The following is a 72089-nucleotide window of genomic DNA, read 5'->3' as shown; positions in this document are numbered from 1 at the left end:
CAAAAGTACTAACCCAACCCGAAGATCTCAAGGCCTTAACGGCATCCGTTGCACTCTTTTCCTTCGGCTCAGCTTCTGTCCCGAAGAGAGTTTCACCGGAAAGGTTTTAATGAGGCAACGTCCATGCGCTACTTAAGGAGGATCCAACAAGAGTACGAGGCTTCTTTCGCAATAAACCCTAAACATTGGAGGGCACCCCCTTGAGAGGTGATCCACTCGGAAGAACTAGGGAACGACAAACAAGGTTCCAACAGGAAATGATGTACCGGGCCAAACAGTCAAATGAACCATGTCCGCATAAACCGGGCTCACCGCAACAAAACAACATGTACTTATGCCAAACAATCAAAGACTATCTTTCGCCAAAGCATCTCATGCTCCAAAGAAAATTCAGCATTTTCACAGCAAGGATCCCTCCACCGAAAATGCCGCGAAATACTCGGAGACTAGCATCAATAAGTCGGCACCCGCATGGCCTCAGGTTGGAATTTCACACTCATAAGCCCTCAACGTGGTAGCACAGAAATCACGAAACATCTCCAAAAGGGAAAAATGTCCCGAACACTCGGAGACTGGCATCGCTAACTCAGAAAGCACATGACCCCAGGGTCGGAAGCTCTAAAATCGTAAGCCCTCAATTAGGCAATTCCGAGCTCACGAGTAACGGACTTGAGCCTAAGCAAACTCGATGACTCGGAGACTGTCACCAATTGTCACTCGTTTAAAAGCCCGAGGCCATAAGACCCCAAGCCGGCAGACTCGGTCTAGTAAGACCTCAAGCAAGGCATTAATCATACTTGTACCAAGTATCAACAAAACTGTAAGACCTCAAGCAAGGCATGAATCATACTTGTACCAAGTATCAACAAAACTGTAAGACTTCAAGCAAGGCATCAATCATACTTGTACCAAGTATCAACAAAACTGTAAGACCTCAAGCAAGGCATGAATCATACCTGTACCAAGTATCAACAAAACTGTAAGACCTCAAGCAAGGCATGAATCATACTTGTACCAAGTATCAACAAAACTGTAAGACCTCAAAAGGCATGAAAATTTTGTAAGACCTTACTACAGGAATAAACTCAATCCCGAAGTTTAGGCTATATGTCGCATTTGTAAGACTCGCAAAGGGGCATACACTCGATATAGACGCCTAAACTACTACACTCGTGATCAAAAATGGCTCTGGCCAAACACAAATGACCGCGGTTATACGGCTGTACCAGCCAAATTAACGCGACTCGGGGATGCCCGACCGTCGCTACAAAATCATAGGTCATTACTTCGAATCTACTTCGAAAATAACTGGTTAAACAGGCTACCCTTGACAGGAAAAAGAGCTTCGACCATGTCAGCTCTAAATTACAAGGCTTCGAGCTACTCAGCCTACGAGTTAAACCTTCTGAGGTGCTCGAATATCACCGCAAACGACTTAAAATCGAGGTTCTTCCCTAACCGATGACGGGTCAGGTAAAATCATTTCAAAAAGTCCTTAACGAGAGGAAAACAAAGCCTACATATGCCTAAGCACAAAGCGTAAGAGCCATTATTGCCAGCCTAACAAGCCTCAGGGCCACACACTAAAAGGTCGCAATGACCAAAAGCGTAAGAGCCACTGTTGCCAGCTTAAAATTTGAAAGCTTGAGGGTCAAAATGAGCTCGAGTTGTAACCTGATTCGGAGACCGAACCCAAAATAGCTAACTATACATGCCTAAGGGCAAGGCGTAAGAGCCGTTGTCGCCAACCCACGCAAATACAGAACTTGAGGGTCAATTGTGCTCGAGTCGAAACCCGACTCGGAGACTGAACCCAAAATAGTTAAAATACAAATGCCCAAGGGCAAGTCGTAAGAGTCGTTGTCGCCAGTCCACGCAAATACAGAACTTGAGGGTCAATTGTTCTCTAGTCGAAACCCGCCTATTAGACTGAACCCAAAATAGTTAAAATACAAATGCCCAAGGGCAAGGCGTAAGAGCCATTGTCGCCCGCCCATACAGACACAAAAGCTTGAGGGTCGAATGAGCTCGAGTCGAAGCCCGACTCGGAGACTAAACCCAAAACAGTTGAGCAAAAGCGTAAGAGCTCTAACGCTAGCTTACACTAAAGGTCGCATCGACAGAGCGCGTAAGAGCCTCCACGCCTGCCTAATGAGCCCCAGAGCCATATCACGAATCTAAGGATTCTCACCAACTATGAAACCAATCCACCTGGTCAGAAGCGAAGCGGAAAGGGGCATAGAAGAAATAAAGCCTCAAGTTTTCTTTTTTACATACGTGAAAAGGTGCATTCTCCATCTACAAACATGCTCTAAAGATATCACATACAAGATGGCAAAGCCTATGCCCCGCCCCTGAGGGCTACGACCTACCAGCCTCATCTTCACTCTCCTCAGCATCGAACAGAAGTGACCGAGCATCACGCTCATCCGCCCTCGCTCACGCCAACTCTTCCGGGAGAACAAAACCCCTAGCACCGACCTCCTCGAGAACCCTTCTCCAAGATCTACAACGAGCATATTCTTTGATCCTCTCTTCACGATCAAGGATCCTCTTCAACTCGTCTTGGGCATCTGTAGCATCCTTCAAATAAATCGCCATCTCCTGATCAGCTTTAGTCCGACTCAGTGTTGCTTCGGTTCGAGTATCAACAATCTCAACCCTGACCTTCAAAAGTTTGGATTTGAGCTTCGTGGTCACATTCGCTTGAACTAAAGCGTTATCATGAGCTAAGCGGAGTTAGACCTCAAAGGCAGGAACTTTAGCCGAGGCACCTTTCTCCTCTGAAGCTTGATCCTGCACCTGAGCTCTTAGCTCGCCACAGTCATTCCTGACTCAGTCGGCCTCACCCCTGAGGCGCTCTAGGGCCTCCATCTTTTTCTGCAGCTGGGATAGATGAAGAGTTAATCTGGGAAGTTAAAAAGTGAAATGCATACCCTCCCGGGGCGGGAAGTTACTTGTTCCATCAAATACCTCTCGTGATTTGAGCCCTGGTATGCCTCATATCGCCAGTGTGCCAACTCAACTTCCTTCTCCTTGCAAAGGATCCCAAGGGACCTACCCTCATCTAGGGCTTTTTGGAGCCTGGCTCCATGACAGAGCAGCTCAGACCTTAGCTTGCCAAAGGTTTGGAAAAGGAAAACTCAATAAGGAAAGGAAGACGCGAGATTCGGAAGGCCTGTGCCAAAGCTCACCGCAAAAGTAAATTCGGCGGACTTCCTCAAAGGCCGAGCACACCTCTGTTAATCTAGTCCCCTCGACCCTGGAAGAATCAGCCCCAGTCGAAGCATGATCGCTCGAAGGAACCACCTCTCCAAAACTGGAAACTTCGGGTGCAGTAGGCTCGGATGATGCTTTCTCCTCAAGACTCGACCCAATTTATTATAGTCGTCCTTTGGCTCAGAAGCTGGCAACCCCTCCCCTTCTCTGGAGGAGCACAGACTCGCCCTTGGAGACCCTCCGATACCTACGATGGCAAGATTGATACATGAAAAGGGGAAAATGTCTTCTCAAATATACGAGAGACAAGGTAAAAGTAGCATACACACATACCATGATATTTTGCTTCCCATCTGCCTCGGTACATGGCTTGCCACCTATGCTTGTCACAAGTCGAATCGGTCGCCAGCTTCCGGACCCAACCAGGTAGATCAGGAACTTCACCCGGCACCCATGAAATTGATGAAGAAAAAGAGGAAAGCACAATTCCTAAAATAGCATCCACCACGAGCAAATCTGAGAAAGCACGAGACGTTCTAACTCACGCGTATAATTCCATTCCTCGGGGAATGGCATAAGTTCCACAGGATAATGTCAGCCGTCCGGACCCAAACGAACCGACTAATACACTCTCGATCTCTATCTTCCTCATCATCAACAATAAAGGGCGTGGACGAACGGCACCGCAAGGTTCGCAGACCTTGATGATGAAAGGGCCGGTACAGCTTGACAAGATAACTGAGCGTAAATTCAAGCCCTGCCTTCTCCTAAAAAAACCTCATTATCAGCACTATTCGCCAAAACGACGGATGTACCTACGCCAAAGTAACCCGATACTTTAAACAAAAATCAAGCACGACCCTATCAAGGGGGCCTAGTGCGAAAGGATACAAGTACACATTTAGGAATCCATCGGCAAAGTCAGTGATACCATCATTTGGGGGAAGCACCTGTAACGTTACCCCCTGACCCCATCCGCAGTCTCTCCTCACTAGCTCAAGGTGCTCCTCTCTTATCGAAGACATAGTCTTTAAGGTAAACTCCCGTGGATCCTGAGCGCTGGGAGTGGAACTCTCCCCTCTCTGCTAGGCAGACCCTGAAGTAAGCAATCATAGCTATGGCGAAACTAGCAAACTGAAGCGGGAACCTACACAAATGCTTTGGTGCTAAGGTAATGAAGGACTCAATACCAAAACGAAAGGATAGCAATCTAAAATATTGGGATCTCCCAAGAAGCGGGAGCATCTCCATATATATGTGGGGAAACAGCAATGGTCCGCCTACCCAAGTTAGGCCCCGGGAGTCCAATGGCTTCGATATGAGTTCCGAGGTGGTGCCCGACCTCGAGGACCTCCATCGAAGATAAGTTGGGCTTCAAAAAGCCATCCATGTCATTTCCAGTCCTGAGGTGGTGCCCGACCTCGAGGACCTCCATCGAAGAGAAGTTAGGCTTCAAAATGCCAGCCACATCGTCTCCAATCTCGAGGTGGTACCCGACCTCGAGGGTTCCTCTCAAGAAGAAAAGTAAGCACTTCGAGCTCCGTCCATGAGGGCTCGTCCTCAGGACATCACCTCAATATGGGTAACCCCTCCTCAGGGACCTACCTACAATGCCTTAAAAGGTTATCTACATTCAGTTCAAGGTAAATCTCCAGGTGCCTGAAGTTGACCTTCACTCAGAGACCACTCTAAAAAATTTCAAGGTTCGATACGCTATCTTCATATGACTCGAGGGTCCCGATGACCCGAGTCTATCGGACCATTTCAAGCTTGGTCCGAGGAACAACGATGGGATTGGAAAGGAGCCATTTCTATCAACCAAAGACCGGAAGGAGTACTCGCAGCCAAGTTAGATATTAACAATCGTCAGCAGAAGTATACATTCAGAATTCCCACAAATATAAAAGAATATGGCAAGTATCAAAGGCAGAAGTCAAGAAAATATCTTTATATTCATAAACATTTGTTTACAACGGCCCTTTAGGGGTCCTTACACATGATTACAAAAGCCCGTGATGGGTCCTTACACAGAAACGAAGAAACAAAGGGGTGCACACACGTTGTAAAAGCCTAGAGCCTAGTCTACTATCGAAGGTCCACCTCCTGCAACAATGTCTTCAAACATCCTCTCTTCAGGCATGTGTCATCAAAAACAATATCTTCCGAAGTGTTGTCTCCTCAGAAGCCTTATCCCGGCCTTCAACACTGATATCCCCAAAGGATAAGTCGAGAAGTAGGGAGGGACAAAAAAATGCCATAGCCCGCCAAAGGTCGAGGACCCTCACTGGCCAAGAAAAACTCATAGAGACAACAAACCTAGCGAACGTTGGCCTCGCTTGCATGACTACTTTGAATCCACTTCTAGGGGTATTGAGTCGTGCAAACTACCAGCCCGAGGTGAAGTGCCATGCCGAACCAAGGTATGAAGGTGAGCAGCGGTGTAAAATCCGAGCCCCCCATGAGCAGCAGTGTACAGTCCGAATAATTTCCTAAAATGGGGAAAGTCGATCCCCCGTATAGCATCATCCCTAGCCAATAGCGATAGTAGTAGCAGGCATAACAACAACAACAGTGATGACAAGACGGCATGATCTCGCTCAACAAAGGGAAGCTCAGGCAAAAGGCCACCACACGGTCGATGGGAATGCTGCCAAAACACCCTTAAGGTCGTGAACTCCAAACATGGTGACCACTAATAGAGAAAGATGGTGAGAAGAAAGGGATGAATGAATACAGGAAGGCACTTGGATAGAAAACTAACGCCAGAATGCCCCCATTTATTGGAGATAATGACACAGTCATCAATGCCTTTGGAAGACTGACCGGCAGGTGCAATTACTGCGTTCTTGAAGAACTGAATCGACGGCGGTACTGTCACTTTGAAGAACAGGAATTGACAGCGCATTGAATGGCATCGAAAAGACAAGTCCATAGGATGTCCCGCTTATCGTGAAAATTCATGTCATAGATTGCATCATCGGCATGATGTTGTCATAGGAAGCCCGAGGAGTCGGGCATCAGAGTCGTTTCCCATCACATCATTCTAGAAAATGCGGAGACTATCTGTATGCGGCAAAATTAGGGGGGCCGATTTCTTGCTATTAGTTCATTTCAGAAGAATACCTCGAAGCCTCAAGGACGCGAAGCTATGGCGGAGTTCCCTCCCTCGAATCTCGTCGAGGCTCGACCCAAAGGGGATGCCGATAAAGGTTAGAGTAAAAATGGGGATTCCCAAGGCACGCGGCTAAGTCTAACAAAGCCGGCCTGTCCGAAGCCTGTATCAAGGTGTCGCATCTAGCTGTCCCATCTCTATACTTTTACAATTAATGCATTTTGTACTATGCCGGATTTCCCCTCCTATATAAAAGGGATCCTTACCACTTTGTAAAGGGCTGCTATTGCTCCAACTATTCTACACAAAATATACAAGAACTCTTTTTTTTCTCTCTAGCATATTCTCCCGACACTATTGTTATTGCTTACTACTTTCATATTTGTTCTTCATTTATTGCTTGTTATTAGCTATAAAGAGCCTCTCTTAATTATATTCAAACTGTTAGCCCTCTCCCGATTACCCCCGATAGCTCGAGCCCGAGTCCAGGCATCGACCTTGAGGCCCTTCATCGGTCAGTCCGAGGCCAGGATAGCTAACCCCTTGGTTCGATTATAGTTCCATTTTAGCTCGTATTTTATCTCTTATTTTCACATATCTAGCATCAACTGCTTTAACAACTAGCATAAAAATAGATCACATATTTTTAAAGTCGCATCAACAAATTTAATTGTTATTACTATTTTCATGGTAAACACAGTTATAACAGAAATAGGATGACATTGAAAATAAGGTTGTAACTTCCTACATACCATAATCAATGCTAAAGAAAGCCTTCCAAATGTGGACACCGTGTCTCTGCATCTAGTAAATATTTACTAACATAATATATTGGGGATTGTTTACCTTTATCTTCTCGTACCAACACCGCATTTACCGCCACTTCTGATACAGCGTGGTAAATGAGCAATCTTTCACCGTCTTTTGGTTTGGCTAAAAAAGGCAGATTCGATAGATATGACTTTAGGTCCTTGAGAGCTTGTTGGAACTCATCAGTCCATTCAAACTGATTTTGCTTTTTCAATATTAAAAAGAATATAAAACTGTTTTCCGACTACTTTGATATAAACCTTCCTATTGTTGTTATCCTGCCTGTTAATCTTTGCACTTCTTTCTTGCTCATGAGTATATCTGGTATTTCCTCTATAGCTTTGATCTGTGTAGGATTTACTTCAATACAGCTGTTAGAAACAAGAAAACTTAAAAACTTACCTGAAGCCACGCTAAAAGCATATTTTTCCGGATTTAGATTCATATTATACTTGCGGAGAATTTCAAAGGTGTCTAACAAGTGTTGAAAATGATCTCATGCCTGTGCTGAATTGACTAACATATCGTCTATGTAGACTTTTATGGTTTTTCCCAGATGTTCTTGAAACATTTTCGTCACCAATCTTTGATATGTGGCTCCAATATTTTTCAAGCCAAATAGCATGACTTTATAACAATAAGTCCCCCTATCTGTGATAAAGGAAGTTTTTCTTCATCTAGTGGGTCCATTTTTATTTGATTATATCCTGAGTACGGATCTAAAAAGATTAAAAGTCCATTACCTGCGGTAGAATAATTTAGTTGATCTATATGCGGGAAAGGAAACAAATCTTTAGGACAAGCCTTATTTAAATCAGTATAGTCTACACAAACTCGCCATTTTTCGTTCTTTTTTGGAACCACAATGGTATTAGCTAACCAGTCAGGGTATTTTACCTCTCGTATTGAACCAATTTTCAAAAGCTTGTGTACCTCATCTTAGATCACTTTATTTTTTAAGGATACTTGCTTCCTTTTCTTTTGCTTGATAGGCAGGTATAATGGATCCTCACTCAGTTTATGAGTCATCACCTCTGGAGGTATACCTGTCATCTGAGTGCGACCAAGCAAAGAAATTTGTGTTAGCAGGTAAAAATTCAATTAACTTACCTTTCATCTCGGGGCTCAAATTTTCTCCGATGTAAACTTTCATGTTTGGATAGTGATCAAATAATATATTGGCTTCGAGCTCCTCGATAGTTGTTTTAATGTTCACATTTTCCTCAGGCTCCTGAATCACATCGGGTCTCGAGTCGATATTGGTTTGCCCTAGCATGTCCTCACTTAAGGTTTTAACAGCAGCGTCCTCGACTGAATTCTATAATTGATATTCTGCATCTGAACCATTGGCTCATGTGCTTGCAAACACCACCGAGTTGATATTTTGTGAAGCTTGTTGGTCTCCGTGGATTTAACAGATTCCCCACTGTGAAGGAAATTTGATGACTTGATGCAAAGTGGATGGGACAGCATCCATATCATGAATCTGTGACTTCTCCAGAATCATATTATAGGCCATATCCGCGTCTATCACTTGGAACTTCGTATCCTTGATGACCTCTTATGCAAATGTGGTAAGTATAGCTTCCCCTTTCGTAACTACGCTTGAATTATCAAACCCAGACAAGGTTCGTGCTTTTGGTATGACCTTATCATTAGCTTGCATTTCAATCACTCCCTCAGTAAAATGATATTTACTGAGCTACCTAGTTCAATCAAACCTCGTTTTACATTAGTATCATATACAAGCAAAGATATTACCAGTGCATCATTGTAAGGAATCATCAAGCCATCTACATCTTCATCGTCGAATGTTATACTATCACTATCCAAGACTTAGAAAACTCGCTTCCCGTGAGTGACCTTTGACATCTTTTTTGCAGCTATATATGTCACTTCATTGACCTTATCTCCTCCAGTTATGACGTTGATTGTTTTTTTTTTTGGTAATGGAGGTTTCGGGGGTTCCTGTCTGTTCTTCATGTATGATTGTCTTCCTTTCGCACTAAATAGATCAGTAAGCTAACCTTGCTTTAATAAATATTCAACCTCTCCTTGAAAAAGCCTTCAATCCGTTGTTCTATGGACATGATTATTATGAAACTCGCACCAGAAATTTGGGTTTCTTTTGTTCGGATCTGACCTCATCTCTTTTGGCCATCACACCTTATCTCCCATACCTCTTAAAACAGCCACTAATTCAGAGGTACTAACATTAAAGATGTAATCCCTGTCACACCTCCTTTTTCCGCCCCCGCGAGGGGTGAAGGAGTTTTTTCCAATTAAAGGACAATCGAAACGGGATTTGTTTGTTTATTTCAGAGTCGCCACTTGGGAGATTTAGGGTGTCCCAAGTCACCAATTTAATCCCGAATCGAGGAAAAGAATGACTCCATATTACAGTCCGCGAACCAGAAATCCGGATAAGGAATTCTGTTAACCCGGGAGAAGGTGTTAGGCATTCCCGAGTTCCGTGGTTCTAGCACGGTCGCTCAACTGTTATATTCGGCTTGATTATCTGATATAATACATATTATAAACTTATGTGCAAATTTTATCCCTTAGCCGCTTTTATTATTATATTTCAAAAAATGTGAACATCGTTTAAAAACATATCTTTGGATTGCGTCACATGAAATGCACCCGCAATCCGGAATACATTTTTATTCAATGTTTTGGGATTTGGATTTGGGTCGCATGAAATGCACACCCGAGTTTAAGAAGGTAAGATTATTAAAATGTGCGCCTAAAGCAATTAGCGTATTTATTATTTTGGATAAGGCCGTGGAGTTTGCTAAGCGGCCGATCCCGAATTCTAAGTAATTAACGCATGCATTTGTGAGGGCCCCGCAATCTGTGTGTTTTATTTGGCGAGGCTCGTCTCATTTATTTTAAATGGACAAATCCTAAAGCGACTACATTTTTCCTATTAAAATTAGTCTCTAAAATAAAGAAAGAAAATCCTAATTAATTACGAGTTTTTATTTTATTTATTTAAGAAAGCATGACATACTAATTGCTAGATTAATACAAATATTGATGAAAAGGAATTTTACTCAAAAAATTCGAAATTATAAATAAAATAAAAATTCGACAACTAATATTCAAAAGAATCAAATACAGCTAGATTAAAACTCAGCATTGTTATAAAAAAACTATTGAGATTAATTATTCACAACCATTTGAAACTAGATTTAACCATAATTACTAAAGCTTATTAGAAAGTTTATTAGACTTAAACGTTCTTCTAATCTTGCCTGAACTCAAATCATGCCTTAATGCCTAATTTACGAAATTTAATTTAAATTCATGCCTTAGCTAAATTTAGCTACTTGTTCATGATTAACCTACTGTTGATAATCTTGAAACCTTCATAACTAGTGAATTAACCCGTTTTTCCAAACCGATTCATTAAAGACTAACTTATGTTATTTGTTTTATTCCAATTATTATTCAGTAATACATGAAATAGCTTAAATACAATCAATAAAAGGAACAAAAAAAAACGAAATTAAAACTTCAAAATTTCATTCTTCATATGTATTCATGCTTCCACATTATTAGCTTGCAATATCTAGTATTACAGTCATGTACCTGGTATTAGAAACAAAAGAAGATGAAGATGAGAATCAGCAGCAGTAATAACAATACAACACAGCAATAACAGCCCAGCAATAGTAACAACCCAGGAACAGAGTTTGCAAACCGGTGGAGTAGTAATCCCAAAAAAAAAAAAACTTCAAGCTTCGATGAAACAACAACAATTAATGTTGATTTCAAAAAATGAAGGAAAGTAGAAGATTTTTTTTCAGTTTTTGTTCTCTCCTTTAGTTTTGAAATTTCTCCAATTTTTATCTCTTCTCCTCTGTTCTGTATTCTCCTCTCTTTTTATTCTGTCCTCCTTTATTCTGTTAAAATCTTTTTCCTGTCTTCTCTATCTGTATTCTGTCTTTCTTCTCTTCTTTTATTTTCTAAAACTAAATTCTAAAAATCCTTAAATTATTATATAGAATTAAATTAAGTTATACAAGCGCAAATTAACTCCCAATAATAATTAACGCACAATTAAGTAATAATTAAGCATAAAATTGTATAATTGGACATTAAATGCTAAAAATGCAAAAAATGCTTGTTTTTGTAATTTTCAATTTTTGTAAAACAAACTTAATTACTAACAATTGTAGAATTAAATCCTAATGCAAAATGAGACATATTTTTGTATTTTTTATTAATTTAACAAATAAACATCCACAGACAAATATACAAATAATTACACAAAAATACCACAAAAATTCAAAAAATTGCACACCAAGGAAAAATCATTTTATTTTGAATTTTTTGGGAGTAATTATTTCATAGGGCAAAAATCACGTGCTTACAATCCCCTATTCTTGCTTGCGTATCGGAATCATTGTTTCGGGCATCCCGCTCTTTTTTTAATCTAGATGAAGAGCTCGCATCTTTTTGCCTTGATTTTGAATCAAATAATGGATTCTCCCCTTTAGATCGAGAATCTCATCCCGCAGGTCCCATGTATGGCTCGTACCTATTTTTATCGAACCTCCTTTTTGATGTTGAGCGTCTCAAACCTGATCTTGCTTTGGCCCTTGGAGGTGCGACCGTATCTTTTCTATCCGCAGCTTCGTACTGTATCTATTTACACATCATTCCAAGTTGTTGCAGGAAATTCTCGCAAACTTTCCTTCAATCTCCTCGTGGCTTCTGAACTTTTCTCGTTCAAGTTGCTCACTAATGCCATAGCCGCCCAATTATCAGGTACTCGAGGCAACATCATCCTCTCCCGCTAGAATCTAGCTATCTACGAATTCCCTTAGTAATTCTGCACTTCCTTGTTTAACCCTAAAGATGTCCTCCATCCTTTTTTCAACTTTTTGAGCTCTCAAATGTGTTTTTATAAATTATCTGCAAGCTAAGCAAAAGAATCAATAGAATTTTCAGGTAAAAGCGAATATCATGTTAACGCCCCTTTTATGAGTGTTTCACCAAACTTTTTAACCAATACTGATTCGATGTCCTGCTTGGTTAAATCACTGCCTTTCATGCCGGTAGTAAATGCAGTTACATGATCATGAGGGTCGGTTGTTCCATCATATTTGGAAATATCATGCATTTTAATTTTTTTGGGAATCGGTAAAGGTACTGCACTTGGCTTACAGGGTTATTGTGAATACTTGTCAATATCTACACCTTTGATCACAGGTGGTAGGCCAGGTATTTGCTCTATACGATCGATTTGCTCCTTCAACTGTTTCTGCAAAGTTAACACTAAACTTTGTAAATTAGGATTATTTGGTGTACCTGACCCTCCACCACGAGATTCATTAGGAATTTCTCCACTTACAGAGTTATCAAGACCTGAACGTGGGTTCCCCAAAGTTGTCATGTTAACTGGTGGAGGAGTTTGCGTCGCATTGGGTAATCCTCTAACAAAAGCCTACAGTGCACTGTTCACGTGTTCTGCAATCAATTGCTTTAGAGCATCCTGCTCCACGGTTTGGGCGTCTCCCTACTGATCATCAGCGCGCGAAGATGGCCTTTCAGGTGAATTCTCACGGGATTGCCGAGGGGATCCTGTAGGTGAGTGGTGTGGTAGAGTTCCACCTTGTTAGTTCAGCTGATCGTTCTCGTTAAGGGTTGACATACTTGGTTGTTAAAATGGAGTTTGTAAAGTGAACAGATTATCAGATTTCCCGTAAAGGAACCAATTTGTATGGGGGACCTTCCCCTTAGGATTGGTATATTTGGTAATTGAAATGCCTTGTACGTGAGGTGACGAGTGCGTACTTGTGCTGATTGTTGGAAATCCAATTTTATTTAAGTAATTAATAGTATGTTTCCTTTCTTGTTTCTATTATTTGCAATATTAAGCATGTTCTTAGCTTAGGAAATCATGTCTAAGTGACTTAATTGCTTTATTTGTTCAACCTGCCTTACCTAAATTCTGTGCAGCATACTAGGCTAGGATCACTTGTTGCCTTAATATGAAACCTTGCCATTTCTGTATATTTTCCTGTTATTGCTGTGTATTTATTTTGGTACTACGGATGTGGGATTCCGATAGCTCCCCCTTGTCTGTTTATTTTGGGACTACGGATATGGGATTCCGGAAGTTCCCCCTTGTTTGTTTATTTTGGGACTACGGATGTGGAATTCTGGTAAATCCTCCTGCACAGTTATATGGAACTACGGGAATGCACCCGGTAAATTCCCCCAGCACTAGGTATTTACATTTGGGACTACGGAACAGGATTCTAGTAGATCCCCGCGCACTATGAGTTGGACTACGGGATGGGATCCCGGGAGATCCACTGGTTATGTACATATGGGACTACAGGACGGTATCCTAGGAGACCCCGATTGTTATTATTGATGCTAAGATATATTTCCTTTCCGTGTTTACCTTGTTTCTGTATAATTGTTGTTGTCCTGTACATCCTGTGTTATTTTACTGTCGTACTTTTTATACTGTTTTGTTCTATACTATTGATCCTTATATTTTATTTAACCTCAGTAGGGCCCTGACCTTCCTCGTCATTACCCAACCAAGGTTAGGCTAGGCACTTACTGAGTACCGTTGTGGTGTACTTATGCCTCTTTTGCGTATGTTTTTCATGTGAAGATCCAGGTTCCGCTTCTCAGGCCTACCATCCTTGAGGGAGGTGACTGCTTTAGAGACTTCGAGGTACATCTTCCGCGTCCGTAGACCGAGGAGTCCCTTTCTATTCCTGCTTTTAGTATTTAGCCCTTCTGTATTTTTCTATTCTTATTAAACATTCTAGAGTTAGAGCTATGTAGTATTTTTCTTAGCTTGTGATTCGTGAGTCTCCGGGTCTTGGATTTACGTATTGGTATTGAGAGCTAAACATGGTGTATGCCGAGTGGCACATTTAAACACTATTATTACTTTATTCTTGTTTTAAATTGTTTTACTTCCGCAAATTTTGTTTTTTCTTCTGCAATTTAGGCTTACCTAGTCATAGAGACTAGGTGCCGTCACGATGGTTCACGGAGGGCGAACTGGGATCGTGACAAGTTGGTATCAGAGCTCTAGGTTCATAGGAGTCATGGATTATAAGCCGGTTTATTAGAGTCTCGTTGATCGGTACGGAGACATCTGTACTTATCTACGAGAGGCTATGTAACCGTTAGGAAAATTCCACTTCATTTGATTTCCCTATCGTGCGAGATTTTTGACATCACGAATTCTAAACTTCTATCTTCTATTCTCTCACCGATGGAGAGGACATGCACTACTTGAAATGATCAGGCACTCGCGACCCTACGAGAGTCGCCAGAAGTCAGGGCCGGAGTAGAGGCCAAGGACACGCACGTGGTACAGCTAGAGCACCGGCACGAGCTGCCGCCGAGGTACCACCAACAGTTCCAGCCGGATCCCAGGCACCTAACACGCCTATTTCTACCACTACTCCAGCCCTTCAAGAGACTTTGGCACAGTTCATGAGCATGTACACCACTCTGGCTCAGGCAGGGTTGCTTCCCCTTGCTGCAGCTACATCTCAGGCCGGGGGAAGAGCACAGACTCCTGCCTCCCGCACTCCTAAGCAGTGAGTGCATGTTGAGCAGGTCCCTGAGATTATTCCTGTACCGCCTGCAGTACCAACTCAACCCGAGGACAGGGCAACGGCTTCCGAGGAGGAGCAGCTGAGGCATGAGAGGTTCAGGAGGTACAAGCTATATTTAGCGGTCTAGCATCGGAGGATGCCCTGGGATTTCTGGATGAGAGTTACCGCATTCTCCGTACCATGGGTATATCAGGATCGAGCGGGGTTTCCTTCAGTACCTTCCAACTTTGAGGAGCCGCCTATGAGTGGTGGCACATCTATGAGTTAGACAGTTCGGATGAGGCTGCTTCACTGACTTGGACTCAATTTTCAGATCTGTTCCTGAGAGTGTATGTTCCTCAGAGCCTCAAGGACGCATGGTGATCACGCCCAACTATGCCTTATAAAAAGGACAAAGCGATCGTTGAAAATATAATCCGGTTTACAAGTCCGGAGTCGAATACCATAGAGAACTAAGGCTTAGCTACAACTGTTCAATATTGCTAAGAAGACAAGCTCGAACAATTCCTAAGTTATAAATATTAAGATTCTTATATCTAATTAACTAAATAATTAAATTAGTAGATTAACAACTAAAGATACTACGTGTTGGAGAAAAGATTAAGGAGGTCTAGAGTCATGATTTCCCCAATTGTCGGAATCCTTACCACTATGTCTTCTATAATTTCGCCTAAGTATTCTCTACCGATCATGAGCGCTCTACTTGTTGTAATTCTCTCCCGAGTAATTACGACAATTTACTAGACATACTCTCCCGAGTTACGCTAGCTGGCTTTAATTACAGCTCACTTAGATCGCACCCAAAGATTCGTTATCCCTAATCCCACATTTAAACCCTTGATTATTGATTTTTCACATACGTCGGGAGTAATGTTGTTCAACAACTACCTAAATATGCACTCTCTCCCGAGTAATACATACTAAATAGGCACAGCTAATTGAGGATCCTATCAATTAACTACAACAAGAACGTAGTTGAACAAATAGAGGTTATACTACGGCTCAATTATATAAAAACATAACAAGAATTTATCCTACAAAAGGTACTATCAAAACCCTAGATAACAAATTAGCTATTAATAATAGTATGTAAAACTACAATACTAAAAGTCATAACAAAAAATGAAAAATAGGAAGAGGAAGGAAAAACTCGTAGAAGAATTCCCCGCCTTGCTCCTATTGCATATCTGCCTCCTTAGGTCGAATCTGTGTCTCAAATATGTCCAACCTCCTCAAAATAGCGTTTTTACATGTATTTATACAAAGTAAGGTCGGGCCCAGACGAAAAAAACCCTTTCCTGCCCGAACTAGGACTTCGCTCTGTAAAAGTTGAACAGCCGCGCCGCAGGCTGCGCCGCACCATGCGGCGCGTTAGTGCATTTTATCAGCAGCCTCAACTTTTCGCATCAGGAAGCATTTTACACTGTTGTGTTGTGCCTTGCGGCGCTGCAGTGTAATTTTCTTAGAGTGAACTTATTTCGTCCTCTTTTAGCATCCAAACTTGGTACACGACCTCCAAACACAATCTTGGCTTAATGTATTGGGCTTTTACTCAGACTTCAAAGCTCCAAATTGATCAATTTAGCTCCAAATTAACTATTGAGCTCAAGATCACTTCCTGCAAGGCATAAAATACGTACTAAGTGCAATTCACTATCATTTGAACTCAAACGCACGTAAAAAATGCAGATATTGGCATGTAATACTATGGCTAAAATACGGGTTTCTAGCCTAACATCAACACCCCACACTTAAACCATTGCTCGTCCTCGAGCAATCAAACTACACTTTATATAGACACGACCTTTTTAAACAATTCTCCTAACTCATCACACCAAGAATATTTATAATAGACTAAGCACAAAAGTGTAACATCTTCACCTCAAGATTTGACTCACAAGTACCACGCATTATTCACAACTCACCTACTTACTCTAACATAGAGGTCAAGAATTACCTTTCCTTCATGAATCAAGTTCCCTCACATACAAAAGAGAGTAGTTCCACACAATAAAATTTAAGAACACCTAGAAACTCAAGATAGAAAGAATTCACTCACTCTCAGAAATAACATTCATATGCCACAAAAGATGCACCATAGGCTTGCCTGTAGTGTACTACTTTACTAATCGAGCTCATTCAGTCTAGGATCAAGTAGGACTTTATTTGGTTGTAATGTAGGCTGAGGGACGGGTAGGATACATTTAGATATAAGAGTGACTACACCTCCCTAAGCACTTTAATACATACACTTTAACATTCAAGCCCATGCTTATGTCAAACCAAAACTCCTCCTTCACATCAATGTGTATTAACTCCCATACTTCTTTAAGCACCGGCAGAATTACGTCAAGTGTCACCACTTATCAAGAAAAATATTTTTCCACAACAATACAACTTTTTTTTCCTTTTTTTTATTCATGTGGCTCTAACTTTTCAAAACAGTGCACCTTTCTCCTTATTTCATTAGTTCCACTCAAAAGCCAAATAAACCACCCCACACTTTAACTTTTACACAGTTCATAACCATTCAAGTGCTCATGAGAGGTTAAAAGGTTCAAATAGATGATTAATTCAAACAAATGGGTAAGGCTTGTAATGTGGTTGCCAAAGAAACAAGATTACATGCTCTAAGGGGTTAACTTAGATACATAACATTAGGTGGGTAAAATATACATATCTGGCTCAACAAAGAAACGCTTATATCACTTCCAAGACTGAACAAAACTATTATTTCGCTTTGCAAACACATAGGGCAAGTTCTAGGCATCAAATGCAATGCACAGAATAACACACAAACCTCACACACACATGGCACATAACTCACTCAGGATTGGTTCATCAAGACACTCTAGTCAAAGCAGTTAAGCAAAGTTAAAATCATACAATTTAAGGTACTTCTACAGGAGTCAAAAACTAAGCTTAAGCGTCACAGCCAAAGTACTCACTATTCTCAAGGCATAACAAAGTCAAGAGATATTGCTTCAATTCAAAACACAACACAATGGCTCATATTCCTAAAAAAAACTCACTACACCCGGTTCAAACAAAACCCTTGGAAAAGAACCGTGGTTTAAAGAAAAACCAAGGGGTAATTGCTACACTACCTAACAAAAGAAAATCATTTTGTTTTTTAGACTTAAATCCCTCAATAAAATTGTCTAGTATATCCATCGTCGGAAAAAGTCCAATCTTTACTATGTAAAAAAAATTCAATTAAACTAACATAACTAAAATAGCATAGAAAGTCATCCAGACAATCTCCTCACCCCACACTTAAAATTGTGCATTATCCCAAATGCACACCATACTAATAAGAGGGTAAAATAAACTTCCTGGTAGGCCAAAGGATGAAGCACTAGCAGCTTATGGGGTACTCAGACTTCTCCTGGGCTTGGTCCTTCGTGCGGGTACCTCACACATAGTTCCAACCATCTGGTTTGATGTTGCATCCTTCCAATAGCTTTGCTTTCCATGCTCCTAGAAAATTAAAAATCGACACTACAAACATAATATAATTAAAAATAAATAAATAAAAAATAAAGCAATAAAGCTGGGTTGCCTCCCAACAAGCGCTTGATTTAACGTCGCAGCACGACACGAATCACTTTTTGCCTCCACTTTGAACTTATGAATTGGACCCCTAGTTTTGATTCTATTCTATGATCATGCTCCTGGGGTGGTCGAACGAATCTGACTGGCCCAATAAAATAATGTAGTATTCTGCACTTCTTGGCCTTTGGATGAGGTGTGTAATCCCAACTTTTTGGCAAGAAGAATTCCAAAATGTAAGTACCTTGTTCCTCATTCCTTGACTCCTCAAGTGGCTCAGACAACACTATTTCCAAATCATCATCCAAACACAATGTGGAAAAATGCTTGAAGTGAAGACCAATGCGCTCAACTACATGAACATTGGGACTGTCTACATTCTCAATATTAATGACAATAGAGTCAACTAAATATATATCCTCAATATCCTTGGTTGACTCTAGTATCTCTTCTACGACATCGGCATCCTCAAAATCTAATTCTATTGATTGTTGGTGTTCTACTCTGGCCTTCTCCTCTAGCTCATCCTCGTATTTTTTTAAATCCTCCAGTATAATGGCAATTTCTGCAGCCAATTCATACTCATATTGGCTACTATCCACAATGTCATCTTGTTGCGCTTTACAAGGTTCAATTAATTTATTCGCTTGAGCCTCAAAGTTGTGAATAGTTGCCCCTTGCCTTTGTACTTGTAGTTGTATCTCATCATATTGTTCCGTAAGGCACTTTAGCATATCATCGATCTCTTTCAGGTCCTCATACCTAGGTTCTTTGTTTCTATTAACTTCACAAGAAAAAGAAGAACCATCAAAGTAAGGGGTTGGGGGAAGATAAGAAATATAAGCACAACCATGAAAGTGACCATCTTGACCACCATACATATCACACACACTCCACACATAAGATTGAGTTGGTGCACATAACTCGCTCTCGGGAATATTTTGATAATTTCGCCCTGCGTGGTTTTCTCTACAATATGCATAACGAGGATTAAAAGTAGAATTACCAACATCAAAACTCTCATAATTCCAAGATGCCATGTCTCTCAGATCAAAAATGAAAAAATTAAAAATAAATAAATAATCAAATACACGAAAACAAAAATAACAGTTCAAACTTGCAACCTAGAAATATGTACACCTACAGCTACACCATTAGTTCCCCGGCAACGGCGCCAAAATTTGATCACGCCCAATTATGCTTTATAAAAAGGACAAAGCGATCGTTGCAAATATAATTCGGTTTACAAGTCCGGAGTCGAATCCCACAGAGAACTAAGGCTTAGCTACAACTGTTCAATATTGCTAAGAAGACAAGCTCGAACAATTCCTAAGTTATAAATATTAAGATTCTTATATCTAATTAACTAAATAATTAAATTAGTAGATTAACAACTAAAGATACTACGGGTTGGAGAAAAGATTAAGGAGGTCTAGAGTTATGATTTCCCCAATTGTCTGGATCCTTCCCGCTATGTCTTCTATAATTTGCCTAAGTATTTTCTACCGATCATGAGCGCTCTGCTTGTTGTAATTCTCTCCTGAGTAATTACGACAATTTATGAGACATACTCTCCCGAGTTACGCTAGCTGGCTTTAATTACAGCTCACTTAGATCGCACCCAAGATTTTGTTATCCCTAATCCCACCTTTAAACCCTTGTTATTGATTCTTCACATACGTCGGGAGTGATGTTGTTCAACAACTACCTAAATATGCACTCTCTCCGAAGTAATACATACTAAATAGGCACAGCTAATTGAGGATCCTATCAATTAACTACAACAAGAACATAGTTGAACAAATAGAGGTTATACTATGGCTCAATTATATAAAAACATAACAAGAATTTATCCTACAAAAGGTTCTATCAAAACCCTAGATAACAAATTAGTTATTCATAATAGTATGTAAAACTACAATACTAAAAGTCATAACCAACAATGAAAAATAGGAAGAGGAAGGAAAAACTTGTAGAAGAATTCCCCGCCTTGCTCCTTTTGCGTATCTACCTTCTTAGGTCGAATTTGTGTCTCAAATTTGTCCAACCTTCTCAAAATAGCATTTTTACATGTATTTATACCAAGTAGGGTCGGGCCCAAACGAAAAAAACCTTTTCCTACCCGAACTAGGACTTCGCTCTGTAAAAGTTCAACAGTCGCGCCGCAGGCTGTGCCGCACCATGCGGCGCGTTAGTGCATCTTATCAGCAGCCTCAACTTTTCGCATCAGGCAACATTTTACACTGCTGCGTCATGCCTTGCGACGCCCCATGCGGCGTGGTAGTGTAATTTTCTCAGAGTGACCTTATTTCGTCCTGTTTAACATCCGGACTTGGTACACGACCTCTGAACACGATCTTGGCTTAATGTATTGGGCTTTTACTCAGACTTCAAAGCTCCAAATTAATCAATTTAGCTCCAAATTAACGTTTGAGCTCAGGATCACTTCCTGCAAGGCATAAAACACGTACTAAGTGCAATTCACTATCATTTAAACTCAAACACACGTAAAAAATGCAGTCATTGGCATGTAATACTACGGCTAAAATATGGGTTTCTAGCCTAACATCACATGGCGCGCAGAGTTTGAGCATTTGCGCCAGGGTACTGTAATGATCCGACTGGTCGTTTTGTCTTTTAGAACCCCGTTCCTTAAAATAAAACTTTTCGTGCTTGCTTTAACTAGTTTACGACTTGCGGGGATGGTGGGTTCGGGATTTGGAAGAGTTTGGAGTGAAATATGCCCATTTGATTCCTTAGGATTTTCTTAAAAGGAGGAGTTTGACTTTGGTCAACATTTCAAGCAAACGGACCCGGATTCATGATTTGACGGTCCCGGAGGATCCGTAGGAAAATACGGGACCTGGGCGTATGCCCAGAATCAAATTCCGAGGTCCCTAGCCCAAGTAATGAATTTTTATCATAAATTGTTGATCTGAAGTTTTAAAGATTTAAAGAAACTAATTAATGATTGATTCCATGGGTATCGGGCTCATATGTTGGTTCCGGAGCCCGCTGGAGCCCGGTACAGGTCCGATATATCATTTAAGTTTTGCCCGCAAAATTTGGTGTCAATCCGAGTAGTTTTATGGCGTTTCGGCTCGTTGGATGAGAATTAAGAACTTGAAGTTCATAAGTTTGATTCATTTGGTTTTAGAGGTGACTCTTAGATTTAGCATTGTTTCGGGCGTTCCGAAAGTTCGAGTAGGTCCGTCTCGTGATTTCAGACTTGTCGGTATGTTCGGGCGGGCCCGGGAGCCCTGAGCGTCGAACGGACGAGGCTCGAGTGAAGTTGAGAATTTGGAGAAGTACTGAAGCATCTACTTCTGTCATAAGTAGCCTCGCAGATGTGGCCTAGAGCTTGCCAGGCCAAACCGCAGAAGCGGCTTCGCAGATGCGGCTTCAAGACCGCAGAAGCGGTCCTAGCCCTTTTAGCCAATTCCGCAGATGCGGTATCCTCTTGCAGATGCAGGACCGCAGATGCGGAAACTGCTGAAACAGTGAGCTTCATTTAAGTCGAACTCCAGCCATTTTTGACCATTTGGCACTCGGGTATTGAGCAATTTTGGAGCTCTTGAGAAGGGATTTCCACATAGCATCGTGAGGTAAGTCCATCCCCCTTATTTCTAAGTTTAACACTCGAGTTTTGGGTAGATTAACACCTAAAGATTTGGAGAAATCAAGGGGTTAGACCTAGACCTAGGGTTTTAATAAAACTTAGATTCTACCACGAAATTGGTTATGAAATGGATTAGAAATCATATATTATTGATCCTTAGGTTATATAGAAAAACTTTCTTCGGAAAATTTCGGAATCCGGGCACGTGGGCCTGGGTCGGATTTTAGGAAACTTGTATTAATGGTTGGGAAATGGCTTAAATAGATAGGATTCGATCTTGTGAGCTTATATTGACTAGTTCCTACCTCATTTAACTAGTTTTGGATTGTTCGGCTCCGAATTGAGTGTTTGGGCTCATTCGTGGTATTGGAAGTGCACTTTGGAGCGAAGTGAGTCTCCTTTCTAACCTTGTAAGAGGGAATCGTCTCCATAGGTGTAATAATTGAGTAATTTACTGCTAAATGTGGGGGCTACGTACACACTAGGTGACGAGAGTCCGTGTGTAGCTACTATTATGTTAATTATCCAGGTAGTCTAGGACCTGTATCATGTTATATTTGTGAATGTCTCCATATTTTCTTGCTAATGTGATCACTTAGGGCATGTTAAAGACTTGGAAAGTAATATAAGCGAAGGTATACACTTGTTGGACACTTGTATGAATTTACTTGGAATTAAATGTGCATTCATGTGTTATCTTGATATTAATAGATATTTGTGGATCGGGCCGATCGCCTCGGTAGAAATAAATACATCTATGGTTCGTGCCATTTGACCCTCTGGCAGTGCACAGTTTATTTTCTGTTGGATCGGGCCATCGACCTCGGCATAGTGTGTGCATGATATCTATGTGAAATCTTATCCATGACTTGACCGGCTAAATATTTGAAATGTACATGGCTAATTGTAAAATTGTTAAGAACATGACATATTACCTCTTGCTACAAACTGTTGATTATTTGTGACTTTCATGCTTAGTGTAACACTTCATTGTATTATTTGACCTTAGTAAGTATCAAGTAGACCTCTTGTCTCTACTTCTTCGAGATTAGATGGGATACTTACAGGGTACATATTGTTTATGTACTCATACTACACTTTTGTACTTAATTGTACAAGATCTGAGGCAGGTATACCTGGCTATCAGACTGGTGCGCGCCCCTGATTCATAGACCAAGACTTCCACGGTGAGCTGCTCCCTTCCTGTGCCGTTCAGCAGCTTGATGGGGTCTTTCTTTACTTTTGTTGTCTATTCTATCCCGGACAGTAGGATAGTATTATTCTTTTGTACATTCTACTAGTAGCCCACTACTTGTGACACCATGTCTTGGCACACATATTAGTATACAGTTCTTTTGGGTTGTATAATTATTATAAAATATTGCTTATCATCACCTGTTTTAATTGCAAATTAAGAAATGTTGTAACCGATTTGGGTAAGTAAAATAAGAATTTACTAATACTTCTGCGTTGGCTTGTCTGACAACGGTGTTGGGTGCCATCACAACCATTAGTGGATTTTGGGTCGTGATAGGTACTATGACTGTCTCAGAGTATGCTGTCCGTTACACCAGTTTGGCTAGGCATACACCAGCCCTGGTTTCTACTGCTCGTGAGAGGGTTCGCCGGTTTATTGAGGGCCTTATTCCTAGTATCAAGTCTAGCATGGCTCGTGAGTTGGGTATGGATATTTCTTATCAGCAGGTGGTGAGCATTGCTAGGAGGATTGAGGGTATGCATGCTATAGAGAGAAAGGAGAGGGAGGCCAAGAGGTCCCCAGAGTCGGGCCATTATTTTGGTGCCCGTACCCCAGCTGCAGGTCGTCATGGTAGGGATTATATGAGTCATCCTATTCATTCAGCTCTTCCAGCAGCCAGTAGTTCTCCAGCTCCTCCTAGACCTCAGGCTTATTATGCACCACCGGTATCTAGCGCACCTCCTGCGTGGGGTGCTTTCAGGGGTCAGTCCAGCAGACTTGGCCCGAGCCAGTCACAGCCACCACGTCCTCCTAGAGATTGTTTTGAGTGTGGTGACATACCTCATATGGTGAGGGATTGCCCCAGATTTGGGAGGGGTACACCTCCACAGACTTCTTAGCCACAGCATGCCCAGCAGAGTTCTCAGGCTATGGTTACAGCTCCAGTTACTACCCCACCTGCTCAGCCAGCTAGAGGTGGAGGTTAGGGAGGTAGAGGTCGCCCTAGAGGGGGAGGCCAGGCCATATACTATGCCCTTCCTGCCCGTACCGAGGCTGTTGCCTTCGATTCTGTCATCACAGGTATCATACTGGTTTGTCATAGAGATGCATCAGTTCTATTCGATCCAGGCTCCACTTACTCTTATGTGTCTTCTTATTTTGCTCCACATTTGGGTGTATCTCGGGATTCTTTGAGTTCCCCTATTTATGTTTCTACTCCTATGGGAGATTCTCTTATTGTGGAACGCATTTATCGATCGTGTGTGGTTGCTCTTAGTGGTTTTGAGACCAGAGTCAATCTATTGTTGCTCAGTATGGTAGATTTTGACATTATCTTGGACATGGACTGGTTGTCACCCCATTATGCTATTTTTGATTGTCACGCCAAAACCGTAACGCTGGCTATGCCAGGTATACCGCGTGTTGAGTGGAGGGGTAATTTAGATCACACTACCAGTAGAGTTATTTCTTTTCTTAAAGCTCAGTATATGGATGAGAAGGGGTGTGACGCGTATTTAGCTTATGTGAGAGATGTCAGTATTGATACCCTTTCAGTCGATTCAGTTCTAGTAGTACAGGATTTTCCTGATGTGTTTCCAGCTGATCTTCCAGGCATGCTACCTGATAGAGATATTGATTTTGGCATTGATTTGTTGCCGAGCACTCAGTCTATTTCTATTCCTCTGTATCGCATGGCTTCTCCTGATTTGAAGGAGTTGAAGGATCAGTTACAGGAATTACTTGATAAAGGTTTTATTCGACCTAGTGTATCACCTTGGGGTGCTCCTATCTTGTTTGTGAAGAAAAAGGATGGTTTTATACGTGTGTATTGATTATCGCCAGTTGAACAAAGTTATAGTTAAGAATCGTTATCCTTTGCCTCGTATTGATGATTTGTTTGACCAGATTCAGGGTGAACGGGTGTTTTCTAAGATTGACTTGCACTCAGGTTACCATCAGTTGAGATTCAGGAGCCAGATATTCCGAAGACTACTTTCAGGACTCGGTATGGTCATTATGAGTTCCTTGTTATGTCATTCGGGCTGACCAATGCCCCAGTAACCTTTATGCATTTGATGCACAGTATGTTTCAATCATATCTTGACTCGTTCGTCATTGTCTTTATTGATGATATTCTAGTGTATTCCCGGAGTCGGGAAGATCATGAGCAGCACTTGAGGACTGTGTATCAGACTCTAAGAGAGAAGAAGTTATATGCTAAGTTCTCGAAATGTGAGTTTTGGTTGGATTCAGTGGCATTCTTAGGCCACATGGTGTCCAGTGAGGGTATTCATGTGGATCCGAGAAAGTAGAGGTCGTGCAGAGTTGGCCTAGACCATCCTCATCTACCGAGATCCGCAGTTTCCTTGGGTTGGCGGGCTACTACCGTCATTTTATGGAGGGGTTTTCATCGATTGCAGCCCCTTATGACCAGGTTGACCCAGAAGGGTGCTCCGTTCCAGTAGACGGAGGAGTGTGAGGCGAGCTTTCAGAAGCTCAAGACAGCTTTGACCACAACCCCAATTTTGATACTGCCTACAAGTTCGGGGTCTTATACGGTCTATTGTGATGCCTCGAGGGTTGGCCTCGTAGCGGTGATGATGTAGGATGGTAGGGTGATTGCCTACGCATCCAGACAGTTGAAAATACATGTGAAGAACCACCCTATTCACGACCTTGAGTTAGCTGCCATTGTCCATGCCCTGAAGATTTGGTGCCATTACTTATACGGTGTGCCTTGTGAGATTTATACTGACCATCGGAGCTTGCAACACATGTTCAAGCAAAAGGATCTAAATTTGAGCCAGAGGAGGTGGTTAGAGTTGCTGAAGGACTATGACATCACTATTTTGTATCACCCGGGCAAGGCCAATGTGGTGGTCGATGCTTTGAGTCGCCGGGCGGAGAGTTTGGGGAATTTGGCTTATTTACCAGCATCGGAGAGTCCTATGGCGATGGATGTTCAGGCCTTAGCCAGCCAGTTTGTGAGATTGGATCTTTCAGAGCCTAATCGGGTTTTAGCTTGCGTGGTTTCCCGTTCTTCCTTATTTGATCGTATCAGGGAGCGGCAGTATGATGACCCTCATTTGATTGTCCTCAAGGACAAGGTTGAGCACGGTGATACCAGGGATGTGACTATTGCTGATGATGGGGTATTGAGGATGCAGGGTCGGATTTGTGTACCCAATGTTGATGGGCTTCGAGAGTTGATTTTAGAGGAGGCCTATAGCTCGCGGTATTCCATTCATCCGGGTGCCACGAAGATGTATCAGGATTTGAGGCAGCACTACTGGTGGAGGCGGATGAAGAAGGATATAGTTGGATTTGTAGCTCGGTGCCTCAACTATCAGCAGGTAAAGTATGAGCACCAGAGACCGGGTGGGTTGCTTTAGCAGATAGAGATTCCGGAGTGGAAGTGGGAGCAGATCACCATGGATTTTGTAGTTGGGCTCCCACGGACTTTGAGAAAGTTTGATGCTATTTAGGTGATTGTGGATCGGCTGACCAAGTCCGCTCACTTTATCCCTGTGTGTACTACTTATTCCTCGGAGCGGTTGGCGGAGATCTATATCCGAGAGATTGTTCGTCTATATGGTATTCCGGTTTCTATCATTTCAGATAGAGGTACTCAGTTCACATCATGATTCTGGAGAGCCGTTCAGCATGAGTTGGGTACTCAGGTGGCGTTGAGTACAACATTTCACCCTTAGACGGATGAACAGTCCGAGCGCACTATTTAGATTCTTGATGATATGCTCCGTGCGTGTGTGATTGAGTTTGAAGGGTCTTGGGATCAGTACTTGCCATTGGCGGAGTTAGCTTACAACAACAGCTATTAGTCCAGCATTCAGATGGCACCATTAAGGCTTTATATAGGAGACGGTGTAGATCCCCGGTGGGTTGGTTTGAGCCAGGTGAGGCCAGATTATTGGGCACAGACTTGGTTCAGGATACTTTGGAGAAGGTTAAGGTGATTCGGGATAGACTCCGTATAGCCCAGTCCAGACAGAAGAGCTACGCGGACTGGAAGGTTCGTGATGTTTCCTATATGGCTAGAGAGCGGGTTCTGCTTCGGGTTTCGCCTATGAAAGGCGTCATGAGATTCGGGAAGAAAGGAAAGTTGAGTCCAAGATTTATTGGCCCTTTTGAGATATTGGGGCGTGTTGGGGAGGTTGCTTATGAGCTTGCCTTACCTCCCAGCTTGGCCGGAGTTCATTCGGTATTCCATGTTTCGATGCTCCGGAGATATCATGGTGATCCATCGCACGTGTTGGATTTTAGTTCAGTCCAGTTGGATAAGGATCTATCCTATGTTGAGGAGCCAGTGGCAATACTACACAGGCAGGTTAGAAAGCTGAGGTCAAAGAACATTGCATCAGTAAAGGTTCAGTGGCGGGGCCAGCCGGTCGAGGAGGTGACCTAGGAGACCGAGCAGGATATGTGCAGCCGTTACCCGCATCTTTTCACTACTTCAAGTATGTATTTATGCCCGTTCGAGGACGAACGAATGTTTAAGTGTAGGAGGATGTGACGAACCGACCGGTCGTCTTAAGAATTAACGCTCTGATCCTCTATTAACTGTTTTTTCCAAGTTTAATTCTACTATTTTGATTTGCCGGGATATTCGGTGTTGAGTTTCCGAGAGTTTTGGGACACTTAGTCCCTAAATAAGAGCTTAAGTGTTGGAAAGTTGGCCTTAGTCGGAATAGTATGAAGACGGCTTCGGAATAAAATCCGATGGTTTCGTTAGCTCCGTTAGGTGATTTCGGGGTTAGGAGCGTGTTCAGATTGTGTTTCGGAGGTCCGTAGCTAATTTAGGCTTGAAATGCCGAAAGTTGAATTTTTGAAGTTTCCGGTTCGATAGCGAGATTTTGATCCGAGGGTCGGAATATAATTCCGAAAATTGGAGTAGCTCCGTAATGTTGAATGTCACATGTGAGCAAAATTTCAGGTCATTCGAACGAGGTTTGATAGACTTTTTGATCGAAAGCATATTCTTAGAGTTTTGGAATTCTTAGGCTTGAATCCGATAAGAAATAGGTGTTTTAATGTTGTTTTGTGCGTTCCGAAGGTTGGAACAAGTTCGAATGAGGTTATAGGATATGTTGGTATGTTTGGTTGAGGTCCAGAGGGCTTCGGGTGAGTTTCGGGTGGTTAACCGGACCATTTCTTGATGTTTGAAGTTGTAGAAAAACTGCTGGTGTGTTGCAGACCAGTTGTTCTTCGCGTTCGAGAGTGGCCATCGCGTTCGCGAAGGGATAGGTCGCAGAGCTGAAGGTTTGGCCTTCGCGTTCGCGAAGGGCTGGGGTCTTGATCTACGCGTTTGCGAGAAGGGGGCCGCGTTTGCGATGGGCTGGGAGCTGAGCCTTCGCGATCGCAAAGAAGGGGTCGTGTTCGCGAAGAAGGAAATATGGTCAACGTCAATTTGTGCTTCACGAACGCGATGGTTTGACCGCATTCGCGATTAAGGGAATCCCTCGGCAGATTTTTAAAACCCAAAATCGAGGATTTGAGCCATAATTTATATTTTGGACTTGGGAGCTCGGGAGATTGCGATTATAGAAGAGATTTTCACCGGGGTCAATTGGGTAAGTAATTCCTACTCAGTTTAGACTAATTTCCATGAATCTACACTTAAATTCATCCTTTAATTCGAAATTTTGGTAGAAATTGGGGGAAAAGTTCTTAGACCAAGAAATTGAGTTTTGATTGGAGATTTGACATCGGATTAGGATAATTTTGATATGGTTAGACTCATGAGAGAGAGAATTCTGAAAATATAAATTTTACCCGATTTTGAGATGTGGGCCCGATGGGCGTTTTGGTCATTTTACCTAATTTCGCGTATTAGCTTAGAATTTCTTTGTAGAATCAGTTACTTGAAGTGTTATTTATATTATGAAATTGAATTGACTAGATTTGGGCCATTTGGAGTTGAGTACTCGTGGCAAGAGCGTGGTTTCGAATTGATTTTGAGCCGGTTCGAGGTAAGTAGCTTGTCTAACCTTGTGTGGGGGACCTTCCCCTTATGATTGATATATTTGGTGATTGAAATGCCTTGTACGTGAGGTGACGAGTGCGTATTTGTGCTGATTGTTGGAAATTCGGTTTTCTTTAAGTAATTACTAGTATGTTTCCTTTCCTGTTTCTATTATTTGTACTATTAAGCCTGTTGTTAGCTTAGAAAAGCATGTCTAAGTGACTTAATTGCTTTATTTTCTCAACCTGCCTTACCTGAATTCTGTGCAGCATGCTAGGCTAGGATCACTTGTTGCCTTAATATGAAACCTTGTCATTTCTATATATTTTCTTGTTGCTGCTGTGTATTTATTTTGGGACTACGGATGCGGGATTCTGGTAGCTCCCCCTTGCCTGTTTATTTTGGGACTACGGATGTGGGATTCCGGTAGATCCCCCTGCACAGTTATATGGAACTACGGGAATGCACCCGATAGATTCCCCCAGTACTGGGTATTTACATTTGGGACTACGGACTAGGATTTCGGTAGATTCCCGCGCATTATGAGTTGGACTACGGGACGGGATCTCCGGAGATCCACTGGTTATGTACATATGGGACTACAGGATGGTATCCTGGGAGATCCCCGATTGTTATTATTGATGTTGAGCTATAATAAGACTGTCCGTTTTTAATATGCCATCACATATGAAATATCTGAATTAATATTCTTACTCCTCGCCTTATTTTCCTCAAGAATTCAACACTTTCTAGCAATTGATTCTCATTCCTCAATCACTTACACAACTAGAAATTCAGCCAAAATCGACTTCAGTCGGTCAAAAAATTGGCCAAAGTCAGACAATTTTTTAAATTATTTTTTAATTTTTTATTTACGAAACCGAACAACTTCAGTTGGTTTGTTTGGTTCAAAAATGCGAGAAAACTATTTTTGCATCCTGCGAAATTTATTTTCAAGAAACCGACCAACTTTGGTCGATTTTTCATTAAAATAAATTAAAATTAATATTCAAAAAAATTGACCAAAATCGATCGGTTTATTTCCGTCAGTAATTTTATTTTTTAATAAAATAAACCGAAATCAGTTGGTTATTTCGTGCGGAAATGCAATTAAAGAGTATAAATAAAATAAAATAAAGTCTTAAACCAAAATGCACCAATGGTCTAGTGGTAGAATAGTATTCTGCCACAGTACAGGTCCCGGTTCGATTCTCAAATAGTGCATTTTTTAATTACATAATATAAATACCGACTTCGGCCTTTTTTGGCAGCTTTTTTCTTTTTTGGTCGTTTGTGAAATTAATTGACCGACCAAAATCGATCAAAAAATACCGACAAAAGTCGGATATGTCAGTTTTCGGTAGATTTTTGCCAATTACCGACCAATATCGGTCGATTATAGCAGTCGATTTCCTCCTTTTTTTAGTAGTGTTAACTAGTCATGTCTATGGAGTACTGAAGCCATAAAAATTACTATCAAACAAACTTCAATCCAACATCTGTTTGATAATTGAAATAAACTTAAATGTATATGCATATATCACATCAAGAAAATCAACCACCAACAGGTGTAGTAGAATGGTAAAGGTTCCTCTACTTCTAACCAGAGGTTCGAGACCTAAAAATGAAATCTTCTTTGGTAGGAGCACTAAACCCCCATAGTAACTTTTCTACGGAGCGAGTTCGGATTCATCGGACCAGTGAATTCCGGATATCAGATGATTAACTCAAAAATAAAAGAACTAGAAGATCATGTGGGGTCCAGCCCATAAATTAAGGAAGACAACTTTCTTCCTTTGTCTTCTTTTTCTAAATTGGCAGCCATTTTTCCTTTCGCATAGTCAACATTGTAGGCTGTCAAATGTGGTAGGCGTGCAGAAAGAAAATGTCAAGTGTAGTAGGTGAGGTTCTGCCTATAAAAGGAGAGCTTCGGCTCTCATTTTTGACACACCAATTTCAGAGGAAAAATATATCTAAGATTTAGAAAGAAAGAGTGAGGCTTCACAGACAGAGTATAAGAAAATAGTCTGTGAGAAAAATAGAGAGTGAGTGATATTGTAGTGAGGTGGGAATATCAAAAGAGGGTTATTTCTTTTGAGTGTTGTAGTGGTCTTTTGAGTATTTTACTCGGACCTACAATGTGTAAAATTCCTTGCTATAGTGATATTAGTTGCTCTTCTCAGGGCCGTGGTTTTTTTCCTTATTGAAAAGAGTTTTTCACGTAATAATCTTGGTGTCGTTGTTACTCTTTTATTCTTGTTAATTACCGTATCTCAGTGCTACGCTATTATTCCGCTTTATTACCGTGAATATTATTTTGTAGGGGTTTATTCCCAACAACTAGTATCAGAGCACAGGTTCTGCTAATTCACTAAAATACTATTCACTATCGGTAGTATTATACTCGGTGAAAAATAAAAATGTCTGAAGTAAAGTACGAGGTAGCAAAATTCAACGGAGATAACTGTTTCTCAACATGGCAAAGAAGGATGAGGGATCTGCTCATCCAACAAGGATTACACAAGGTACTAGATGCTGATGCCAAAAAGCCTGATACCATGAAAGCTGAGGATTAGGCTGACTTTGATGAAAGAGTTGTTAGTGCAATCAGGTTGCACTTATCAGACGATGTGGTAAATAACATCATTGATGAAGACACTACACATGAAATTTGGACAAGGTTGGAAAGCCTATACATGTCCAAAACGCTGACAAATAAGTTGTACCTGAAGAAGCAATTATACGCCCTACACATGGGTGAAGGTACGAATTTTTTGTCACATATAAATGTATTTAACAGACTAATCACACAGCTTGCCAACCTCGGAGTGAAAATCGAGGAAGAAGATAAAGCTATCTTGATATTGAACTCGTTGCCATCTTCGGACGATAATTTGGCAACAACCATCCTGCATGGTAAGACTACTATTGAGTTGAAAGATGTCACATCGGCTCTTCTACTCAATAAGAAGATGAGAAAGAAGCCTAAAAATCAAGGACAGGCTCTCATCACAGAAAGTAGAGGCAGGAGTTATCAAAGGAGTTCGAGTAACTATAGTAGATTCGGAGCTCGTGGGAAGTCAAAGAACCGATCCAAATCAAGAACCAGAAATTGCTACAACTGTGATCAACTAGGTCACTTCAAAAGAGATTGCCCAAATCCAAGGAAGGGCAAAGGTGAAACCAGTGGCCAGAAGAATGACAACAACACTGCCGCCATGGTACAAAACAATGATAATGTTATCTTCTTTATAAATGAGGAAGAGGAATGCATGCACCTGTCAGGTCCAGAGTCGGAATGGGTGGTTGACACAGCGGCATCTTACCATGCCACGCCGGTAAGAGATCTTTTTTGCAGATATGTAGCAGGTGATTTCGGCACAGTGAGAATGGGTAACACAAGTTACTCAAAGATTGCGGGGATTGGTGACATTTGTATCAAGACAAATGTCGGATGCACATTGGTTCTAAAGGATGTGCGGCATGTACCTGATTTGCGGATGAACTTGATCTCGGGAATTGCTTTAGACCGAGATGGATACGAGAGTTATTTTGCAAATCAAAAGTGGAGACTCACTAAGGGATCATTGGTGATTGCAAAGGGAGTTGCTCGTGGCACGTTGTACAGGACAAATGCAGAAATATGCCAAGGTGAATTGAACGCGGCACAAGATGAGATTTCTGTAGATTTGTGGCACAAAAGAATGGGTCATATGAGCGAGAAGGGATTGCAGATTCTTGCCAAGAAATCACTCATTTCTTATGCCAAAGGTACAACGGTAAAACCTTGTGACTACTGTTTATTTGGTAAGCAGCATAGAGTCTCATTTCAGACATCGTCTGAAAGAAAATTGAATATACTTGATTTAGTATATTCTGATGTTTGCGGCCCAATGGAAATTGAATCAATGGGCGGTAACAAATATTTTGTTACTTTTATTGATGATGCTTCACGAAAATTATGGGTTTATATTTTGAAAACCAAAGATCAGGTGTTTCAAGTTTTCCAGAAGTTTCATGCTCTAGTAGAAAGGGAGACGGGTCGAAAGCTAAAGCGTCTCCGAAGTGACAATGGAGGTGAGTACACTTCAAGGGAATTTGAAGAGTATTGTTCAAGTCATGGGATCAGACATGAAAAGACAGTTCCTGGAACCCCACAGCACAATGGCGTAGCCGAGAGGATGAACCGCACCATTGTGGAGAAGGTGAGAAGCATGCTCAGAATGGCTAAACTGCCTAAGTCATTCTGGGGTGAAGCAGTTCAGACAGCCTGTTACCTGATCAATAGGAGTCCATCAGTTCCGTTGGCGTTTGAAATCCCAGAGAGAGTCTGGACCAACAAGGAGGTGTCCTACTCGCATCTGAAGGTGTTCGGTTGCAGAGCTTTTGCACATGTACCAAAAGAGCAGAGAACAAAGCTGGATGATAAATCTATTCCCTGCATATTTATCGGATATGGAGATGAAGAGTTCGGGTACAGACTGTGGGATCCTGTAAAGAAGAAGGTCATCAGAAGTAGAGATGTAGTCTTCCGAGAAAGTGAAGTTGGAACTGCTGCTGATATGTCAGAAAAGGCGAAGAATGGTATAATTCCTAACTTTGTTACTATTCCTTCTACTTCTAACAATCCCACAAGTGCAGAAAGTACGACCGACGAGGTTGCCGAGCAGGGGGAGCAACCTGGTGAGGTTATTGAGCAGGGGGAGCAACTTGATGAAGGTGTCGAGGAAGTGGAGCACCCCACTCAGGGAGAAGAACAACCTCAACCTCTGAGGAGATCAGAGAGGCCAAGGGTAGAGTCATGCAGGTACCCTTCCACAGAGTATGTCCTCATCAGTGATGAGGGGGAGCCAGAAAGTCTTAAGGAGGTGTTGTCCCATCCAGAAAAGAACCAGTGGATGAAAGCTATGCAAGAAGAGATGGAATCTCTACAGAAAAATGGCACATACAAGCTGGTTGAACTTCCAAAGGGTAAAAGACCACTCAAATGCAAATGGGTCTTTAAACTCAAGAAAGATGGAAATGGCAAGCTGGTCAGATACAAAGCTCGATTGGTGGTTAAAGGCTTCGAACAAAAGAAAGGTATTGATTTTGACGAAATTTTCTCACCTGTTGTCAAAATGACTTCTATTCGAACAATTTTGAGCTTAGCAGCTAGCCTAGATCTTGAAGTGGAGCAGTTGGATGTGAAAACTGCATTTCTTCATGGAGATTTGGAAGAGGAGATTTATATGGAGCAGCCAGAAGGATTTGAAGTAGCTGGAAAGAAACACATGGTGTGCAAATTGAATAAGAGTCTTTATGGATTGAAGCAGGCACCAAGGCAGTGGTACATGAAGTTTGACTCATTCATGAAAAGTCAAACATACCTAAAGACCTATTCTGATCCATGTGTATACTTCAAAAGATTTTCTGAGAATAACTTTATTATATTGTTGTTGTATGTGGATGACATGTTAATTGTAGGAAAAGACAAGGGGTTGATCGCAAAGTTGAAGGAGATTTGTCCAAGTCATTTGATATGAAGAACTTGGGCCCAGCACAACAAATTCTAGGGATGAAGATAGTTCGAGAGAGAACAAGTAGAAAGTTGTGGCTATCTCAGGAGAAGTACATTGAATGTGTACTAGAACACTTCAACATGAAAAATGCTAAGCCAGTCGGCACACCTCTTGCTAGTCATCTAAAGTTGAGGAAAAAGATGTGTCCTACAACAGAGGAGGAGAAAGGGAACACGGCTAGAGTTCCTTATTCTTCAGCAGTCGGAAGCTTGATGTATGCAATGGTATGTACTAGACCTGATATTACTCACGCAGTTGGTGTTGTCAACAGGTTTTTTGAAAATCCTGGAAAAGAACATTGGGAAGCAGTCAAGTGGATACTCAGGTACCTAAGAGGTACCACAGGAGATTGTTTGTGCTTTGGAGTATCGGATCCAATCTTGAAGGGCTATACAGATGCTGATATGGCAGGTGACATTAATAACAGAAAATCCATTACTGGATTTTTTTTTACATTTTCAGGGGGAGCTATATCATGGCAGTCGAGGTTGCAGAAGTGTGTCGCACTCTCTACAACTGAAGCGGAGTATATTGCCACTACTGAAGCTGGCAAAGAGATGGTATGGCTCAAACGGTTACTTCAAGAGCTTGGATTGCATCAGAAGGAGTATGTCGTCTATTGCGACAGTCAAAGTGCAATAGACCTGAGCAAAAACAATATGTATCATGCAAGGACGAAGCATATCGACGTGAGATATCATTGGATTCGAGAAAAGATAGAGGATGGGTCTATGCAGGTAAAGAAGATTCATACAAGTGAGAATCCTTCGGATATGCTGACCAAAGTGGTACCAAGAGATAAGTTTGAGCTATACAAAGAACTTGTCGGCATACACTCAAACTAGAACCTCCGGTGTTACCTCCTTCATGTGAATGGGACTGGAGGGGGAGATTTGTGGGGTCCAACCCATAAATTAAGGAAGACAACTTTCTTCCTTTGTCTTCTTTTTCTAAATTGGCAGCCACTTTTCCTTTTGCATAGTCAACATTGTAGGCTGTGTCAAATGTGGTAGGCGTGCAGAAAGAAAATGTCAAGTGTAGTAGGCGATGTTCTGCCTATAAAAGAAGAGCTTCGACTCTTATTTTTGATACACCAATCTCAGAGGAAAAATATATCTGAGAGTTAGAAAGAAAGAGTGAGGTTTCACAGACAGGGTATAAGAAAATAGTCTGTGAGAAAAATAGAGAGTGAGTGATATTGTAGTGAGGTGGGAATATCAAAAGAGGGTTATTTTTTTTGAGTGTTGTAGTGGTCTTTTGAGTATTTTACTCGGACCTACAATATGAAAAATTCCTTGCTATAGTGATATCAGTTGCTCTTCTCAGGGCCGTGGTTTTTTCCCTTATTCAAAAGGGTTTTCCATGTAAAAATTTTGGTGTCGTTGTTACTCTTTTATTCTTGTTAATTACCGTATTTTGGTGCTACGTTATTATTCCGCTTTTATTACCGTGAATATTATTTTGTAGGGGGTTTATTCCCAACAGATCAGTCGCGAAAACACCCTTTAATAAGAGGCATCATCCGACACCATTGACGGATCTATGTGCCTGTAATATATATATTTTAAGAAAACTAATAATTATATATACAACAAATAACTCCGCATGAAAATAATAGAAAGTAAATATCAATTTTGAGATATGAAGTAACGCCTTAAGACCACTAGAGTCTCAGACTCAAACTCACTTACAAGTCAAATTTATGACAAGAAACTGACATTGTTTTAACGCAAAATTTTACATAAGCCAACTATATAAAGATGCTATGGTAATCTTTCATTTTGAGTTCTTGAATTTGAACCCCATTCTATGGCTTCTGCAACTGCTCTCTGGCGTTCTTTTGCAGATGTTTTAATTTCTTCATTATCACTTTCATTATCGGCTGAAACTTCAGGTAATGGATCAGGAGATATTGACGAAACGAATCCGTTATCCGATGATTCAGCCCAAAGGAAACTGAGAGCAGTGACAACATCATTGATCAGTGGACGTACTGCTGGATCTTCTTGTAGGCACATTGCAGCAATAGCAACTGCTTGATTGAAACTTCTTTTTGGGAAGTCTTCTTTAAGAAGTGGATCTGCTAGTTCTGTGTATCTACTTGTGTCTTTGAAAATCGGCTCGGCCTGAAAAATTAGAGAGACGGATGTATAATTCATGTATAATATGAGTATAGTCTATGTATACCGGCTAAAAAAGTAAACGGTAAATCTGACCGGTTGTTTGTGTAAAACACCCAAAATTAGATGAAACTCACGATGCAGCTAGGATACCATGGGATTATGGTAACAATCACTTAAACATAGAATGGTAAAAGGATTTAAGTTATATATAATAATAGTATAAGGAAGGGCAAAATAAACAATTGTTCAGCCAAAACCTAACTGCATTCGCTAGCGAAAAAGTAATAAAATGTGTATATTATATGTATGTGATACACATATATAAAAAAAAATATTTGTTGGTAATATATATTACTCTATAAAGAATGTACGCACTATTATTGTAATTTAATCGGCTAAAGTAGGTTATTATTCTGTTTTTAGGCTACTAAATATCCGGTTTGCATTAAAGAGTTACAGTGTTTATTCCTATAGGTCAACTTATAAGGTGTAAAAAACTTTATAGTTTTATAGTGTTAGTGCACAAAACATAAACTCTTAAAGATATTTACACACTTAATTATAAGATATTTGTAGGTACGTTTAATCAATAACCAGGTAAAAATATAACTAACCTACTATTAAAGGTTAACTTGCATCATTATTATAAAGAAAATCATTGTACTGTCAGTATATATATATATTTATCTTAAAATCCTTGTGCCAAAAGCTCACTTAATCATGAAAATGCTTCTAAAGTTAAAATCTTTGTTGGTTAGACTCTTCAAAAATATTGTCGCACTCATATTGGATCCTTAAAAAATATACTCTACTACTTTTGAAAGATCCGGCACATATCCGGCACGATTTTTTAAGAGTCCGAGCAACATAGGTTAAAAAAGGTAGAATGGTGCACGAAGCATCTCATGTTTATACAGGGCCCGGGGAAGGGCCCCATCCCAAATGACGTGATATAGGCAGTCTACCCTGATGCAAGTATCAATGGCTGATTCCACGGCTCGAACCCGAGACTCACCTATAGGTCACAGGGAGACAACTTTATTGTTGCTCCAAGGTCATACGGAGACAACATAGGTTAAAATGAATTAAGAGGAAAATGTTTCACTTACCCAGGCAACTAAAATCTGGTCATGTCCATTCTTTGTAGTATCAACAGCTCTCTTTCCTGTAATTAGCTCCAATAAAACAACACCAAAGCTATAGACATCAGATTTGACAGTAAGTTGTCCTGTTCTTTGATACTCTGGAGCACAATAACCATAAGTTCCCATAACTCTGGAAGAAACATGGGAATTATCACCCATTGGTCCAAGTTTGGCTAAACCGAAGTCTGATAATTTTGCATTAAACTCTTTATCCAGCAAGATATTTGAGGACTTCAAATCACGGTAAATAACTGGTGGATTGGCTTTATGATGTAAATATTCAAGACCCTTTGCTGCATTTAATGCTATTTTCATCCTTGTGAACCAATCCAGTGGAGTTCGATCTGGTGGAAGATCTAAAGAAATAATTCTATATTAGATTAATATATTTCCATGTATTACAATAACAAACTCGGTATAATTCCACAAATGGAATTTGGGAAGGGTAATGTGTACGCATACTTTACCCCTACCTTGTGAAGGTAGAGAGACAGTTTCCGATCGACATTCGGCTCAAGGAACAGTTGAAAGGAAGTAACAAATAATAGCAACAACAAGATAATAAGATAAAGGGAGCAAATTGCATCAGTTAAAAGAGTTATATATATGATAAATTGGATACTAAGATTCCAGTTCATCATTTACAACTTTTTTTGTATGATTCTGCAGGACCAAGAGTCGACTTAACTTATATATGCTGGCAGTTTAAAAGATTATTCAAATTATTGGTGTACTTTTACATGTTATAGCGAGGCAACTGATTTATTTTTCAGGAGGTTATTGATTCCTTTTTTCATGAAAAATTACATGCAGTTATCTTTTTAAGTGATCTAATTGTAAAAAAATCTTTTGACTGTCAAAGTGTATAAGTTAACATCTATTTTGCACATTCATAGACTATAGGACATTTAAAAGATAATTAAAGATAATAACTTATAAAAAGTGAGATTAATAACGTGGAAAATGAGGCCAGTAATGCAAGAAAAATAGGGTAGAAAAATGAGAAAGAAGAAAAAATTTACCAAAAAGATGATCCTCTAATGCTCCCAATGGCATATACTCATACACCAGAAGTCTCTGATCTCCATCAGCACAATATCCAATCAAATTTACAAGATTTGTATCGTGCAAAAGGCTTAACATCAACACTTCTACAAGGAATTCTCTGTTTCCTTGCAATCCATTACGGTCAAGCTGCTTTACTGCTATAACCTGAAAGAGAAGTCTCAGATTAGGACTTGTTTTTTTATCAACGATTAAACTCTTTTTTTTTTACTACCTACGGTTTTGATGCCATCTCGAATTGAGAAATCTCTAATTCTCTATAGGCACAAGTGCTAGTTTTGAGAAACAAAGCCGATGTAGATATACGAATTACTCATTATATAGGTAGAGAAAAAAATGAACTACTAGTGCAATTTCAGGGTCGAATGCATTATAGAGCAATTTAAAGGGCAACTTAGTGTACGAAGCATTTTGCGTTCACGCAGGATATGGGGAAGGGCTGAGCACCCCAAGAGATGATGTAGACAGCCTACCCCTGATTCCACTGCTCGAACTTGTGACCTATAGGTCACACAGAAACAACTTTATCGTTGCTCCAAAGCTCCCTTTCAAGAAATGTATAGCAGAAAAATTTTAAAAAAAATCTGAATACCTGGCCAGTTTTGTCAAGGCGGCCCTTATAAACACGTCCAAATCCACCTTCGCCTATCAGATATTCTTGGCGGAAATTCTTTGTAGCTGTTGCCAATTCCCTATAAGTGAAAGTCTGAGCTGCAATATTCTTGTTCTCTTCATCCTTTTTAGATGAATTTTGGTGCCTGGTTTCTGCTGGAACATTTCTTATTTTTTCTGAGAATTGGAAAGATATGATTTATTAGGAAATGAAAACATCACACTCAAATAATATGTTGCCCGGACTTTCCAAAATGTTGCGGCACCCGCATCAGATCCTTCAAATATTCGCTATTTTTGGAGGTCCGACACACACTCGGAGATATTTTTGAAGAGTCCGAACAATATAATTGAAATATTTCCATTAGCTGGTGCTATAATAGGTTGTGAGATCATTTCGATTGGTATGAGGATAAATTGGAAGATATACCCATATATAATATAAACTGCGATTCATTATTTTTAAATTTTGGATCCACCTCTAGTTTTCGATTGATGTTACTATATATCTTAAAGGTTCTCGAACAACTGAAGCAGTGAGGATCGAAATCGGTCCAAAAAGAACAATACATAATGAAGAGTTTACGCAAAAAATATGGATTTACTATGGATTTCATGGGCTTTGAATTCAGCAAATTTTACGCCAGACTCACATAAATGCGAAAAATCACTAAATTTTCAATAAATGTTAAATTCTGAATCATAATTTCAAAAGTCCAACATTTAGCCGTAAGAATATAAAAATTGAACATATAGAATTTAAATCTTGAATCTGCCTCGAGTTACCTGGCTGCGACGACTGAGGTCGTTGCGGCGGGTGAGAATGTGGCTTATTATGATGCGTCTTTGGCTTAGACGACCAAGGCTGTGCTTGTTGTGGCGATAAGTTTTCTCTATGAGGATGAACAGCAGTTGTTGATGTTTCTTTTCTTTTTGTACATTTCCTTTTGGATGTTGTACTCTCATTGGACGAAAAACATGAAAAACAAATCATGTCTTTTTATTCTTTAAATAAAAATCCCACAATGGCTTCAAATTCTCAAAAAATTGAACAAAACAAAAAACAAGCAAATTCTCCAATCTTGAAAAGGTTGCTTGCTATAAAAGTTTCATCTTTATAGCATCGAACCTTAAAAAAAATTATTGAAAGAAAAAACACGGGTCTTGTAAATATATGCAGAGACCCAAGAATGCAATTAAAGAAGAAAGGTATCTATAAATATGTATTTAGCTAATTAAATTTTTTTGAATGAATTGATTTTAATTTCTGAATAAGCCATTTTTGTTTAGCTGGAGACAGAGAGAGGAAAGTTGATGGGGGCATGTTTTAGTTTTTTTATTAATTATTTTCTTATGATTTTTTCCGTGGAAAATGGGGATATAATGGAAGGGAGGATTTGGAGGAATGTTTGGTAGAGATGTGTGAGAGATACGTGAGAAGTTGGAACCAATATTCTATTCGTTCACATTTAATTGTCATGTTTCCCTTCCAGAAATTCAATTTAATTAATCTTTGAAGTTAAATTAAATTAGATTATCTTAATATTTTAAAATTAAAATTTAGATATTAAAAACTATACGAAAATACATGTTAAACGTGCTATAAATATTGTAGGAAAATACATGTTAAAATATTGATCAAAGTTTATGTAATTTAACTCTCGAAAAGCGAAATATGACAACTCAATAAAAAAAAGGAAGTATTAATTATATACCTATAAATAAGTAGAGAGTAGCATTCACAAGATTTTGTACAAATGGTGTCAATTAATCGTGAATTATCATAATCTGTTAGTAAATGTGATTTGATTTAAGACACCGTTGGTTTGAATCTCTACTTGTTATCTTAAATTGGTATTTACTTTTATTTTTTGTATGTATTATATATGAATATATTATATTTTATTTTTTCAGAAAAATATTATTTTGTTAGACATACTCCTAAAAGAATTTTTCTGCTACATGACACCTTCTGCAAAGCGCGTGTATAATAAATATTTGAAAAATTAATCCAAATAGTTATTCACATAATCTCTTAAATTAAAAATAATCGGTGGATGTATAATATATCACCGTTCAACGGTAGGTTCTAAGCAAGAGGTTCAATTTATCTAATTTTTTGTGTAAATTAGAATTAATACACATATTTAGAAACTATAAGAAAATAATATTGTAAATCAGAATATTCTAACATTGAATAACTCAAAGGAAATTTAAAAACAAATAAATTGCAAAAATTGCATGAACTGGAATATTTAAAAGAGCGCTTCAAGTACATAGGCAGAGGTGCTCGGCACATTCTATTACATGAGTAGCTGTTTCAAAGGAAAAATCTTAAAAAATAAGAAGAAATTAACATATAGAAGGGGCCTTCAACCACAGACAAGATTGTCTGCAAAGTCAAAAATACTTTTTTTTATAGATTTATATACATATCATTAGTGGCAAATCCACGATAGAGTCAGTGGTTTTTTTTATGTGTTAATTTTTGTTTTTTACGCACACATATATCATTCGAATTAAATAGTATGAATTTTAGTCGTCTACTGCGATCAAACATAGGAAAAAGTAAGTATTTGGGGAAGGTAAATAAAGATATAGGAACAAGAAACACCCCATGATGTCTCTAAATATCATCAAATTAAAAAATAAAATCAAATGTTATAAAAAATTAAGTTATATATTAGTGTAAAAATTAAAGAATTAATTATAATAGATAGTCTGCAGATATATAATATATGTATAGTTCATAAGTATATAATATGTGAATAATAGTGTACAATTTATGTATACTAGAACAATGAATACGTCCGACCATGTCCGATAAATTTCTTACACTATAAAGAGTAATGTTTCTGTCATCCATGGTACCCAAAAGGGATTTTTATATAAATAGCCGGTCAAATTCACTGTTTACTATATATATATATATATATATATAATATATAAATTATCCATATATTATACCTTCATCGGCTATTTTTAGCTTAAGTGATTGGACGGACGGCTATTTGGATTAATTCTTCTGCCCAAAATTTATGCAGCAATTTACGTCGGAAACTGTTGTAAGTGCTTTTAATCATCAGCAGCCAAAAGCATTACTAGATACACGTAGGGACTACAATAAAACAAAGAGAGAATATCAAAGTAGAAATATCATGAATTTTAAGGCAAAGCTAAAAGTCTAGAAATAAGGGTGTATATAGGTCGAGTTGGTTCGAATTTCTTAATTATCAAATCAAATCAATGGTGTTGGATTTTTAAATTTATAAACTAAACCAAACCAAGAAAATCAGGTTTTTCAAACTCACTTTTTCTCGGTTTTTTCGGGTTTTTTTTGGTAAAGTCTTCATAACACAAAATATATAACTTGTGCTCCAAATTTTTCTTTAGTCTTAGTAAGATACAACTATATAATGTATTTTGCAAGAAAATAATATAATAATATGAGATAAGTCATAGTTTTATACTAAAATATTCAATAACAAAGATAATAAAATTACATAAAATAAATATAGCAAATTAATGCACCATAATAAAAATTAATATAATCTAAAATACTATATAGATCATGCTAGCTAAAATAAGTATTTTAGCTAATAAGTACTAGTATTAGTTACATAACTAAGCACTAAAGAAAAAGATAAATTAAGTTATGCATTTTTATTATAATCAATGTAAAACTAAAAAATAGATATCCAACACTATCGTCATTCCTAGTGTTGAATTGAATTTCTTTTGTTAGCATTAGTATTGATTTGAACTTTGTTTGAGTTACTACATTTATGGGCTATAAAATTTATTCACTATTCAAGAATGTTAAGTCCAAACTTCAAATAATACGTTAAAAGATAAAACTGTGAAAAAGTTTAAGAAATATGTATAAATTACATTACAATAAATATTCATATATATAAAAATATTTTTAAAAATTGTATAAATATATTATTGGGTTGATTTGGTTTCGTTTGACTTTTTTTAGTTAAAACTAAACCAAACCAATTATAGTCGGGTTTTTTTTTCAATACCAAACCACTATCGGATTTTTTTCCCGATTGATTCGGATTATCGGTTTTCTTTGTATACCCCTTATCTAGAAATATGCTTTGTGTTTTCTGTACTTTACACTTTACTAGATCAGCTGTACAGATTCTTTGAAGAATAGGAAAAGTAATGAAATTTTGATGATTATCAAATAATATGCTCGTGATATAATCTTTGGTATCCACTTTCTTGTATTGACAAATCCAAAGTAATACAAATCATATACTATCTGGCAAAAACAAAGTTTTCTCTTCTTCTCCTCCCACGCTCTGGATATTAGTGTAGACACTGAATTTCAGCAGATCAAGATCAAAGGCGGATCCAGGATTTGAGCATAGCGGGGGCACCACTGTCTTTAACATAGATATATAAGTTAGTAGCGATAAAATTTAGCGTGCTAACTCCTTGAAAATTTAATGATTATGAGTCAATGATCAAAAATATCTTTTAAAATATCAAAAACTTACTCAAATAAAATCAAGATTAAATATTCGTTAGGTAGTTCAAGCAGAGTCTCAATCGCCATCGCTAAATCGACGGAGGTATGCTACTTTGCCGAAATGATTTTTGAAGGCACAAGCATTTTGGAGTTTTTCTATCGCTCTTTTTGGGGGGAATTTTGTTGAATTACTTATTTTAATACAAGTCAAGAAAATGATGATGCTTATAAACTTAGTTATCATGATAAAGAATATAAATTGGCTTCTTGCTAATGGAATATTTTATTCCTCTCCAATTTTCTTTAATCTTTTTATGTCTCTCTCTGTTACCTTTTTCAAATTCTAGAAAGACGTTTCTCAAAAAAGTTTTTGACTATTTTATATAGAAACTCTAAAGAACTAATTATGAAGAGAAGCTTGGTTTGAGGCTTTTGAGAGAGAGATTTGAAGGGAGCAAAGCTAAACTAAATTCACTACATGTACTAGTGCTAAAATATTTTTGAACTCAAAAAAGATTAAAAAAGAGAGAGAAAAAACCAAATTGAGCTCTAAATACAGAATACTAAACTACCTTGAATTCAAAGAGGAAAAAAAAATAAAATGAAAAAGAGCATGCATTGCTGCTGCCGCTGGGTCTTGAACCCACGTCATCTTGAGAGGGAGGAGCAAATGCCGCATGTTAAACCATCCCAGCAATCAAACTTTTGTGTTTGAGGGGGCACATCAAAATTATTTAGGGGGTCCTTGATGTATATACAAGTATATATACACGGTTTTTGCCGAAGTTAACGGGTTCCGGTGACCCCTCTAGTGACCATGTAGGTCCGCCTCTGATCAAGATAAATCTTAAATTCAAGATGACTTTTGAAATATTAGGACTCTATTAGGGTTACTTGGTGGTTAATCCACCCAAACCCTAATTTATGCCTATAAATAAGGTTACATATGTCCTTTAAAGACAATCTCAATAGTTTCATGAACTCTCGGAATATGCACAAATAGATCAAATATACAATCTCCGAAATTCCATAAAACTCTTGGAATATTCATTAAGAGATCAAAGACATGTCAAATATGTCTTGCTCAAATTTCTAGCAACATTCAAGATCTAAGCGGAGTGCCGCTACATGCTTCTTGGTCATCAAATACATCAAGGAGATGCATATCATTCTAAATTTGTGGTATTCTACGTTCGAAAAATACGCTGCTAAGGCCCTCGAATCTATATCTATCTATATTATATTAAAAGCACGAAGGCCCTTAGCAAAATTTCGTTTGCCTTTTTTACCCTTTAAAATATATAATTCACATTGGACAAAATAGTAATTTGAGTATTGTCACACCTCCTTTTTGCGGCACCCCGGGAAAGGGGTGTATAAGGGAGTTTTTCCAATCAAAGGACAATCGAAACGGGATTCTTTACTTATTTCAGAGTCGCCACTTGGGAGATTTATGGTGTCCCAAGTCACCGGTTTTAATCCCGAATCGAGGAAAATATCACTTTGTTTAACATTCTGCGAACCAGAAATTCGAGTAAGGAATTCTATTAATCCGGGAGAAGGTGTTAGGCACTCCCGAATTCCGTGGTTCTAGCACGGTCGCTTAACAATTTATATTTGGCCTAATTATCTGACTTACTATATATTTTGAACTTATTGCATAGTTTTAACTTTTATTACCGCTTTTAGCTAGACTGTTTGTAATTTTAGAATTGTCTTGGAACGAATCACGCGTACGTATATTCGTTTTCTTTTTTTTATGTAAAGAATCATGTCACGCGTACATGTACACAATGGTTAATAACATTTTTTTTTAAAAAAATGAATTTGGCCGAAGTTGCGCGTGCTTAAAACAAAACTACGAACATTTGTCATTCTTGTATGATTAAATGGTGAGTTGCGCACCTCGGACTATATGAGATAAATTAATTTAATAACCTCCAAAACCCCCTTTTTATTAAGAAGATTTGCTCGGAGTTGCGCGAACGCATACTCCGAATTGTCTTTAGAAATGTAATTATGTCACGCGAACGTGTCCGCAACTACACTTATAATATTTTAAACGGTCCTATAGATTTTCTACAAACGTTTGTTATTTGTATGTCTATATTAAATATGAAAGCCGTGGGAATTTACTGAATGGTGTGCCTTGATTTCCAGAGGATCAAGATTTATTAAGTGTTGGCCATAGGTTATAGGATTTAAATGTGTGAACGACATGCCTCGAAACTATTCACCTAGAAACATTAATGAGATAATAAAATATTAATTTGAAACTAAAATTACAACCTTACCGTGCGCACAGTATCCGTAATTCACTTAGGTACCTTAGATCTTGATAACCATTTACAAGTTGTTTACTCCCTTCCTATGCTTGGGACCAAGTGTATGTGTTTTAAAGCTTGTCAAATGGTTTACGTGTAAAGTTAGGAGAAAATTAGCTAATAAGCAAACCATTTTTTCATAAAAACCACTACTCTACTTGGAGCAAACTCCACTTTGTATATCTTTTACTTAAAATACCAAAATCAGTATCCATAGGTCCCATCCTCTTGTACACAACCATTTTTAGTCCAAAGTCCTAATTATTCTGTTAATTCGCTTATGACGATTGAGTTTTAGACGGACAAAACCAAACCAATTATTATTTAGACTTATGCAAACTATTTATAAATACTAAATCTATACCTTGTAATGATGTTGACATTATTTTTATTATTATTTTTTATAAGAAATGGGCTAATTGCACTCCTAAAGTAAAATAGGCCATTTATTATTAATAAAGAAAACTGATTTATAAAATAGTTTAATAGACAAATTTATATTACATATGCCGCAAATACACATCTGAATCTTTCTGAATGCTCCAATACCTTAAGCGTAACGGATTATATCATTTTACCTCCCACTTATGGTTATCCCCATAGCTGTTATCATACCATATTACATACAAACAAGAACACTTACATCAACTAGAATTAAACAAAAATCTGATGCTTAACGAAATATACTAGTGTGGTTTCTTGATATTTCCATACTACCCTGCACTTAGCTAACAAGGTTTAAACACAAAATTTAATTAATGGTCAACTTTCTACCAAGTTCCCCATCTCGACAATTCAAAGATAAATATTACCACTAAGCTTCAGAAATAAATAAAATTATTGTAGAGCTTATACTAATTTCAAAAGAGGCTAGTTGGCTAATAGCTCCCATGTCAAGTATAAGACTACATTATCTAACTAAAGAAACTGAAACTTAAACTAATAGATTTACATGGGTAGAGGACATATTTGGAATTCCGGATTTCATTTCCTTGCAGTATCAAAACTTTGTATGATATAAGTCTAAAGCATATACCTGGAAATGAAAGTCAAAAGGATGTAAGATCAATAAGAATAACAACAGCTATCACCAACAGCAACAAACAGCCCCAGTCAAACGATATCTTGCAAAACTTTAAACCAGATTTGAAGACCAATTCTAAACTTTTCTCCCTCAGGTGAGTTAAAATTATTTCAGAAGTTTAAAACAATTTTCAGTCAGTAAAACTTCAGTAGAATAGCAGAATTGTTCTTCCTATGTGTATATCTGTGTCTGTCCTAGCCCTCAATTTTCAGAATCTTATGGGTTTTAAATCTCTTTCTCATAATAAATTCTCTTAAGCTCTCTCTCTCTTTTTTCAGAATCTGTCTCTTTTTCAGAATCTCTCTCTCAACTCTAGAATCTCGTCCCCTTCTTAATCAGTCCCCAACCCCCTTTTATACAAATTGACTCCTTCCTTTGCTACTGTCCGACCCCCCCCCCTCCCCTTTCATTTTAAAAACAGATTTTCCACTAAAATCTTATTCCTTCGCTTTTAATCCCACTAAGGCCAACTTTTTAATTATCAGCACCCCCATTCCCTTTTGTTCCCCATTAGTGCATTAATTAATACCCCATTGACAAAGCACTAACAATAAAGTATTATCCTAACTGTTTTATTCCCAAATCACCCCTGAAATTCCTTTAATATTACTGCCCTAAGCCAATCTGTTCAAACTTAACAATTATCTAAAATTAATCTAATTAACAGCTATAACCAACTCCTAAGATTTTAAGGTAGAAAATACCTTAAATACAAAGATTCCCATGATTCAGAACAATGTGTACAATCAAACAGAACTTTAACTAATCAGACAATTAACAATCAAAATTAAAACCATACAAAATGCCAAAAATGATTCAAACTTATACGAACGAACTAATCAATGAAGCTTAATTAGTTGATTACGTATTACAACTGACACTGAGCAAATCAGCAACAAAGAAATAGGCAATTCAAATAATTTCAGTGTTATTGCCAGAATCATGGATTAAATGGAAACTAACTAATCGACGCAACTTATTAATCGATCACACACATAATAATTACAGCAATCATAAACAAATGACAGATTTGGACCAAATAAAAAGGTCTATTGAGATGAGAGGACGAACTGAACAGCAGGGGAAATCAATAAAACTAAACTAAGCAGACACATAGATAGAAAATCATAAATATAGAATAAAGGAAAAAGAAAAATACCTCAGAACCTCAGAATTATACGGACCCAGACTCGAACTCAAACCTAAGCACTTTGAGGTCGAACAGACTTTAATCGAAGTATTCTCAATTGAGAATACCTCGATTAAAGTCTATTAGACCCCAATCTTTCATTTAATCTGTACAGATTCCACGATTTGGAATTTTAGGGTTCCGTTTTTTTCAGATTTAGGGCTCGAGTGTTTCTAGCCAGATTCGAAAGGAACCAATGGTGTTTCAGGGGTGAGGGAAGCCTGGGGGTCACCTGGTATGAATTTGGGACGGATCTGGGTAAGTTCATGTTTGGCTTGAATCTTCAAATGAAGATTCGAGAAACTCTGAGATGATTCGAGCCAAACGGTTTGAGGATCTGTGTTGGGGTGGCTAGAAGGTCATTGGGTGTTAGTTTGGTGATCATCGGAGATGGTTGGGTTTTCAGGCCAACCTTCGATTTTAAGATTCGAAGAGTTAGGGCCTGATTCGAGGGGAGTTATGGTGATGGTTGGAAATATGAGGTCGAGGTGATTCAGGGGTATTAAGGTGGTGACCGGCGGCGTCGTTGCCGCTGGGTTTCAGGTGAGAGGGAACTAGGGCAGCTAGGGTTTGGGGGGGTGTCGTCTCAAAGACTATGATGAACAGGAAGGTGATGGGGTGTTTGGTTAGGGGGCTGGGGTATGAATTTAGTTTATATAGGGGAGGGGTGGTCTGATCTTGACCGTTGGATCAGGTAAGATCTATGGCCTGGATCAATTCATTTAACTACACAGTGTCGTTTGGTTTAGGTTGGGGAATGGGTCCGTCTCAGACGGGAATGGGTCGGGTCATGGGGGAAGGCCTGGGAACCATCAGATCAAAAACAATGAACGGTTTCGATTAAATACAATCATACGGCATCGTTTGGTTTAATGAAAGAACTGAACTGGACCGTTGGATCTATTTAATCAACGGTCCAGATGAAAAATGCCAATACGGCGTCGTTTGGTTGTCTTGAGATTACCTGGACTGGCACCATCAAAACGACGTAGCTCTTGCCCTATACTACGTCGTTTGATGTTTTTTTGGGTTGACAGATCTGGGCCGGGTAGGAGGTGCAACCTTTGGGCCTGACTTTCTTTTAAAAACTGGCCCAGTCCGAATCTTTCTTCATTTTTGAACTCTTTTTTTCTTTTTCTTCTTTAATTTTCTAATTTAAACACAATTCCTAATTAATTGTAAAATCTAAATACAACTACAAATATTAATTAACACTTACAACAATTAACACACAAAACAAAACAAAAATGAAATCACACAATGGCACATTTAAATGACAAAATTACAACAATTACATATTTTTGTGATTTTCCTTCTTTTAAAACCCAATTATGGTTTAATTAATTCCTATTTGTAAGAAGCAAAAATACTAAGTGCACATGCCACATATTTTTATTATTTTAATTAATTATAACAGGATAACCATTTACTGACAAAACATAAATAATTACTCAAAAATGCCACGCAAAATCCTAAAAATTGTACACCAAGAAAATGGAGGTTTTATTTTTTTATTTCTTTTGGAGTAGTTTTGTGAAGCAAAAATCACGTGCTCACAGCTGCCCCTCTTTGTCCGAAAACACAAGGAGTTTTCGTGCAAAGATAAAGTAGGCAGATACGAGCGATTTTTGCCAGTTGGAATACTCCGTGTGAAGCATTTTTTGAAAAAGTTTAACCGAACCTTGGCTTCAAAGGTTTCCTACATATCCCTGACTAGAAGGAAATCAGGTTAATGTAGTTCGGAAAGTTTTGGTAGCTGGGACTACCATGAGACTGGAATGTTACTGCTGTTGCATGCTGCTTTTACTGCTTGTTGACCTCCTTATTACACCCTGCTTAAAGAAAACAAGAAGCTAGACTATACCATGGCATATGAATTACAAAATCTTATCTAGATCATGCTCTTGTGTCTCTTGTTGCTTTGATGTCTTGGTGACTCTTTTAGTATCTTTTTACTTTTGATTTGTCTTTTATTCTCCTTTGACTGCCGATCTCGAACTGCTTATTTCCTTTTCGCATTATTTTTCATCGAGTCTTGGACTTCCTTCCTCTGCTGGGGATTCTTGTTGCTTCCCGCTGGGGATTCCGGTTGGATTCCTCTGCTTTACTGACTCTAAATGTATTCCTCTATTATATGGGCGGGCTTCCAACTTCAACCAATAACTTTGAAAAATAAACCGCCATTCTGTTCTTCAGGGGGGCTCCTGACCTCGACAACATCTTTTTGAAAATAAATTGTCATTCCTCTCTTCAGGCTGGCTCCTGACCTCAAAAACAACTTTGAAAATAAATCTTCATTCATTTATTCGGGCGGGCGAAATTTCAACAACTTCGAAAATTAATCACCATTCCATTCTTCAGGCGGGATCCTGACCTTAAAAACAACTATGAAAATAAATTGTCATTCCTCCCTTCAGGCGGGCTCCTGACCTCAAAAACAACTTTGAAAATAAATCGTCATTCCTTTCTTCGGGCGGGCAAAATTTCAACAACTTCAAAAATTAATCGCCATTCCATTCTTCAGGCGGGCTCCTGACCTTAAAAACAACTTTGAAAGTAAATTGTCATTCCTCTCTTCAGGCGGGCTCCTGACTACTCGAAATTTTGAATTGTATTCCCTTGTTCTCCAGGTGGGCTCCAGATTGCTGATACTTCGACTGTTCTTCCTTGTTCTTCAGGTGGATGCCTGATTGCTGATACTTCAATTGTTCTTCCTTGTTTTCCAGGTGGACGCCTGATTGCTAATATTTCCCCTATTCTTCCTTGCTCTCCAGGTGGACGCCTGATTGCTGATACTTCAACTGTTCTTCCTTGTTCTCCAGGTGGACGCCTGATTGTTGATACTTCAACTGTTTTTCCTTGTTCTCCAGGTGGACGCCTGATTGCTGATACTTCAACTGTTCTTCCTTGTTCTCCAGGTGGACGCCTGATTGCTGATACTTCAACTATTCTTCCTTGTTCTCCAGGTGGACGCCTGATTTCTGATACTTCAACTGTTCTTCCTTGTTCTCCATGTGGACGCCTGATTGCTGATATTTCAACTGTTCTTCCTTGTTCTCCAGGTGGACGCCTGATTGCTGATATTTCAACTGTTCTTCCTTGTTCTCTATGTGGACGCCTGATTGCTGATACTTCAACTGTTCTTCCTCGTTCTCCAGGTGGACGCCTGATTGCTGATATTTCCCCTATTTTTCCTTGTTCTCCAGGTGGACGCCTGATTGCAACAAAATAGACAAAAAGCAAAGAAAAATTTCTGCCCCAGTTTGGTAGTTGGGGACAGCTACTAAATCATATTACCAAATATTACTAAAATTTGAAAGTTGCGTCCCATTATCCAGGAGGTCCTGACAACTCTTTAACTAAACGACAATTTTAAATACGAGCTATATCTTTTAAAGGCATGACTTCTACTAAATCTTGTTATCTAAACCAATTTTAAACTATGTCCCATTATCCAGGAGGGTCCTGAAAATTTATACGATCAAACCTGCATGGTACTTGCTTCCCTTACCGGGTGCTTCCTGAAACAAATGCCGTCTTTGCCCCCTGTTTTCAAATCGAAGAAAATCTTGTCAGTTTAAACGTGGTGGTTAGTTGTGGCATTTTTGCTGGGGAGGGTTTTCTCTTTGCCCTGCTTTGCTTCATCAGACTGCCTTGAACCGGTCAAAAGGACTGTTTTGACCTCATGATTGATCCTTAACCGCATGATCCCCAACTGTTGTTTTCACTTCTAACCCTTCTAATCGTAACCATATGTCTCTCATGACATTAATGAACCATTTCACCGATTTAACTTTTGCTCACACCCATGTCTTATTTTTCATTATATTACCTCCCGCACATCTTGGCCGTATTTTGCATTGTGCAATTTTGAATCTTGGTAGTATACCTTGACATTCCTTCTTATTTGTTGGAACAAAACTTACCTCAAAAGAGCTTTAGATGAGTAAAATTATCAGCAATGAAACACGGCGACTTTGAAAATTAAGAATAAGGAAGAAAGTCCAAATTTGGATGACTGTTAGAGATAGGAACAAGGAACTTATCTGATTGGAATCACTGGCACCAATGATCATGGTATGCATTTTGGATTAATCAGCCCAGTCTATTTAACCAATATCTTTTCCAATTATTTTAACTTTGTTTTCCAAGATTTCCACAACCCAATTTTACTTTCCACCAAATTATGGACCTTGTTCGACTTGCAGTGCCCTGAAGGGTTTTCACCGACAAACCTCTCTCATTTGTTTGTTCCTTAATTCCTTGTCGCCTTATGGTGCCCGCGAAGGTTTTCACCGATACGATTCTCTCATTTTCATTGCTTTTTCCTCAGTTTTCGTCGCCTCATGGTGCCCGTGAGGGTTTTCACTCATAAGACTCTCACGCGGAGTATTCTTTTCCTGCTTGGATCAGAGCGTTATCCTGATATGAATCACCTCTTATTTGCTCAAATTGGCATCTCTCGAAGACTGATCGAAAGGTCTTTCTTTGGACCGTAATGTGGGCTTTTGGATGGGGTTAAAATAAAAGGGTATCAAAGGCTCAAAACAATTTGAAATGGGTTTAAAATTACAACTCTTGGAATCACATTTCTTATTACAAATACAAATTCTGCCCCAGTTTCTTGCTTGGAGACCTTTTGATATTCTATTTTACTATGTTACACTATGCACATTATGCATATTATGCACCCTATGCACCCTATGACCGAGCCGTGAGGCGCCTACGTATCCTCTTTGAGGAATCAGGTCAAACGTAGTTCACACCAATTTCCTTGTTGTTATACTTTTTTTTTCTTTTCTCTTTTTCTTTCTTTTCCTTTTCTTTTGTTATTGATTCCAAAATAGGGGTATGAAAGGAACAAATGCGGCTCAAAAAAAGGGGAACAAAGGGTAAAGTGTTTAGATAGCAGAACAAATTGCCTTCGTCATTCCAATCTTTGAAACAATGCCAAGTACAAACAATCAACAATCATAACAAAGAAATCATACATAATATCTCTTGACCGCGTCGGAATTGATGGCCATGTCTATGCATTTTCCTTCGCTATCTGTTAAACCTAGAGCGCCGTTGGATAATACTCTAGTCACAATGAATAGCCCTTGCCAATTCGGGGCGAACTTGCCTTTCGATTCAACCTGATGTGGAAGAATACGTTTCAGCACTTGCTGACCTACTTCAAACTTTCGGGGACGTACCCTTTTGTTGTATGCTCTTGTTATTCTTCTTTGATATAATTGGCCATGACATACTACTGCCAATCATTTTTCATCAATCAAGTTTAACTGTTCCAAACGGGCTTTGACCCATTCATCGTCATCAATCTTAGCCTCAGCGACAATCCGAAGGGAAGGGATTTCAACTTCTGCAGGTATTACCGCTTCAGTGCCATATACCAACAAATAAGGAGTTGCTCCTACCGAAGTGCGAACAGTAGTGCGATATCCCAACAACGCAAATGGTAATTTCTCGTGCCATTGTCTTGAACCTTCTACCATTTTCCGAAGTATCTTCTTTATGTTTTTGTTGGCTGCCTCGACTGTTCCATTCGCCTTGGGCCGATATGGGGTAGAATTGCGATGTATAATCTTAAACTGTTGACATACCTCTTCCATTAAGTTACTGTTAAGATTAGCACCGTTATCTGTGATGATCACTTTTGGGATTCCAAATCGACAGATGATATTTGAGTGAACAAAATCAACCATTACTTTCTTGGTCACTGATTTGAACGTTTTGGCCTCAACCCACTTGGTGAAATAATCAATGGCTACCAGAATGAACCTGTGCCTGTTGGATGCTGCTAGCTCAATTGGTCCAATAACATCCATGCCCCAAGCGACGAAGGGCCATGGTGCCGACATTGTGTGCAATTCCGGTGGTAGAGAATGAATCAAATCTCCGTGTATCTGGCACTGATGACATTTGCGCACAAAACTGATACAATCTCGCTCCATGGTAAGCCAATAGTAGCCCGCTCGGAGAATTTTCTTTGCCAACACATATCCGCTCATATGGGGTCTGCAGACTCCCGAATGTACTTCAGACATGACTGTCGTAGCTTGTCTAGCATCTATGCATCTTAATAATCCAAGGTCTGGTATTCTTTTATACAAAACTCCTCCACTTAAGAAGAATCCATTTGCCAACCGTCTAATGGTTCTCTTTTTGATCCCCTGTGGCTTGTACTGGATATATCCCCATTCTAATATACTCTTTGATGTCGTGGAACCATGGTTCACCATCAAGTTCTTCTTCAATCATGTTGCAGTAAGCGTGCTGATCGCGGACTTGAATATGCAGTGGATCCACATAAGCTTTGTCCGGATGGTGCAACATTGATGCCAGGGTAGCCAATGCATCGGTGACCTCATTATGGACCCTTGGAATATGCCTGAACTCCACTGATCGAAACCGTTGACAAAGATCATGTAAACATTGTCGGTATGGTATGAGCTTCAAGTCTCGCATTTCCCATTCTCCTTGAATTTGATGTACTAGAAGATCTGAGTCTCCCAAGACTAAGATTTCCTAGATATCCATGTCTGCAGCTAGCCTTAAACCCAAAATACAAGCTTCATACTCAGCCATATTGTTGGTGCAGTAAAGCCAAAGTTGAGCCGTCAGGATAGTGATGCCCGGTTTCAGAAATAATCACAGCTCCTATCCCGACTCCTTTCATGTTGGCAGCCCCATCAAAGAAAAGTTTCCAGCCTGGTTTTTCAATTTTCTCCAGTTCACCGATATGCATCACTTCTTCATCGGGAAAATAAGTTCTCAATGGCTCGTAATCTTCATCGACCGAGTTTTCGGCTAAATGATCTGCCAATGCTTGGGCTTTCATTGCAGTCCGAGTCACATAGATGATGTCAAATTCTGTGAGCAATATCTGCCACTTTGCAAGTCTCCCTGTCGGCATAGGCTTTTGAAAAATATACTTCAACGGATCCAGATGCGAAATGAGGTAATTAGTGTAGGACGACAAATAATGTTTCAATTTCTGAGCTACCCAAGTTAGGGCGCAACATGTCCTTTCCAGATGAGTGTACTTAACCTCATAAGCCGTGAACTTCTTGCTAAGATAATAGATGGCCTTCTTTTTTTTGCCGGTGATGTCATGTTGCCCCAGTACACAACCAAATGAATTTTCCAAGACTGTTAAGTAAAGAATCAAAGTTCTTCCTGGTTCTGGAGGGACCAGCACGGGTGGGTTTGAGAAGTATCCTTTTATCTTTTCAAATGCTTCTTGACACTCATTAGTCCATTCTATCGCAGCATCCTTCTTCAACAATCTAAAAATAGGCTCACAAGTTGTCGTGACCTGAGCAATAAACCTGCTGATGTAGTTCAACCTCCCTAACAGACTCATTACTTCAGTCTTGTTCCTCGGAGGTGGCAATTCTTGAATGGCCTTGATCTTTGATGGGTCCAACTCGATGCCTCGCCGGCTGACTATAAATCCAGCAGCTTTCCGGATGGAACACCAAATGCGCACTTGGTAGGGTTAAGCTTGAGATTGTACCTGCGAAGTCTCAGGAAGAATTTCCTCAAATCCCTAACATGGTCGGCCTGATGCTTTGATTTTATGATCACATCATCCACGTATACCTCAATCTCCTTATGTATCATATCATGAAACACCGCAGTCATTGCTCTCATGTAAGTTGCTCCGGCGTTCTTCAAACCAAATGGCATTACCCAGTAGCAATCAGTTCCCCATGGTGTGATGAATGCCGTCTTTTCTGCATCTTCTTCATCCATTAGAATCTGATGATACCCGGCATAGCAATCCACAAAAGATCCTATCTCATGCTTGGCACAATTATCGTTCAAAATATGGATATTGGGTAATGGGAAGTTATCCTTTAGACTTTCTTTGTTGAGATTGTGATAATCGACGCATACTCTGATCTTGCCGTCCTTCTTTGGCACCGAAACGACATTAGCCAACCAAACAGGGTATTGAGTGAACCGAATGACCTTTGCATCCAACTATTTGGTAATTTCTTCTTTAATTTTCATACTCTTATCAGTTTTGAATTTTCTTAGCTTTTGCTTGACGGGAGGAACCATTGGATCAGTGGGCAATTTGTGGACCACTAAATCAGTGCTCAGACCCGGCGTGTCGTCATATGACCATGCAAAAATATCTTTGAATTCTATGAGTGCTTTAATTAACTTTTCCCGGATCTTTGGCTCGAGGTGGACACTTATTTTAGTCTCTCGGATATTATTCGTGTCTCTTAAATTGACGGCTTCTGTATCACTCAGGTTGGGTTTGGGTTTTTCTTCAAAGTGAATTAACTCTTTACTAATCTCTTTGAAGGCCTCATCATCATCATATTTTGATTCGTAATCACAATCTACTTCTTGAATTATTATTTCAGAATCAGATTGATTTTTAAGATTGGGTTGAGGATTCCTTATGCATGCCATATCACTAGAGCCAGCGTAAAAAGGACTGTACAGAAAAGAGAAGAAAAACAAAAGAAAAACTATCAGGAATGATAATGAAAGGGAAACATGTATTTCATTGAATGATGAAAGATAACAAGGTTTGCACACTTCAAACAGACTGCAAGATAAAAATCTAGATCAACCCTGGAATAACCCAAACAAACTGAAGGAAAATCAAAATAAACTACCAAGACTCCTTTCGAATGGGGAGAAGAGTGGCTTTCCAATTATTAAGCTTTGTCTCTGGCCCAACGAATTGAACTTCTGCGTTGCTAGGACCTTCACCACTTTCCACCATGTTCACATCGTCAAACAACTTTTCAAATCTTTCAATTAACTCCTCGTCAAGATTAATCATAGATTTAGGAATTGTTGTTATTGGGCGATTTCTTGTACCGGACTTGACAAAAGATTTTGAAAGATGTGGGACTAGCTTTGGAAGGACCCATGCCTTTTGTTTTAGCTTTCTGGCCTTTCTTACGTCTGCGACAGTGGGTATGAATCCCAAACAAAATGTTCCCAAGTTCTCGGGAAGAGATACTGGTTGTATGATGCCTTGCAAAGATGAGCCCAAACCTTTACCGAGTACAAAACCATTCTTAAACATCTCATAGGCTACCATGACTGATGTGGCGGTTATCTTTGGATTTGGAATGTATTTCCCCTCCGGAACTTTCTCTACCAACATTGTGTCAGAAACCTGGTAGACCCACGGTCCCTGGTCATTTTTCACTTCAATGACCGGTACAATGGCATGCACAACAATTCTTGTCTATCCCATTCAAATTTGACTACTTGGTGTAGTGTTGATGGGACTGCTTTAGCAGCATGGATCCATGGTCGACCCAACAGTAAATTATAGGAAACAGCTATATCCAACACCTGAAACTCCATTGTGAATTCAACTGGCCCTATTGTCAGCTCTAGCACTATGTCCCCAACTGAATCTCTACCTCCGCCGTCAAATCCCTGTACGCAAATATTGTTCTTATGGATCTTCTCCTCTTCTATTTTCAACTTGCTTAGAGTGGAGAGAGGGCAGATGTTCGCGCTTGACCCGTTGTCAACCAATACCCGGGTCACCACGGAGTTTTCACATTTTAATGTGAGGTAAAGAGCTTTGTTGTGCTCAGTACCTTCTATAGGCAATTCATCATCAGAAAATGTGACTCTGTTTGCCTCAAAGATTTTGTTGGCTATTTTTTTCAAGTGATTCACGGAGATCTTATCGGGAACATGTGCCTCATTCAAGATCTTCATTAGAGCTTGACGGTGCTCGTCTGAATGGATCAGTAATGACAATAATGAAATTTGAGCGGGCGTCTTTCTTAATTGTTCCACGATAGAATAGTCTTGCAGCTTCATCTTCCTCAAGAATTCTTCTGCTTCTTCTTCAGTCACGGCTTTCTTCATTGGTGTTGGATTATTTTTAGCTCTTCTTAATTCCTCGGAAGTAAAACACCTTCCCGAGCGAGTCAAACCCTGTACTTCATAGATTTCTTCTTTGACTTCTTTTCCTTTGTACATTACCGTTACCCGTTCATAATTCCATGGAATAGCCTTGCTGTTGATTACTGGTAACTGGGTTACTGGCTTGATAATAACCCGATCTGCACGGGCTCCTTCCACGATTATGATGGGTTTGCTGGCCACTCCTGGTACAATCACCTTTACCCCTTCCTGTTTCGTTGCAACTTTGCTCAAAGATCCCTTCTGAACTACCACAGATGTCTCAACACTCTTTTTGCTCTGCTTGAGCACCAACTTCTCATCTGCTAATTGTTCATCTGTCTTGGCTTCATTAGACCAAATCATCATGACGATCTGTGATGGCTTCTTGGGTTCCCCCTCTGCAAGACCTATTTTGATCATATTTGCCTCTTGATAGGCTAGCATTGGATTTCTGTTGATATTGGGTGCTTCGGGAGCTTGAACTTCAATTTTATTGGTATCAATCAGCTCCTATATTGCATTTTTTAAATGCCAACACTTTTTTGTATCATGAACTGGGGTACCAGAACAATACTCACAGCTAACAGTGTAGTCCAGATTCTTTGGAGGAGGATTTGGCAGTTTGGATTGTATTGGCCTTAGCATATCTAGCTGTTTTAGCCTGTGGAACAGACTAGTGTAGGATTCTCCCAACGGAGTAAAGGTTTTCTTTTTCTGCAACCTTTCACCCTTGAGTGCTTGACTAGGCCTGAAACCTGGTCCGGGAGCATTTTGATAGGTTCGTGAATACGGATAAGTATTTGGTAAGACAGGAGCACGCCAATGAGCGTGGGCAGGTGGTTGGTTGTATACTTGTGCATGGTGGACTGAAAAATGAGGTTCTGACGGGTGATAGTAGTGTTGGGGTGAATTGTAGTGATAAGTTGGTTGGTGGGATCAAGGTTGATTGTAGTAGTGAGGTGAACTTCTGGGTCCGGACCAAGTTCCCGAATCAACCATTGCCGCTTCCTCTCTTTTCTTCTTTCCAATCCCTCCTACGCCGCCTTGAATAGCCTGAGTAGTCGCTTTGATAGCCGAATAGCTCATGATTTTATTCGACTTGAGGCCTTCTTCTACCATGCCCCCCATCTTTACTACTTCGTTGAATGACTTAGCCACAGCTGAGACCAAATGGCCATAGTAAGTAGGTTCCAAGGCCTGTAGGAAGTAATCTACCATCTCACTTTCCTTCATTGGGGGATCCACCCTTGCTGCTTGTTCCCTCCACCGGAAACCATATTCTCTAAAGCTTTCACTGTGTTTTTTCTCAAATTTAGTCAAGGATAGTCGATATGGAACGATCTCAAGATTGTATTGGAAGTGATAAGCAAATGCCTGTGCCAGATCATCCCAAGTGTACCATCTCCCATGGTCTTGGCGGGTATACCATTCCAGTGCTGATCCGCTCAAACTCTGACTGAAGTAAGCCATTAATAATTCGTCTTTTCCTCCAGCTCCCCTCATCTTGCTGCAAAAACCCCTCAAGTGGGCTACTGGATCACCGTGCCCGTTGTATAGATCGAACTTGGGCATCTTGAAACCGGCTGGTAATTGCACATTTGGGAATAGACATAGGTCTTTGTAGGCCACACTGACCTGCCCTCCTAACCCCCGCATGTCTCGGAATGATTGTTCTAAGCTTTTAACCTTTCTGAACATCTCTTCATGTTCGGTATTTTTGATTGGCTTATCAATTTCTGTCGGGAGATCAAAGCGGGGAGTATATAAATAGATTTCTGAAGCTTTGAAAGTGGGCTCCGAGGGGTAGTATTGGTTGTCCTGGGCCTGGAATATAGGCTCACTAGGAGATTTGTGGAGTGTAGCTGGAGGAGGTGCTACGAAGACAGGAGTCACTGGTGGAGGAGGGTATGGAATTGGTTTAGGGGGTGGAGATTGTGGTGTATGAGAAGTGGTGCCTTGGTAGTGCTGGTAAATAGGAAAACTTGGGGATAGATCGGTGGTAGGATGATCCTGAGTTTGAGCCGGTGGTGGGGTGGAAGCAGGGTTAGCAGGGTAAGCTGGGGGTGATTGTCCTGTAGACCAAGCCCGATACATCTCGGCCATCTGTTGCTTAAGTTTAAGCATCTCTTCTTTCATTTTACTGACGTCCAGCTCCTCTATCTCAACACCTACGTCGACATCCGGGATAGACATGATTTCGGGTATTGGTCCTTTTGATCTGGTTTGATAATGATAATGTGCCAGTATACTCTAGATAAACTAACTGCTTGAATTCTGGAAATGAACAAACTTATTAGTTTTTAGAGTTTAATACATATGCAATTATACGTTGGGATGCAATGCACCAAGGCAATTAACCATTTTCTATCATGTATTTGCTCGGTTGCTTGTGTCATCCCAGCTTTTCCTGATCTTTCTTTTTATTGTCACTCACGCCTATCTTTATTTCCCTCCCTTTTTCATTTTATTCTTTTCTTTTGGTTGTGGTCGAATTTTATAGAGATTGCCTACGTATAATGTCCTTGCATGAATCAGACCGTGCGTAGTTCTGGCGAAGGCAATTATTAATACTCTTATTTATTCTTCAACCAACGAAACAGTACAAAGACGGAAATGACATTACATTTGGACAACATTTTAAGAAAATAGTTTAAAAAGACTTGACACGGACTCAAACTAAAACATGACTTATTATATAAAAAACTCCTAACAACTATGACTACGCTCCACTCCCCACTCTTTTGTTTTTTAATCATTGGAACATCTACTCACGGTGGGGCTTGACCCGGCTGCCGTCCTAGTGTACGGTACATTCTTTCTAACTCCATTGCCAGATGACGGGCAAAAGTAGGTGCATGCTCTAGAAACCTTTCATAATCCATCCCTTGGCAGTTCACATAACTTTGAGAAGTGTAAACAGCCAATTCATGGATTTGTGCTCTGAAATCTTGGAGACTTTGGTCTTGGTTTTGCAATTGATGTTGGCGAGTGATGGCTATATCTCTTATGTGGTCTTCGCGATCTAAAGCCGACTCCAATTGAGCTCGAAGTATGTCCTGATCGAGTCTTGCTTGTGCTCTTTCTCTATCAATATCTGCGTGTTGATGTTCTCTATTGTACCTTCTCATTTCTTTCATTTGTGTATGGAGTTGAGCTTCTGCATGTATCCAACGGTCCTTCTCTTTCTTGAATTGAGCCATGTCTTCTTCGAATCTTATTACTTGGCGTTCCTTATTAGATTTGGCCTCCTCATTTAATTGTATGATTTTTTCCTTAGCTTTGTCTAACGCCTTTTCAGTCTTTATCAAGATGGAGTCATAATCTTGCATTTTTTCCATCAGATTGGCAATGATTTTCTGATCTTTCCAACTTCTCACTGGCGCTTCAGAGGCTTTCTTCATCTGTTGAAATTGAGCGCGGAGATTTTTATTCTTGCTAATCAGACTCTTCTTTTCACCTTCTGCTTCTTTTGCTTGTAAGTCTTTCTCCAAATTGAGGTTCCTCAGACTTTCTTCTAAGGCATGAATAGTTGCTTTGTACCCCTTTTCCTTTTCACCCCAAGCCAACCGTTCTTGGATTTTATCATCAAAGGTTTGAACATGCGGTCTTTTTATGGGCCTTCTAAGATCAGGTTCTGGTGTGTCATCCACGCGGGATCTTTTCTCAAACCACCTAGCATATCCTGGATTTATCTCGCCTTTCCCAAGATCTGGAACTTGAGTATCATCTTTCAAGTATCGATAACCATTCCAAATCTGCTGGATTAAAGCCTCGGGGAGAGTGGCTTCGGGGTGTAGCTCGATCACTTGCATACTCAAATCCTAATCATCAGGCACCACTTTGTATCTCCCTAGCTGTCTTAGAACTCTCTGTGGCGCATACGACTGGATGCTTCTTAAACCCAACAGCAGCAAATAACTCTTCAAGGCTGACATATGTATCACTTCTCTTACCGGGAGCCATCCCAAGGTCCACTCAATTTGACTTGCCATTAAAGATCTTAAATGGGATATCCAGGCTTCCACCCCTTCTGGAGATTTATAATCTTTTATTCTTTCTTCATAACTCTCGATGAAATTGTCCTGGCTTGGACCATACTGCATGAACTTGGGGTGATGTCGGAGATGTTCAGTCAACCACATTTGCAACAAAATATTGCACCCTTCGAAGACTTTTTCCCCTGATTTACATAAAGTCAACGCTCGATAAATGTCTGAGAGAATGATCGGGGAAAGGGTGTGATGTTCCTTGGTAGTGAGGACTTGTACGACTCTGGCTATGCGAATATCAATCGTCCGCTCTTTGTTTGGGGAGACCATGATTCCCAGAAAATCCACCATGAAAGCGAAACGACGGTGAATCTGCCAGGTGTCCTTGTTTTGTTTGTTAGTAAGGCCCTTTTCATGAATTTCAAATCCATCCGGCTTTCCGAACCTTGAATATAGGAAGTTGAAAGAACAACACCCTTTGACAACGTTGCTTTTTCTAATTTGATTACTGATGTTCAGAAGACCAAAGAATCGATGTACAGAGGGAGCCTTTGGGAATATAAGATTCTGGTTTCTCAAATCTCCGTCAAAATCGGAATATCCAGCTATTTTTTCTAATGTGGGAGTAAGCTCGAAATCAGAGAAGCGAAAGACATTGTGAACAGGGTCCCAAAAAGTCACTAGTGCCGTAATCAAATCATCGCGTGGTTTAACTTTCATAATATCTGTGAGAGATCCCAAATACTTAATGACCCATTTTTGACCATCTCTTCCTAACTCATGCCACCACATCTAAAGCCGAAATAGAAACTCATCTACATCTGTGAATGGTGGATTTTGGATGGTGCTCACTTTGTATCTGCGATTGATTTTAACAAAAATCACAACTCATTTGAAAACAAAAAATTCATAAAAAAAATTTTTTTTTTTTTTGAAGTTTGTAAGAACAAAACCATTTTTTTTAAAAAAAACGACATTTCCTTTCCTTTTCAGAATTTTAAACTATTTTGGAAATTTTCTAAAACGGCCCATTTTTCTTTCTCGGTTCTCACATTGATTTCCTATCCTTTCCCATAAGCTGGTCAACATGCAAATCCGAGGCAAATGAATGCACAAGTAACAAATAAGATGCATCAGGATGGTCTTTTCATTTCGGGTGCACCTGTCCTAGACAGACCCAACCCCTGTGTTGAGTCTCCAAAGTCAAATGCACATGATGCAAACAACGTTCCTACTAGGGATCCGGCATGAAGCTGAGTTATTCTAAGTGAAAAACCTGAGGCATACTATTTTAGACCTGGCTTACCCAAGCGGACAGCTTGAGCCGAAGTGGGGGCAACGTACCGGGAGCACGAAAGTCTACCCGGCCTAGTTACTTATCCCAACTTCGTCCTATTTGGTATGACTTCTAACAGAAAGGTGGGCCACGCACACATGTGCACCATAAATTCAGAAGACTCAGAAAGAAGAAGGGTTTCGTAGCAGTTTTATATACACAATTCAGATAATATTAAAGCGGTAAAAAGCAACATTTAACACATTAAGCATAAACATGTAAAAATCAGATAATAAATAAAGTCAACTATAACAGTTATTCTAAGCTCGAATTCTTGAACCTTGAACCATAGATTCTGGGTTGGTGGCATATTCCCCAGCAGATTCGCCAGAACTATCACACCTCCTTTTTGCGGCACCCCGGGAAAGGGGTGTATAAGGGAGTTTTTCCAATCAAAGGACAATCGAAACGGGATTCTTTACTTATTTTAGAGTCGCCACTTGGGAGATTTATGGTGTCCCAAGTCACCGGTTTTAATCCCGAATCGAGGAAAATATGACTTTGTTTAACATTCTGCGAACCAGAAATTCGAGTAAGGAATTCTATTAATCCGGGAGAAGGTGTTAGGCACACCCGAATTCCGTGGTTCTAGCACGGTCGCTTAAAAATTTATATTTGGCCTAATTATCTGACTTACTATATATTTTGAACTTACTGCATAGTTTTAACTTTTATTACCGCTTTTAGCTAGACTGTTTGTAATTAAAGAATTGTCTTGGAACGAATCACGCGTACGTATATTTGTTTTCTTTTTTTTTTATGTAAAGAATCATGTCACGTGTACGTGTACACAATGAGGTTAATAACATTTTTAAAAAAAAATGAATTTGGCCGAAGTTGCACGTGCTTAAAACAAAACTACGAACATTTATCATTCTTGTATGATTAAATGGTGAGCTGCGCACCTCGGACTATATGAGATAAATTAATTTAATAACCTCCAAAAACCCCTTTTATTAAGAAAATTTGCTCGGAGTTGCGCGAACGCATACTCCGAATTGTCTTAGAAATGTAATTATGTCACGCTAACGTGTCCGCAACTACACTTATAATATTTTAAATGGTCCTATAAATTTTCTACAAATGTTTGTTATTTGTATGTCTATATTAAATATGAAAGTCGTGGGAATTTACTGAATGGTGTGCCTTGATATCCAGAGGATCAAGATTTATTAAGTGTTGGCCATAGGTTATAGGATTTAAATGTGTGAATGACATGCCTCGAAACTATTCACCTAGAAACATTAATGAGATAATAAAAGATTAATTTGAAACTAAAATTAGAACCTGCGCACAGTATCCGTAATTCACTTAGGTACCTTAGAGCTTGATAACCATTTACAAGTTGTTTATTCCATTCCTATGCTTGTGACCAAGTGTATGTGTTTTAAAGCTTGTCAAATGGTTTACGTGTAAAGTTAGGAGAAAATTAGCTGATAAGCAAACCATTTTTTCATAAAAACCACTACTCTACTTGGAGAAAACTCCACTTTTTATATCTTTTACTTAAAATACCGAAATCAGTATCCATAGGTCCCATCCTCTTGTACGCAACCATTTTTAGTCCAAAGTCCTAATTATTCTGTTAATTCGCTTATGACGATTGAGCTTTAGACGGACAAAACCAAACCAATTATTATTTAGACTTATGCAAACTATTTATAAGTACTAAATCTATACCTTGTAATGATGTTGACATTATTTTTATTATTATTTTTTATAAGAAATGGGCTAATTGTACTCCTAAAGTAAAATAGGTCATTTATCATTAATAAAGAAAACTGATTTATAAAATAGTTTAATAGACAAATTTATACTACATATGCCGCAAATACACATCTGAATCTTTCAGAATGCTCCAATACCTTAAGCGTAACGGATTATATCATTTTACCTCCTACTTATGGTTATCCCCATAGCTTTTATCATACCATATTACATACAAACAAGAACACTTACATCAACTAGAATTAAACAAAAATCTGATGCTTGACGAAATATACTAGTGTGGTTTCGTGATATTTCCATACTACCCTGCACTTAGCTAATAAGGTTTAAACACAAAATTTAATTAATGGTCAACTTTCTACCAAGTTCCCCATCTCGACAATTCAAAGATAAATATTACCACTAAGCTTCAGAAATAAATAAAATTATTGTATAGCTTATACTAATTTCAAAAGAGGCCAGTTGGCTAATAGCTCCCATGTCAAGTATAAGACTACATTAGCTAACTAAAGAAACTGAAACTTAAACTAATACATTTACATGGGTAGAGGACATATTTGGAATTCCGGATTTCATTTCCTTGCAGTATCAAAACTTTGTATGATATAAGTCTAAAGCATATACCTGGAAATGAAAGTCAAAAGGATGTAAGATTAATAAGAATAACAACAACTATCACCAGCAGCAACAAACAGCCCCAGTCAAACGATATCTTGCAAAACTTTAAACCAGATTTGAAGACCAATTCTAAACCTTTCTCCCTCAGGTGAGTTAAAATTATTTCAGAAGTTTAAAACAATTTTCAGTCAGTAAAACTTCAGTAGAACAGTAGAATTGTTCTTCCTATGTGTATATTTGTGTCTGTCCTAGCCCTCAATTTTCAGAATCTTATGGGTTTTAAATCTCTTTCTCCTAATAAATTCTCTTAAGCTCTCTCTCTCTCTCTCTTTTTTCAGAATCTGTCCCTTTTTCAGAATCTCTCTCTCAACTCTAGAATCTCGTCCCCTTCTTAATCAGTCCCCAACCCCCTTTTATACAAATTGACTCCTTCATTTGCTACTGCCCGACCCCCCCCCCCCTCTTTCATTTTAAAAACAGATTTTTCACTAAAATCTGATTTCCTTCGCTTTTAATCCCACTAAGGCCAACTTTTTAATTATCAGCACCCTCATTCCCTTTTGTTCCCCATTAGTGCATTAATTAATACCCCATTGACAAAGCACTAACAATAAAGTATTATCCTAACTGTTTTATTCCCAAATCACCCCTGAAATTCCCTTAATATTACTGCCCTAAACCAATCTGTTCAAACTTAACAATTATCTAAAATTAATCTAATTAACAGCTATAACCAACTCCTAAGATTTTAAGGCAGAAAATACCTTAAATACAAAGATTCCCATGATTCAGAACAATGTGTACAATCAAACAGAACTTTAACTAATCAGACAATTAACAATCAAAATTAAAACCATATAGAATGTCAAAAATGATTCAAACTTTTACGAACGACCTAATCAATGAAGCGTAATTAGTTGATTACGTATTACAACTGACACTGAGCAAATCAGCAACAAAGAAATAGGCAATTCAAATAATTTCAGTGTTATTGCCAGAATCATGGATTAAATGGAAACTAACTAATCGACGCAACTTATTAATCGATCACACACATAATAATTACAGCAATCATAAACAAATGACAGATTTGGACCAAATAAAAAGGTCTATTGAGATGAGAGGACGAACTGAACAGCAGGGGAAATCAATAAAACTAAACTAAGCAGACACATAGATAGAAAATCATAAATATAGAATAAAGGAAAAAGAAAAATACCTCAGAACCTCAGAATTATACGGACCCAAACTCGAACTCAGACCTAAGCACTTTGAGGTCGAACAGACTTTAATAGAAGTATTCTCAATTGAGAATACCTCGATTAAAGTCTATTAGACCCCAATCTTTCATTTAATTTGGACAGATTCCACGATTTGGAATTTTAGGGTTCCGTTTTTTTTAGATTTAGGGCTCGAGTGTTTCTAGCCAGATTCGAAAGGAACCAATGGTGTTTCAGGGGTGAGGGAAGCCTGGGGGTCACTTGGTATGAATTTGGGACGGATCTGGGTAAGTTCATGTTTGGCTCGAAACTCTGAGATGATTCGAGCCAAACGGTTTGAGGATCTGTGTTGGGGTGGCTAGAAGGTCATTGGGTATTAGTTTGGTGATCATCGGAGATGGTTGGGTTTTCAGGCCAACCTTCGGTTTAAGATTCGAAGAGTTGGGGCATGATTCGAGGGGAGTTATGGTGATGGTTGGAAAGAGGAGGTCGAGGTGATTCAGGGGTGTTAAGGTGGTGACCGGCGGCGTCGTTGCCGCCGGGTTTCAAGTGAGAGGGAACTAGGGTGGCTAGAGTTTGGAGGGGTGTCGTCTCAGAGACGATGATGAACAGGAAGGTGAGGGGGTGTTTGGTTAGGGGGCTGGGGTATGAATTTAGTTTATATAGGGGAGGGGTGGTCTGATCTTGACCGTTGGATCAGGTAAGATCTACGGCCTGGATCAATTCATTTAACTACACGGTGTCGTTTGGTTTAGGTTGGGGAATGGGTCGGTCTCAGACGGGAGTGGGTCGGGTCATGGGGGAAGGCCTGGGAACCATCAGATCAAAAACAATGAACGGTCTCGATTAAATACAATCATACGGCATCGTTTGGTTTAATGAAAGAACTGAACTGGACCGTTGGACCTATTTGATCAACGGTCCAGATGAAAAATGCTAATACGGCGTCGTTTGGTTGTCTTGAGATTACCTGGACTGGCACCATCAAAACGACGTAGCTCTTGCCCTATACTACGTCGTTTGATGTTTTTTTGGGTTGACAGATCTAGGTCGGGTAGGAGGTGCAACCTTTGGGCCTGACTTTCTTTTAAAAACTGGCCTAGTGCAAATCTTTCTTTATTTTTGAACTCTTTTCCTTTTTCTTCTTTAATTTTCTAATTTAAACATAATTCCTAATTAATTGTAAAATCTAAATACAACTACAAATACTAATTAACACTTACAACAATTAACACACAAAACAAAACAAAAATGAAATCACACAATGGCACATTTAAAGGACAAAATTACAATAATTACATATTTTTGTGATTTTCCTTCTGTTAAAACTCAATTATGGTTTAATTAATTCCTATTTGTAAGAAGCAAAAATACTAAGTGCACATGCCACATATTTTTTATTATTTCAATTAATTATAATAGGATAACCATTTACTGACAAAACACAAATAATTACTCAAAAATGCCATGCAAAATCCTAAAAATTGTACACCAAGAAAATGGAGGTTTTATTTTTTTATTTCTTTTGGAGAAGTTTTGTGAAGCAAAAATCTCGTGCTCACAAGTATTTTATCAATACTATTTAAGAATACTCATTTAATTAATTCTCCTGCAATTTAGGAATAGTTATTTAATTATTTCCTATTTTAATAGTCTAGAAAAACTAATAAAATTTTCCCTAAATTTTCGCGTATTGGTTTTACTCCCTACATTAGAATAGTTAAATACCTTCAAGGTTTTGGAGATCTTTTATGTAGTTAACATAATTCGGCCTAGCTGAAATTTTCTCCTCTTCCTCCGGCTCCTATATGTTGGAGTATTAAATGTTTTTATTTTGTAGTTAATAGAGTACCTTTTAGGTAGAGCCGTCAAAATGGGTTTGGACCGTGAGGCCAGCCTAATCTAGCCCGCTATTTGGGTAGGGTTAGGTTAGAATTTTTTGAGTTTAAAACTGAGGCTTATAAGCCCGGACCAAGTCAACCTGTTGGCCCTTGAGGCTTGATCGAGGCTGGGCCTGGTCAGCCCGTGGGCTAAAAATTAATTAACTATTAAATATTTAATATTTACAAAAGTAAAAAGTAAAAAAACTATTAAAATAATCCCCATTCTACAATCCTAGATGTCTCATTTACCCTTCCATATCAACTAGAATTAGATTTTTGACATTCATGCAATATGACAAAATTAGTTTTTCTTTTGCTTAATTAATAATGAAGTCGAGAAGTTTTAGGTGGCCAATAATAATCTTTTTTCAAAAGAAAATATTATTCTAAGTGGCCAATGATCAGTTTGGATTACTTTAATACATTATTAACATTTAAACTGCTCTTCAGTACAGAAAAAGATCAAATTTAAATACACAAAAAAAAAAATTAACCACTAGCAAATTTCAAGAATTTTAAAATTTTTATGGATTATAATGATGAAATTCGCAAATGATGTTAATCCTAAATTTAAAAATCTCGGCATATAAACTTATTGAAGCAATCCCTGAATCTGAGAAAAATGAAAGAAAAGGTAAGAAAATATTCATGTAACTTTAAAAATGAAAGCTAGAGATATAGAGAATTTGCATTTCAATTACGAGATTCCTCGATAAATATCAAGATTTTTGTACGCTCTAAGCAAACAGAAGTTGTTACATGATAAATCGACTATATCACGAAAAAATATTTAAGGATTTAAAGAATTTTTTTAAAAAAATAAATAAATAAAGGGCAAGCCCGCCCTAGCCCGCGGCCTTTTTAGGGAAAGGTTGGGCTGATTATTTTAAGGTCCAATCATATGGCGGGTCGGCCCATCTTAGCCCACCAAAAATTAAAAGCTCACGAGGCTTGGATTGGATTGGGCTGGCCCGTTTTGACAGCTCTACTTTTAGGTTTAGGAGACCTTTTTGTGTAGTGAAAACGTTTTTGGCTAGCCCATATTTTCGCCTCTTGTTCAAATCCTTATGTTGGAGTATTAAATGATTTTATTTGCAACTAATGACTTCTAAGTTTAGGTGATTTTTTTGTAGTTAAAATTTTTTGCCTAATTCTCACGCACAATTTCTTTTTCTTTTTGATTAAGAGTGTTTATTATTTGGTAAAATCACGGTGTACCTAATCTCAATATGTAAATATACTTGCTAAAAGTTATATTTGAACATAAAATAAAAAGTTTAAAATTTTGAAATGTATGAATGTTGATCCTATGTATAGCTAACTCAATAAAGGAAAAAATGGTACCTCATAAAATCCTCAATCATCATTCAATATGTTCAACATAAACATAGTTCCGGTTCTATATGTTCAACTTTTCACTTTTCAGAAGAATACATAGCTTTTGAAGATCTAAAAGCTTTTCTAAAAAATTGAAAAGCTATTTCAAATTCATTCTAATAGATATAAGAGAATCCTTTTTTTTCTTGCGAGCAAAATACATAGAATATTATATATATATATATATATATATATATATATATATATATATATATATATATATATATATTTAAAATTATTCTTATCAATATAGGGTACCTATACACAATAAATTAATTAACTTTTTACACTTTGACAATATGCTCCATGTCAGACAAAATTGTAATTATGATTAATATAACTAATTTGATTTCTTCTAGCAAAGGTATTTTAATGCTAGCTAATATCTAAGAATTTAAAGCCGGCTAAAAATTACTACTCTAAGTTTTGGTAAATAAGATTGCTTGATTTTTTTTAAATTAAAAACCTGCCAAATAATTTGTATCGTACGAGAACTTTAAATTGGTGAGAATTATTTATGAACAAATATTTTATTCTCCAATAAAAGCAGTTACTACATATATAATTACGTAACTACTCAATGGTTGTTTATTAAAATTTTAAGGTGGTGTTTCTTTAAAAACGAAATGAAAGATTGTTTTCAAAAACCAAAATCAATTAAATAGGTCGCATATATGAATGAGTACATTCACATAAATTGAAAATTTATTGATGGGGTACTTAGAAATGGAAATTGTCATAATAAAAAATCTAAGATTTAAAAAATAACGTCTATATATGAATTACCTGTGACGACCCGGCCAGTTGTCTCATGAGTTACCGCTCTGTTTCCCCCATTTCTGCTTCTTATTGCTTTGTATAATGGTTCTACATGTGATCGGGTTGATTGGTTAGGGTTCGCAAAGGATTTGGTAAGGTTTGAGACACTTAGTCTCTTTTGAGGAAGGTTAAGTGGAAAAGTCAACCGGATGTTAACTTATATGTTAGAGGGTTCGGATGTGAGTTCTGATGGTTTGGTTAGCTTCAGGGAGTGATTTGGGACTTAGGAGCGTGATCAGAATGAGTTTTGGAGGTTCGGAGTAAATTTAGGCTTGAATTGGCTAAAGTGGATTTTTGGCGATTTTCGGTTGGTAGGTGAGATTTTGATACAGGGGTCGGAATGGAATTTCAAAAGTTGCAGTAGTTCCGTTGTGTCATTTGGGATGTGTGTGCAAAATTTCAGGTCATTCGGACGTGGTTTGGTTTGGAATACGGAAGATTTTGGAAACTTAGGCTTGAATCCGATGTGTTTTGGTTGATTTGATGTTGTTTGAGGGGTTTTGAAGATTGGTACAAGTTTGAATAAGGTT

The 72089-nt window shown here is 39.0% G+C and overlaps 1 protein-coding gene across 1 annotated transcript; it reads right to left on the bottom strand.

Annotated features, from left to right (window-relative positions):
- Window positions 1-36261: 36261 nt before the first annotated feature.
- Window positions 36262-40932, bottom strand: LOC104217769 (probable serine/threonine-protein kinase PBL25). The gene is made up of 5 exons (XM_009768088.2): window positions 40387-40932; window positions 39581-39777; window positions 38946-39135; window positions 37888-38279; window positions 36262-36781 (listed from the first exon to the last, which is right to left on the bottom strand). Exons 1-5 carry the CDS (start codon window positions 40592-40594, stop codon window positions 36419-36421), a joined length of 1350 nt encoding a protein of 449 aa, XP_009766390.1. The 5' UTR covers window positions 40595-40932; the 3' UTR covers window positions 36262-36418.
- Window positions 40933-72089: the final 31157 nt, after the last annotated feature.

This window comes from Nicotiana sylvestris, chromosome 6, assembly GCF_000393655.2.
Source record: "Nicotiana sylvestris chromosome 6, ASM39365v2, whole genome shotgun sequence".
NCBI lineage: Eukaryota > Viridiplantae > Streptophyta > Magnoliopsida > Solanales > Solanaceae > Nicotiana > Nicotiana sylvestris.
The sequence above is the reverse complement of the archived record's forward strand: the minus strand, read 5'-3'. Positions and strand labels throughout refer to the sequence as shown.

What these genes read in the sequence shown, in the direction of transcription:
- LOC104217769 (XM_009768088.2), bottom strand. Translation starts at nt 40,594, where the DNA reads ATGATTTGTTTTTCATGTTTTTCGTCCAATGAGAGTACAACATCCAAA. An exon ending in GCCTTGACAAAACTGGCCAG is followed by an intron (nt 39,136 to 39,580) that starts GTATTCAGATTT and finishes CTTCTCTTTCAG; the next exon opens with GTTATAGCAGTAAAGCAGCT. An exon ending in ATTAGAGGATCATCTTTTTG is followed by an intron (nt 38,280 to 38,945) that starts GTAAATTTTTTC and finishes TTATTTCTTTAG; the next exon opens with ATCTTCCACCAGATCGAACT.